The sequence below is a fragment of the Amphiura filiformis genome, chromosome 19, assembly GCF_039555335.1.
Source record: "Amphiura filiformis chromosome 19, Afil_fr2py, whole genome shotgun sequence".
NCBI classification, from domain to species: domain Eukaryota; kingdom Metazoa; phylum Echinodermata; class Ophiuroidea; order Amphilepidida; family Amphiuridae; genus Amphiura; species Amphiura filiformis.
The window spans coordinates 28278873-28339820 of record NC_092646.1 but is presented as its reverse complement, the minus strand read 5'-3'; the positions used below and the strand labels follow the sequence as shown (position 1 = coordinate 28339820).

General features: G+C 37.5%; 1 protein-coding gene across 1 annotated transcript; it reads left to right on the top strand.

The window, feature by feature from the left end:
• Positions 1 to 440: 440 nt before the first annotated feature.
• LOC140141136 (tubulin alpha-1 chain-like) lies at positions 441 to 43031 on the top strand. Its single transcript, XM_072162933.1, has 4 exons — positions 441 to 623; positions 38911 to 39133; positions 40407 to 40555; positions 42026 to 43031. Exons 1-4 carry the CDS (start codon positions 621 to 623, stop codon positions 43007 to 43009), a joined length of 1359 nt encoding a protein of 452 aa, XP_072019034.1. The 5' UTR covers positions 441 to 620; the 3' UTR covers positions 43010 to 43031.
• The last annotated feature ends 17917 nt before the right edge of the window (positions 43032 to 60948 follow it).

Here is a 60948-nt window from a genome sequence, read left to right as displayed (position 1 = left end):
ATGAAAACACCAGATATTTGCACACAATTCCAATGCAAGGTATGACCCGCCTGTACCACATGCGTACAAAAGCCAGACATACAAGGTCAGAAACCCCACTGGGTTGTGGGAATGTCTTTAAACATCCTCTGGGGTGAGACCTAGCCCAGCGTTAAGAAAAATATCCTTCCTGCTTCCCCGCAGAATGATGACAACACTATAGCATTAACTCACACATACCTTTCACTATAAAGAGTCCCCGATTTTCACAAATCTTCATACAAAATATTGCTCTATTTTAAGAACCACTGAACCAATACTAGGCAAGTTTATACTCATTTTAATGCAGTTTTCATGCAAATTACAAATATGTTCATTAATATTTAAATTTTAAAAATTTAAAAATTTTATTGAAAAAAAAGAGGGAATAAGACGGTGATTCTCGCTATACGCAGATACAGGGTTTACACAAGGAACATTTACAAGTGTACTGTGTACGGGAAGCGAGGAGGCCAGTTACGCAGGGACAACCAGCCAAGTGGTTCATCACACCAACCGGCAGGGAAAACTAGTCGTAGACCTCACTTCATTATTACTAAAATTCTTCATTTTTTCATCAGATTTGACAATATATTGCAAAAATGGTGAGTGTTTTTTGTTTTTGTTTTGAAATAAAAAGCATGTTTTGTGATGTTTTGTTAAGATGTTGGTTGAAGTACGGATGTGCTGTTTGGAGCGAGCGACAAGTGCATATGGGTATACGCGTTCGCCTTAGTCTAATATTTAAGGGCGTGGTATTATGGCTATTAGATTATCTTCATTTTTCTTAATTGAAATATTTGACTAAAGTATATATATATCAAAATCACTATCAATGCATGCTGAAAATATTAATCCATTTTGTCAAAAATTCGGGTTAAAGAGTAAAATTACAAAAATATTTTTAAAATACAAGGGTTACGATGTCATGGCGTATAAGATGCAAAAAATATAGATTGACAAACTCGTTTTGCAATATATGTGAACAGGCTATTTTGCATTATAAATTTACCTTGCAGATTAAAAATTATGCTTTTATAATAATATCAAAAACAATTCCGTTCATGACAACAAAAAGGTGTGAGGAATTAAAATGTAGATTTGCGACGCCGGTGACAGCTGTCCCTGAAGGAGTTTACGAGAATACACGTGTTTACATCCCGTCGGGGAAATCTAAGGGGTGTGTGCTTAAGGGCTGGGGTATGAACGTTTGGACAGTATTTATTGTGGGACATTAGAGCACATCAGACATATCGAATTGCATTCTGAATACGAAGAATGTCATTCTGATATCAAATAATTTTGATTTTTTGAAATTCGCAATTTAATACACATTTTATGGCAAATCATTAAAAATTGATATTTTGATATTTAACAGTACTTGAAGTAAACTTTATAAATCTGATTATTTATACTTAAAGTGTATGTAGGTGGGATGAAAAGCCGACGATCAATTGAAAATTTTGACCTTTCGTATTGAAGATATGGATTTTTTTTCCCAAAACACCAAAAAAAATTAGGTCTTTTTGGGATAAAAATCCATATCTTCAATATGAAAGGTCAAAATTGTCAATTGACCGTCGGCTTTTCCTCCCTGCTACATACACTTTAAGAATATATCATTAGATTTATATAATTTACTTCGAGGACTGTTATATATCAAAAATTTGAAAAATATCAAATTTTTATAATTTGTCATAAAATTTGTATTATATTGTGATTTTAAAAAATGAAAATTATTTGATATCAGAAAGACATGCTTCGTATTCAGAATGCAATTCGATAGGTCTGAGGTGCTCTCATGTCCCACAAAAAATACTGTCGAAACGCAATAAACGCTCATTTTGGATCCCTTAAGCAAAATGAGGCAAAAGTCGGGGAAATTAGATTCTGAGAAATGTTCAGAAAATCGTCGATTTATTTCTTGTTTTAGTGTTTCCCTAGATTTGTTTTGAGCAGCTCGAAGTTATCACGTCTCAAAGAACAATATGTGGTAATTTGACGGGGTTTCCCGTTTATTGCAACATGTATGAGTAAAAAGAAAAACAGAAAATAAAATATTTTTCCCGACAAGAGACCTTTTTTTTATCACGTCACCTTTATATATACGGATTTAGAGCTAATATTAGTAGTAGTATAGGGGATTGTATAGCCTACTTGTACATGGCTGAGATTTAGTTAAACAAAAAAATTAACAACTGAATGATTTGAAATATGTTTTAAAATATCTATCACATGATATCTTCATAATGGGTAACATACGATTTAAAGTCATTCGTGTTATGTATGTATATGCATAATTAAATCATGACATTTAAAATATTCCTAAGTATATAGAATTATGAATACATACTAAATTCGCCGTCCAACAAAATGCTAAAAGAACATTTAGTACAAAATGTGGAGAGAGATTGTGATAGAAGGGAGAAAGAGAGGAGGAGACGAATGGGTGGGGAGAGCAGAGAGAGATGGAGAGGGGGAGGCGAGAAGAGGAGATAGAGAGACATTTTTATTGTTTTTCATGAATAGTGTGAATTATACTTTCGTGAGCTATCTATATTACTGAAAATAGCAAAATGAATCAAATCAAATACGAAGATAACATTGATTTCTTCTTGAACTATCTACTGAAGATAGCATAATTAATCATAGGAAGAAGAGAGAGAAAGGGAAAGACGAGAGGCAGCTATAAAGGGAGGGCAGAGGAGAGAAATATAGAGAGAGGGGAGAGGGGAGAGGGGGAAAGAAAGACAGGGGAGGGAGTGACACTTGTTTTATTGTTTCTCATGAATAGTGTGAATTACATACTTAAGTGTGCTATCTCCTGAAGATAGCAAAATAAAATCAAACACATGTTTCTGTTTCTCACGAAGATATAGCATTGATTTCTTCTTGAGCTATCTACTGAAGACAGCATTAATAACATATCAAAAGTACGTTTTTTATTTGTCTCCTTTAGCTATCTACTGAAGATAGCATAAAGTTATTGAAAGAAAATCAAACATGTTTATTTTATTTCATATCGATGTAACATTTAATTCGTGAGAGCAGGTGTGCGATCAACTGAAAATAACATTATTCCAAGATGCCAACAAATTATAAGCCCTGTGATTTACTTAGATGAGTCATTCAAAATATGTTGACAACATGCTAAAATCGCTTCAGATACAGAAGTGTGAATGAGTGACTCTATTTAAAATCTATGTGGGAGATTAATGTCATATCTTCCATAGGGGGTGTTTCATATGGATTTCAACCCTTACATCATCACACTACAGACCCTACCGTCTGTTATCACACGTGCACTCCCCCCAGTTATCGATCATCAATAAATTGTCCAAAATGGTATATTTCTTTAGAACGCTATTTTTCTGTCAACCTGTCTTTTGTCTGACTGTCTGTCAGTTTGTGTCTGTCTGGGTGTCTATCATTCTGTCTGTGTGTAGGGGTGTATGTGTGTATGTTATACTGTCAGTATGTCTTTTGCGTCTGTCTGTCGTTGTGTCTATCTTTATGTGTGTCTATACATGATTTTATTAAAGCAACTATATAATTTGCATCTCAAACACTAGAGTAAATAGGAATTTAAAAGATAATATTTGTTACAACTGCCATTATCAAAAGATAGTAGTATAATAGAATGGTCTATTTTTAAATCCTTCCAAAAATATAAGGATGTTATCATAATTAAAACATTTACAGTAACAGTTTATCTAACTCGGTTTATGCACCTGTCATGCACTGTATGTTTCGGCTCTATTTCCACAGAAGTACAATGATAACCTTTTTGCTATCTACAGTAGATAGCACTATCCCAACAATGCCGGAAAGATCATGAATACGTTGCAAAATATTTTGGGCGAACTGTCAAAATATTTTGGGCGAACTGTCAATAGTTAAATAGTTTGCATCACGTTTTCAAAAAGTTTTTATGAATGTTATTAAAACATTTTTATACCCTTTATATACTAGTAACCCGATATTTAAACCTTTTTTTGTAAAACGTTGTGTGTTTGCTGGGTAGGCATCAGTCGACACAATTTATATATATATATGCTTGCTATCATCAGTAGATACCTACTTACTATATCATCGGTATTTCAAGTGTCATTATGCATATTGAGATGAGATTTGGAAATGAATATAATAAGCCGGACACATTTACAACAGGATTCGCATATTGAAACAGTGATTCAGATGAGGTTACGTGTGATGATTCAAACCTTTTTATCAACATAATTATGCACACACGAATCACCACTCGTTTTGCTATCATACGCTAATTACTAGACGGTCGATTTGTTAACTCTATATCAGGGAACAAACCGAAAGTTCAATGTAAGATAGGTAATAAATTAATAAAAACATATTCAAATTAAAATTGCGAAGAAATCATTTTTCCTTTTTTTTTACAGTGAAACTATTGAATAGCGAAATGGTACAACGTTATCATGGTTATATTCTTAACCCCCTGAGCACTGCCTGCCGATCTAACATTGCCTCTGATTGGTCAATTACATGATATTTTCACTTACCGTAAATCACCAATCAGAATGGAGCTTTGCAAATATCTCACCCTATTTTTTGCGTGGTGAAATTATTCTAACAGTGTTGCTGATTTGGCCAATTGATAATGAAAACTTCTTCTTGGCCAATCGGCAGGTATTTCTCATGGATTTATTTCACCATCTCAGAAGCATTTCTTCCGATAGTGGTATGTATCGTCTGAGACAATAACCTTGCACTATAGACTACAATGGCCTCTTCCCAATGGCATAGTTCAATAACCTCAATTAAACACTCATAGTGCAAAATTTTACCTCAAAATTTGCAGAGTGTGAGTTTTTGTACCTAAATTTTCAAAGGTCATTCAATGAATGTACAAATGTATTGGGGTTAAAGAACTGTGTCCTGATGAATGAGAATGTTTTGGATAATGTAATGGTCACGCGTGAATCATCAGCCTCAGACCCTGAAAGGCATCAATAGATCCAACACTTCCGATGGGTGTGAATTTTATTTACCATTTACCTGCTCCCATCAAATTTGCATTATTCATTGACTCTGTCATCACAAGTAAAAACCACTAATTATAGTGCATCGCTTTCATCGTCGATCTTATATTAGTACAATATAAATCGTTGAATATTAAACACGGACAGAATAAACCGGATAATGAATATGGTCCCCGTTTATTCAGAAAACATAATTCAAGAAATATTCATTGACTATACGAGTTTTAAAATGTAAATTTATGCACAAGTTGGAAAATCAACACTCTAACTAACTTTAGTATTGGTAGATAATCATGCTTTCCGAATAATGGTGATAATCTTGTCTTATATTAAGCAATATCTTGCGGTTCATTCGTTTATCATGGACGGAGCTTGCAATCCCCCACACAGTGCGTAGCGTCATAGGCGAACGGGGGGCACGTGCCCCCAATCGATTTGAAAATTCAGAAAATCCCATAAGAAAATTGCCGAAAAATGGCTTGTGCACAAATTTTTGGACGCCTGATAACACCTTTTTAGACACTTTTTTTTGTAACAGTTCTTGAACACTATATATATGTTCCACTATCGAACACTGGCAAATATGAACGGCAGTGTTCAAGGCGGTGTTCCAAATATGTTCTAGGTTTGAACATCCAGTGTTCAATAGTGGAACAAACCTAGAACACTGTGATGAATTTTATCCCACAAAGACCTTTTTTTTAGTGTTTTGGGAAAAATCCATATCTTCAATACAAAAGGTCAAAATTTTCAATTGATCATTTCATCCCAGCTACATATACACTTTAAGCTAAAGTACATTATCATTAGACTCAGAAAGTTTACTTCGAGGACTGTTAAATATCAAAAATATCAATTTTGAATCATTTGCCATAAAATGTGTATCATATCGCGAATTTAAACAAGATCTAACTTATTCTTTGTATTCAGAATTCAATTCGATATGTCTGATGTGCTCTAATGTCCCACAAAAAATACTGTCCAAACGTTCATACGCCAGCCCTTATATTCAAGTTCATTTGATCATATGTTTTTTTTCCAATTCACCACAAGGACTAAGTAAACCAACGTGAATGAATATTGAGTGAATGGATGGATGACAGTTAATCAAAAGTGATGAAAAATATCCGGTCATTAACCTTTAATGAGTTCTCCGGGGTCGCTTTCTATTCCTGAGTTTTATCTTTAGAATGATATCTGTAATTGTATTCCCTAACACTTTTTGACACTGTATACCAGTACCGTATACTTCGTGGGGAAATATCCCGGGAAATATGCATCTTTGGGCTTCATGAACTAATTAAAAGGGCATTTCGTGATCCACAGCCTCATCCCCCCACTTTTCTCAAAAAAGTTTAGATTTTTATATCACTGGAAACCTCTGGCTACATAATGTTTATGTACAAAATATGACTTCCAGATTAATTCGTTTAGCAAAGATATCGTGAAATTTGAATTTCGTTCTGGTGCACCAGAACGAAATTACAACGCATTGTCTATGGAGCAGTGTAATACACATAATCATGCATAACTCGCGAACGCAAAATCGGAATCAACTGAAATTTTGGGAATAGGTTTTTTTCATAAATAAAAAAAGAAAAATGACATAAATAGAGGATGCTAGGATCACGAAATACTCCTTTAAGTAAATTCAGAAGTGGATGTGTTTTACGTTACCATAGTCTAGTCGCTTGAATTAATTAAATATGTATATATGGGTATTATTGTTTTATTATGATTACGTAAAACGAGAAGATTTCCAAAATTATTTTTAAATGAATCAATACATGACTAAAATTCAACCTTTAATAGTATTTTTACATGTATATTTATTTATGCATTGCCCAAATGTATTTTACAACTATACACCCTCTGTACACACTGCAAACATATTTTGCGTTCAAGCTAAAAATAAATCTAATCAAATTCAAACTAATATTGTCGCTTTTATAAAAGCAAATATGTTGTCAAACTTAGTCGCCTCACTTATTCTCTATGACATTTAAGTAACCACTCTCGACCAAAATTTTACAGTTCATTCTGTATTATATACGTATAACATTATAGACATTTGCACTCTTAGAATGATAATGTATGAGTCATCGCACATCTTAAGCTATTTCGAGACATTTGCGGTGAATATATTTTGTAACTGGCATGACATGGACATTTCCATCCGACAGTTAAGGCATGGGGCCTACTCAAAGGAAAGAATAAAATGACAAAGCCTTTTGAACAGGTCAATTGTGTGCATTGGTTGAAGTCATATTTTTGAAGTCACTTCGGCAAATCATCTCTGGGAGACGTGAGATTATTATCAGCATCTCTCAATGTGCAACATCTCCCGAGGCGGGAAACAGACGCTGTCTATACCGAACATAACAAGTTGGTCACAACTTATAGAAAGGTTCTAAGTAGAACCTAAAATGTCCTATATAGAGCTGACCTGTATGTAAACCTTATAATTATTGTTTTACGAAGCACCAAACATGGTTCTGGAAACGCCAGAAAGAACCATTTTAGGGTTCTTTCAATTTCATAGAACCATTTTCTCTTAAGCTGTTCTGTATGTAGAACTCCCCTTTTCTAATAGGAACATTGTTATCCTAGACATACTATAGGCACCCTTAAAGGGAATTTCATAGCAATTTTAATATATGTTTATTATAATGTCACCATACTTATAGCTGCAAAGTGCGTTGGCAATTCGATGCATTTTAAAGAGTGGACATATAGCTCATATCAATTCACATATAAACTCTGCAGGTTGGCAAGAAGGGAATGAAATAAATATTTCAAAAAGTCCGTAAGGTTTAAACATGTTTTTCATCGTCTATAGTTGGGATGCTTTTGTCGACGCGATGCACAATTATGTGTATACCACCTGTTGAGCATACTGAATATAAAGCTGTGCGTTTTCATCGCAAGACTCCACTCGGCTTTTTTTCAACAGCGTTAAAAAATATCATAATCTCAGAAATCGAAATGTCTGATTTATGTTATATTTTAATTGTGCTTATAGTTTGGAAATTCCAGTAATCAAAGGTTTCAACAATAAGAACGTTACAAATTCTGTAGATAGTATCAGCATTCTTGTTTTATAAGCGTGATTTTAAGTATCGTCAAAAGCGAATGCTGTCTTCAGTAGATAGCGCATATAATTAGTGTTATCTTGGGTATGGCGTATGCTTTCTTCAGTAGATACCGGTATATCACGGACATAATAGAGATATTCTGGATGTTAAACAAAAAATGAGCGATTTCTACAGTAGATAGCACTGACATAATAGCGTTATCATGGTTATTTGACATCACTAAGAGAATGCAGCTATCTTCAGTAGATAGCACCGACACATAGGCCTACATAATCACGTTATACATTGAGTAGTATTACCAACAGCAAATGTTTTCTTCAGTAGATAGTACCATAGGCTAAGGAACCGGGGGGCTTGCGTGGGCTCAGCCCCTCTATTATTTTGGCCTGGGGCTCGCCCCCAATAATTCCAGATGAAGTAAAAAAAGCGATCAGATACCGGGAAAAACGGGTGTTTTTGACCTAGTTTTTACAATATTTCCTGACACCGACGGGGGAACCCCCTCGGGCACCCCCATGGGTCACCAAAATTGTTTGTTTCGTTAGCCCCCAAATATTGAAAATCTTCCTAAGCTAATGAGTACCGACATGTTATTGTTATATTCATGATATTGGGTATTACCAAAGAAGAAAGCTATCTTGTAAATACATGTATGTACCGCCATAATAGCGTTATTTTGGGTATCCCGAAAGGCGAATGCTGTCTTCAGTATAGATAGTACTAACATAATAGTGTTATAGTGGGTATATCACCAAAGGCAAATACTGCCTCAATTTTGTACCGACATAAAAGCATTATTTTGGGTATTACCGAAGACGAATGCTGTCTTCAGTAGACAGCAGCATCATGATAGTGTTATTTTGGATATTACTACAAGCGGATATATCCGCTTATATCAGCATATATGCTGTCTTCAGAAGATACTGCCAAAATGATAGTATTGTCTTGTATGTAACCAATAGTTGACGCTTTCTTCAGTAGATAGCATCAACATAATAGAGTTATTTTGTGTATCTGTCTTCAGTAGGTAGGGCTAACATAATTAGCGTTATTTTGGACATCACGGAAAGCGAGTGCTGTCTTAAAAAGATAGTGCCAACATTGTATAGTGTTATCTTTTATATGACCAAAGGTTTATGCTTTCTTCAGTTGATCGACATAATAGAGTTATTTTGTGCATTAGGAAAAGCGAATGCTGTCTTCAGTAGGTAAAGCTAACATAATAGCGTTATATTGTGTATCACCAAAATGACGAAAAGCGAATGCTATCTTCAGTAGACAGCAGCATCATGATATAGTGTTATTTTGGATATTACTACAAGTGAGTGCTGTCTTCAGAAGATAGTGCCAAAATGATACTATTATCTTTTATATGACTATAACGTTAACGTTCATGCTTTTCTTCAGTAGAGAGCATCAACATAATAGAGTTATTTTGTGCATTAGCAAAAGCGAATGCTGTCTTCAATAGGACTAACATTAGCGTTACTTTGGATATCACGAAAAGCGAATGCTGTCTTAGATTGGGCCAACAAAGTAGCGTAATTTATAATTATCTTGTTATTAAAAATCGGGGCCGTTGTATGTTTTAGTTTTTAAATATATAGTTGCATTTCACAAATATATTCGCAATAACTAATTTGACAAGCTCTTGCTATTCAAAATACAACATTGATAGCAATTACTATGACGCGAACAGAAAATAAAATAATTACATCTTTTCCAAGTCAATGACTCCATGATGAACAGTCTTGAATGACGTAATGTAATCTCGAATGTATCTTTCTACATCAAAATGAATCTTTGCCTCATAATCACATAATTAGACTAGCTAGCGCAAGAAGGTCTAATCTGTAATAGCTGCCACATGTCATATGTCTATACAGTAGGCCTATATAGAATGCAGAGATTGGCAAATATCTTTAGGGCAGCTTTTTGCGATAGGGTCTTCTTGCTCTCTAACCCTTTGGAAATACCAATCTCAAAATGGAAACAAAATCAATTAAGACTTTACTTCATCTCTCACAAAATGGACTATTTCAGTTGAAATCCATACACCCCCTATGGAAGATATGACCTTGTCTTCCACACAGGGAGTGTGAATTTCAAATGGAGTCGCCCCATTCAGTGTCGTCTGCTCCAAAATGGGCTATTCTAGTTGAAATCCATACACCCCATATGGAAGACATCACCTTAATCTTTCACACAGGGAGTGTGAATTTCAAATGGGGTTACCTGGATGGGTGGCTCCATATGAAATCTACACCCCCTGTGTGGGAGATTAAGGTCATGCCTTCCATAGGGGGTGTGTGGATTACAACTGGAACAGCCAACAAACCCCATGGGTCCTTTATGTGCTGAAATAGACATAGAAGAATGTTCTCATATTGATTTTTAGATACGTAATATGAGCGGTAATACACTTTTATACATGCATGATGGGCGAATAGATAATTTTTCAGCAAAATATTTTGTTGCGATCAATTTGTGACAGATTATAGATTCAAAAATGATACTTGCAAATATTTTAAGCAAAAAACATGTTTCAAATAGTAAAGCTTTCAAAGATGGTACTATGTGGAAAAGTATTGTTACTAAAATCGTCTGGGATATTATTAAAGAGGTTGTGAGATTTAAAATGTGATGAAAGATTCAAAAGGTATTCTCTTATGAGAATACGATTTATCACGATATCGACTTTTTATGTATGATACATCTAAAAGGGTTTTAAAGAGATGAGAGCAAGAAGAAAAAGAAGAAGAAGAGGAAGAAATGATGATAAAGATGATGATGAAGATGAAGATGAAGATGAAGATGGAGATGAAGATGGAGATGGAGATGAAGATGAAGATGAAGATGGAGATGGAGATGAAGATGGAGATGGAGATGGAGATGAAGATGAAGGTGGAGATGGAGATGAAGATGGAGATGGAGATGGAGATGAAGATGGAGATGGAGATGGAGATGAAGATGGAGATGAAGGTGGAGATGGAGATGAAGATGAAGATGGAGATGGAGATGAAGATGGAGATGGAGATGGAGATGAAGATGGAGATGGAGATGAAGATGAAGGTGGAGATGGAGATGAAGATGAAGATGGAGATGGAGATGAAGATGGAGATGGAGATGGAGATGGAGATGAAGATGAAGGTGGAGATGGAGATGGAGATGAAGATGAAGATGGAGATGGAGATGGAGATGAAGATGGAGATGAAGATGGAGATGGAGATGGAGATGGAGATGGAGATGAAGATGGAGATGGAGATGGAGATGGAGATGAAGATGAAGATGAAGATGGAGATGGAGATGAAGATGAAGATGAAGATGGAGATGGAGATGGAGATGAAGATGAAGATGAAGATGGAGATGGAGATGGAGATGGAGATGGAGATGGAGATGAAGAAGAAGAAGAAGAAGAAGAAGAAGAAGGAGAAGAAGAAGAAGAAGGAGGAGGAGGAGGAGGAGGAGGAGGAGAAAGAAGAACAAGACATAGGAGTAAATAGAAAGTGAAGAAGGCGCTTCTGTAAATATTCAAAAAGAAAATGCAAAGCTAATCTAAAAGTTTAGCCAGAAAAGTCAGACGGTTTGAAACATATATTACCGTCATGAGGAGAGGATATTAATCCGAGAAAGGTATATCTCGGTCTCATCGCAGGCATTATATGAAAGCTTCAATCATAGCGTGATGAAAACGAGTAGAAATCGATGTATACGCTCGTACTAGAGCCAGGTTCAGACTAGACAGAGCTAGAGAGCTATTAAAATATCGCGGATCAATTTCAAATATATCGACATGATGATGCCTTCATGGCGCTGGGCTTGTTTCTTTTAAATACTGTATTATGATGAAAGTAAAATCGCAATTTTTGTGGTGCGAATATGGAAGTATACCATTGTAGACAGGGGTGGAGCCAGCTTTCTTGGTGGTTGGAGGGGGGGGGGGGGTAAATATATCAATTTCGAGGAAAGACGGAAAATATCCATTTGCCTCATTTTTATGAAATGCATATACATATACCGGGTTTTTAAAGAGAGACTGTATATGTAAAGTCTTCAAGCTTTAAAAAGGACTTTAAATATTGGGGTCCCCAATATTTAAAGCCCTTTTTTGAAAGCTTGAAGAGTGCCCGGAAATCGAACCCAAGACTTCAGCCTTACGAAGCACGTGCCTTAACCATTCTTGACGCGGGAGTTTCATGATTAAGGAAGTTGAGTTATATAAGTTCTAATTTCAACCTGCCTTTAGAACCATAAACCTCTCGTTACAGTAGTCAAGTGGTCAAGTCACATGATGTCTCATAAACCTGAGGTCCTGGGTCCGATTCCAGGGAGGGATCACTGTTTCTATTTGACTCTTTTTATTATTTGCGACGGGGACCCTGGTGAAAAAGTAATGTTTATTATAGAAAAAGAAGATGCTTGATAGTATCAAGGCAAGCATCTTCTCTGATGGTATAACTCCTGATCAAAAAGAGTATCGGTATCTCTTGTGAATTATCTTGTGAAATTACTCTCTTAATGTATAAAAGAGTGAAAATTCACTCCAAAAAAGTGCATGGTATTTCACTCTTAATTGAGTGAAAACTTATCAATCTTTTTAGAGTGAATTATATTACTCTCTTGTCACTCGAATAGGAGCCAATTTTACTCGATAAGAATGAAAATCAGTTCACTCTTGACAGGGAGTGAAAATTTCACTCTTAGAGAGTAATTATTTTCTCTGTAGAAGAAGTGATGGTGCTGTCATTTATTAAACCACAATATGATTTGACATACGGGAGTTCATACAAGCAGCTGTCATAAAAACTGAATTCCTTTATGGATGGTTGAATTAAACACTGTCTTTTCGATTATATACACTCTAAAAATAGTGAAAAATGTGTTAAAATTTACACATTAGTCCATGATGATAACCCTACCATACAGGGTCTTAACAAATTATAGACCTTACACTCTAAAAATAGGGAAAATTGTGTTAAAATTTACATATTTGCCAATGATGATAACCCATACAGGGTCTTTATAAATTATAGACAGTGGCAATCCCTAAAAATGCTATACCCCGGACAGAGGCGGATTTAAAGAAAAGGGCCCTGTCAGCAAAATATCCTGGGGGCCCAATGGTAAAGAGTTGAAATCAAGAGTAAGAACAAAATTTGATAGTGATCATTAGTTCGGCCCAATGTTATGAGATACGTGCGCGTAGTGCGCAAACATTTATTCCATTTCATACTATTTGAAGTAAAAGTTGATGTATGCCGATATTATTGCAGTAAATTTCGCGCGAAGCGCGCGAAAATGTGCAATTTCACACTATTCTATACCCAATTCGGGGGTTTATCAGATTTGTGAGTACTTAATTGTGCTAAAGAACAAGGAACATTTCCTTTTCTGTTTTTGCTTGTGATAGTCAAGAAGCAAGCAAAATCCCAGATTAATGGTCATAATCTGATCTCAAGGAATAGGCTACGAAGCCAATACGTTGGTACGCCTGAATTTTGACATTGGGAAAAAATTCTTAAATCCAGGACTTTTTGGCTCTCAAGTTTATGACACAAATGCGCGCGAAGCACGCGAAAAATGTTGCCATTTTGAAACTAAACTGTTAAAATATGGTGCAAAAGGGGGGATTTATTCCCACCCCCACACCCCCGGATCTACGCCTATGCAACTTAGGGCCGGATTTGCCTTTTGGGGGCCCTGGGCCCGGCCAAATTTGGAGGGCCCCAAACTCTGAAAGGAAGGCCTATATGCACTCAAGTGGCTTAGTTTAATTTGATTTACATATAAGATTGCGGCAGAAACATAAGAATTTAGAATCGGGCATATTTTGTTTTCGATTTTACCATGACATTTGCGGGTACGGGTGAAGCACGGAAAAAATGAAGGTGAATTTTGCTATAATATAGGGCCAGTGCGCGCTTCGCGCGGGCAAAATTATGCAATTTTACCCTATTTTGGCCCAAAACAGGGTGTTTTAGGTCCAAAAAATAAGGTGCACAGGGCAATTGGGAGGGAGGCACATTTTGGGGGCCCTGGGTTTGGATCCATTTGGGATCTGTACCCAATAATATTTGACATGATGAGGCTCATATACCCATGTAAAGGTACACTGCCCAAGTGCTGAACCATGAACTGTTATTGCTTTAAATTACTTTTTAAAAACATTTTAGGCCCCGGGGACCTATATTATTTGACCTTTGGAACTCATGAATAGTTATTGAGAAACTACAGGCCCTTTGAATTGACATTTGGGCCCCCGGGAACTCTTGATCTTGGGTATCCGGGCCAAAATTGGCAAAATTCATATTTCATATAAAGGGGAAAGACCTTCAGGCTTAAGTGCATCACGGTACACATAGGCCTACGGGGTCCTTAGTTTTAGAGCCAGCCTTGATGATACGCTTATATCTAACATTGGGGCCCTGGACCCATACTAGATGACCTACTTGTATTTTGAGAATGTGTAATGCACAAATTTGTAGTCCTGATTCTATAGAAATTATATTCCCAAATATTAAATTTGGGCAGCTAGGGCCCTTGACTTTGATCTCTTGCTGTGGCCAAAACGGACAAAATTTAATAAAACTTTTCAAGAATCATAAATGCAGGCATACATAGAATGTCCTCTTGCATGCACGGGCAAAATATAACCTTTTCAGTACTATTCTAACCACCGGACCTTTGAACCTTGCAGAAAACAATTAAAGCAAAAAAACCCCAAAAACAAAGAGAGGGGTGGGGGCTTTGGCCAAAATAACATGGGGGGCTTGGCAGCACTTGCTGACTTGCTGACAGCTTAAATCCGCCACTGGTGTGCAGCTAAGTTATAACTCTGCTGAACAGCTTGAAACACCAGAAAAGCTTTGGTGGCAATGATGATGAGTGGCTAAAAACGAGATATCATAGTTTGCACCAGCAGCATCGCCCACTGATACTTTTTGTTATAACCTTTTCTGGTTTAATTTTCCCAAATAGAACCAGTCTAAATAAATCCTACACTGTGAGCCACTCTGGTCGAATCTCCTATTAGCAAAGTTCAATAACCTACAGGCAATTCACAGCTTAAAAGTTAATATTGAGTCTTGGAGGATGAGATTTTGTACCCAACACATTGAAGGTCATTATATCAATGTAGAAATCTATTGGAGTTAAGGAACTGTGCCTTGTCCGGCGGTGATGTTTGAGATCCTATATTATAGTAGCCTAATATGTTTCTCATGGGGTAAGCCTTTTGGTATTAAAGGTGTTATAAACTGATAATCGATTTTCAGGGATGATCGGAGATTTAATTTTATCATAGACTCTGAAGATGATTTTATGAAGCGACACGTACTCGGCACTATTATATGCATATAAACTGATAGAGCAAATGAAGCACCTTGCCACCATCAGCCAGGCGACTATGCCACGCACGGTGGCAACGTAATTGTTTTTCGGATGGAGGTTCAACTTGATTCTGAACCAAATTAGTGCTATTTGTGCAAATTTTAGGAACGGGCGGGCTCCATTCTATACCAAAATGGTATGGCACCACAATCCCTACTACGTCATTTACCCCCCCCCCCCCTCCACAAAAAAGAGAGGAGAAGTGATGAGAAATTAGAGCAAAGAGAAGAGAAAGGTAGAAAAATCGGACCATTTTATTTTTTGACTCCTGGTCTGGCCAGGAAAAAAAATTAATACCACAGCTTTTTGCTTATAACTGAGATGTCGCAGATAAGTCAAACTATACTTTTTCTGAATGCTAAAATTGAGAGGAATATGGTTCTTTTTAAAACATGATTTGAACAAGTTTAAAATTTGACCCCTGACCATTGATTGACCCCTAGGCGCTTAGGGCCACTTTTTAATTTTGGGAACATCTTGAATTCTTAAATGTGTGGACCATAGGCTATAAGTTGAGACCATACTCTCTAAATGTACACCGAATGGAAAGAGTGAAAAAAAACCCAGGGAGAGTGAAATGAGGACAACCCCTTTTTGAGTGGAAAAAATTCACTCTAAACGGATTGAAAAAAGTAGTCTATAGGCCTAAACTCTCGAAAGAGTGAATATTGCCTAAATAATATGTACTTTCTTTCATTGTATATAGAGCGTTTTCCACTCAAAAACGAGATGTCCTTCGTTCAACTCCTTGAAAGAGTGGAAATTTACTCTTTTACATACCGTACCTAATATGGTCTCTGAAAAGGTTGGCCGATTTAGGGTACGAAGTCAGTGGTGCTATAGATGAAAATACTTAAAGGTATCTAAAAGGGGACCCCTCAAAATTCGTTTGTAGCATTATGAAGAGATTTTATTAGGGGTCCCCGTTTTTTTGGGTTCCCGTTTTCCAGATTACCCTGGGTGAATCTGGAAAACAAGCACCCTAAAAACGGGGACCCCCAAAGTTTTGTATGTTGGACAAATAAGTCCTTACTATACTTTCAGAAATTAAATTTATTAGTATAATGGTGAATTATATTGGCGAGATTTGAAGACTCGTTATAGCAGGGCCTGATTTACCATAGGGCCAGATGGGCCCGGGCCCAGGGCCCCCAAATTTTGGGGCCCCCAAAATTGCCCTGTGCAGTGCATCTTCCATTTTAACCGAAAAACACCATGTTTTTGGCCAAAATAGGGTACAAAATTTACAAAATTTTGCGCGATTCGCGCGCACTGGCCTACTACCGTAAAGTTGAAAAAGATTTTTTACTAATTTTGTAAGGGTGCCCTAGGGGTTAAAAATAGCCTGACCAAAGTTACCCCGCATTTGGGGCAACTTTGGTCAGAGTATTACATTCCATGAAGGAAAAAAAATCAAAAAAATTTATCTTCGCTGTATATGGGCAGGTTTTTTAATTTTTTTTTTGACATTTGACCCCTTGTAAAATTAATCAAGCACACATCCTTGCTCACAAATATCGATTTTTATTTTTTCTGAAAAAATATATTTGACCGACCAAAATTCCCCCGCTGACCGAAGTTACCCCATATTACGGTATATAGCAAAATTCTGCTTCAATTTGGGCTAAAATAGTCTAAAATTGAATTTTTTCGCGCGCTTAGCGCGCAAATGTTCAAGTAGAATCTAAACCTAAAAACTTGAGTGCACAAACCTCCCTCACAGTGCGTTTGGGCCTCTAAATTTTGGCCTGGCCCAGGGCCCCCAAAAAGGTAAATCCGGCCCTGCTCGTCAGTCCTAAAATAGAGAGGAAAAAATAGGGTTTCCCGTTTTTAGGGTAATCTGAAAAACGGGGACCCCTCAAAATTCAGGCGTTTGTAGCATCATGAAGAGATTTTAAGGGGTCCCCGTTTTCCAGATTACCCTGGGTCAATCTGGAAAAAGGGGACCCTAAAAACGGGGACCCCACAGTTTTGTATGCTGGACAAACATAAGAAATCCTTACTATACTTTCAGAAATTAAATGTGTAATAATAGTATATCCACGGTGAATATAATATTGGCGAGATTTGGAGACTCATCAGTCCTAAAATAGAGAGAACAAAATAAGGCTTCCCGTTTTTTGGGGACCCCGTTTTCCAGATTACCCTAGGTCATTCTGGAAAACGACGACCCCAAAAAAACGGGAATCCCTAGAAATTTGTCAGTAGCTTTATGGGGTGTTTTTAAAGGGTCCCCATTTTAGGGTTCCCGTTCTTGGGGTCCCCGTTTTCAGGGTCCCCGTTTTCCAGACTCCCCATATTACAAGCCTTTATGGCAGTGGCGTAGCTGCGGGGGGGGGGGGGTAGGGGGGCAATTTCCCCTGGCAAAAAATGCCTATTTGGGCCCCCGCCCCCTAGTGCAAGGAAAAAAGAGGAAAAAGGAGGGAGAGAGGGGAAACAAGAGAGAGAAGGGGAGAGAGGGAGAGGAGGGGAAGAGGGATAGGGAATCCATACGATATGTAATACCACACGATTAAAATCAATAAGCCTGGCAAAACTTGTCTATTTGGGCCATGTCCCCCCCCGTGCAGAGAAAAAAGAGAAAGGATTTTGGGATCAAATTGTCTGAAAAATTGCTTCGCGCGAACTTTAGTCAGGAAATTAGTAAGAATAATGGCCAAAATTAATTTCTATTAAGACCAAATTAGTAATAAAAAGCAATTTCTTTAAAAAGTATTACCAGTTTACCATTTTCCCTCTTGGGCCACTGTATTGCAAAATTTAAACTTATTTCCTTTGTTGTTGTTTTTCTTTGATATTTTTACTCTGAAAGTACTCTTTCTTTTCGATGGGGGTGCGTTGCACCACCCGCACCTACCCCCATTTTTGTTTGGTGGATTTGGGCCCCGCCCCATGCAGGCTTGCCCCCCTGGAAAAAAAAATCCCAGCTACGCCACTGCTTTATGCTTATGGCGCTGCAACTTTTTGAATCGCACGACATTTTAAATGCACTCATTCATTTCTCGATATAAGTCTAATTGCACGTTCAAGCTCAAAGTTATGGCTACTCAAAGTAGTGAATAGGGACTTTCGTTTTTGGATGTATTTATTACCGCGATATACCGCTGGATGACAAAATCTTGCACTTTTATTATTCAAACAGTTTGATAATTCTAATAATTTTCTCGTCATTAATGGCACACTACTGGCTGGCCCACTTCATTCAGATCAGATCAATACTATTCATAGCAACACTGGGATCGAATGTGAGCTTCTATTTGAAAGAAAAGTATGGTCTGCTGTGTAACCAAGCAAAGCCGACTACAAAAGTAATGTGGTATGATTCGCACCATGCGCTAGTTAGGGACCGTCGTGTAAACTATACTGAATTTGATTCCTGACCTCAATACAACTTGCTTGCTGGTATGTTAAAACAAGGATATGGTATGACAATTGAAACGGTAGCAGTTATATAATGTTGGAGCTCTTGATCGATTCCCTGTATTAATGGAGACATTCACCACGGGGGCCTGCTGAACGACATAATTCTATTTTAACAAGAAATTTGCTTGAACACTCTATCACTAGGACTCACAACATGTTCATCTAGATCAGAGCACAGTTCTTTAACATCAGGGCACAGTTCTTTAACCCCAGTACATTTGTACATTCATTGAATGACTTAGAAAATTTGGGTACAAAAACTCATACTCTGCAACTTGAGGTCACATTTTGCACTATGAGTGTTTAAGTGAGGTTACTGAACTATGTCATTGAGATGAGGCCATTGTTGTCCATAGTGTATACTCATACCCTGTTTCCAGGGTCTATGGTATACTGTGAAATATTTACGAGTACAAGTATTTACAGTTCCCTCAAAGTTGACACAAACAAGTGGAACCCCGGTTGAATCATTCATAAATAAATGGCTTCTTTACAAATGTCACTAGTAAACAAACTTTGGATCTCCTCTTTTGGATTTTCCCCGGGTCGAGATGGTGATGACAAAATTATTATTTCATAGTATAATATTTGAAATCAAGAAGCCCATGATGACTCTCAAATCCAATAAACATGCTGAGTTGGTTGCAATAGACCAACTCTCCCCGCCAACTGAACTTTGCAGTTTTCTTAACTTCGTAATCCGCAAGCAGCAATTGATATTATTCGCAGCTATTTTTATAGACTTTATTTATTGTTTACTTGTTGTAGGTTTTCGTCATAGAGCGTGGTTATAGTGAGCCATATTATCCTTTATATAGCGTATAAGTACTCCGAAATCAATTGTTCTTGCAGTATAATCTTTCTATATACAGCCACTATAAACACGCTCATGCATGCACGAAAGCTCAAAAACAGCTCAATGAGCGTGATAGTTGATAAGAATTCAATAGCTGTTTGCATAACACACAAATCCTAAAAGCTTTTGTTTTGAAGGTCTGTAATTTGATCCAATGAGATCGATCGTACTTTCTGGCGGACAAAGAAACATTCAAGCTCATTGGTAAGTGTTTATCGCTCGTCGCTACATACTGGAGTATAAAACAAGCGTCATGGGGAGTGAAGTGGGCATGACCAATCAGAATTCTGAAACTGTTGTTCTCCATTTAGTTTAGTGTGAAAACATACACCCCTAATATTACGCCCTCTGTCATCGAACTCGTTTAACACAAATAGAGGGCGAAAATATTTGTCATCGACGATGTTCTACTTAAGGTGATACTCTCCGACTTTTATTTAAAAAAATTTACTTTTCGTGTTAACACCTATGATTATATATTCGTACTTTTTGGTCAATATATAAGCAGGTCGTGATTCTATCTTTAAATGTGAATGCGAAGTCTAAGCCTTTCCTCACATTGGATGAGTGAAATGGTGACTGGGTTTAGGGTTCCCAGATGTAAAACGTCCCCTAGCAATCACAAATCATTAATTGAATTCAATTAATTAAGAAATCAAATAATGATTTGTGATATTTTGTCATTTTTTCCCAAATCATTATTTTAGGGGGCGCTGTTGCAAAATCGTAAGCTGTCTCAAATTATGGGCCACAGGCTACACACTAACACAAGATCACCTCGAAATTTTTGACAAGGTTTTTAATTTATAATTAGTCTCGGTCCCAACTGGCTTATGCTTCTTTTACGCTACAAATTGTACATATACGTGTATGTACGCCGCTGCAGTGAATTACAGGTAAGGTCTATATTCCCATGGCACCAGGGACATAACCAAGATTTATTTGGAGCTGATTTTGAATAAGTGGACTTCTTTCGGACCTTTCCCAATTGTTTTTGATCAAGTAAGAATAAAAAACCTGGAAAGAAAAAGAGCAAGGTACACTAACTTGACGTTGGGAAACAAGTACTATGTACTAGATGGTAGTCATTAGAAGTAGGTGAATACGATACTAAATTACCAGTTCCAAGACCCACAGAAGTGCTAAACCCGCAAAAAAGCATGGGTCAATGGGAATACAAAAGTGCAGAACAAGTGATGAAAATCACTGTGCACATAAGCAGACACGATAAACCATACAATCAATGTAGTCACAAAAACAGGTAAAGTTCGATGACCAAAAAATTGCCTATTCTAGAGCCCACAGAAGTGCCGGGAAAGCAGTGTAAAAGTACACTGGATGTGATGAAAATCACTGTGCACATAGCAGACAAACAAAACAAAACAAGCCCCCAAACAGTTTCGAGCAGATAGACTTCTTCAGCGATAGACATGATAGATAACAAAATATTAAATCAAACAGCGATAGTTTAAATACAAATTAAAGTCAAAAACCGAAGGCAAATTCAAATCCCGGGTTCAAATATAACTCAGTAACAACACAACTGGCCGTTAGAAGATCTCGCCGTTCAACAACCGGCAACAAATGTTCGTTTCTACCCCGGACCTCCTGAGACTGGAACAGACTTCCTGACAACATCATCAACGGCAGTTCAATAATCACTTTTAAGACCCAAGTATTAGATCACATCAGGCAAAGAGCCCAAGCAAGTCCATGGACTATAATCCTGTCCGTCGTCACGTACAACGAAGAAGACAACAAACTCTGAGCAAAATAAATTGTGTGTTTACTCTTTGAAAGCAAACTCACTAAATGACTACAGTTGGTACAGAGAGTGCTGTCAGGGGGGTGACACTAAATTCACGGCTTTTGTTTAGCCACGCAAACCTATGGCAAATTTTGTTGGCTTGCTCTCAACAAAGTGAGGCAAGGTATCGATCGGTTATGAATAATTCACATCAACTCTTACTCAGCCCATGTGATTGAGGTCACCACATAAGGTGTCGTAAGTTTAGCGAATCGAACCTGTTGAAGATAGTAAAAAGCGCCCCCAAGCAAGGTTAGACCGGGCGGAAGTGGGTCAACTACTATGATCCCATCAGGCCACAGTGATTTGTTTATGCAAGAAAGTCTTTTAATTTGATAAGGGAATGTCTTGTTGATATAGTAATGTCGAAATTAAGACTAACTATCGATAATACAAAGGAAATATACGACAAGCATAAGATATGAAATACAGTGAGTATTTGAAGTCAAAAATCATTTGACACTTCACGTGACCTTCCAAAATGGCGCCCGCAACATAGTATTGCCATGTGCTTCCTCCCTGTGGAAAAGTATCCCGAAAAATATCAATCTGCACTAATACACTTTTTGGTGTAGCCTGCCAGTATGAATTATTGTTGAAAAGTAGAATAGCACCGTAATTTTGACATTTAATTGTATACCGCCACTAATAATCCAAAAATCCGATCTTTATTAGCTTTTATTCATCACGTCTATTGGCTCATTTTCTTACATTGAACTATTATAGGCACTTCAACATCGATGATAACCAGCGTACACCACAAGACCCCAGAAAAAAATCATAGGCTCACGTCAAGCCGTCTGTACACCTGTCTTCAATCATATAATAGATTGAATACAATACCTTTCATACCGCTCTTTTCAAAGAGACTAATCTTACAGGTGCAAGTGATTAGCATTTCTTTGACATCTATGGTTCAATGCATCGGTAGGTCCTACCGCATGAACGTGAGTGCGGGTGATATAGTCAAAATTGTATTCATCTATTGTTATGGTAGTTAATCCAATTTAAGTACGTCACTTCGCCAGCGTGCGTATTACACGCGTGCGTATAAACGTATTCTGTTAGGGAGTAGCCTACATTAAACAATTACAATTTCAAACTTTGTGATTGGCAATAGACCCCTATACCGGTAGGCATACATTAATTTTGATTGTTTCCGTTTGCCATAATTTAACACAGAATAAAAGCAAAACTCCGGGCAAAACTCACTGAAAAATAACATTTGCTGAAAAATCAACTAAGTTTAGGGAGTGTTCAGAAATACTTTGGTGGGGGGGGGGGATATATTTTTTCGTGTTACAAATTTTAACCCCCTATCCCTCTTCGTGAACCCAAAACTTTGTTGACCCCCGGTCTCACAAGTTAATGGACCTAAAACTGTTATAACCCCCACCCTCATATTAAGTACAAAACTATTTTGCCCCCCCCCGACCTGTACCATTGTACAACCATGGAGGTATATAAATAAATGGAGAATGATCTAGCCAAGCATCTTTTGTACTACGTTGGTTATGACCAATTATTGTTGAATAGGCAATTTCAGGGATATTGATTATGTTAAGCTGATTACATTGTTAAGTCTGTTTCACTGGTCATTTATTTCATTGGGGTGCTAAATGCAGTTACTTATAATGTTTATTGGAAAGTGCTCATGTTTCAGAAAATTTAATATCAAAATGTCATTTTCGCCAAAAAAATTGCATTGAAATCAGTCTTTTTGAATAAAATAAACACCCTATCTGTAGGCCTATATCTGTGGTCATATTGTGACCCCCTACATTTTGGTCATGATTCTTGAAAAATTAAATTAGGCTATGACCCCCTATTTTTCTTTCCACAAAGTTATGACCCCCGGTATAGGCCTATTTGGAACCCCCCCTCCAAAGAAAATGATGGCCCCTAATTAATTATATTAATAATCATTTAGGCCTAAATACTGATAATTATTTATTATAAAATGAGAAGTTTAATGATGATGAAAAGATTTTAGCTGAATTCCGAAGTACTTCCGGTAAATTTTACTCGCTCTTAACTCAATTGGCCCAAATTGGCCCAACATAAAATTTTCACAATCGGAAGGTAAAAACGTTTTGCTTTCATTTGCACTATATTTGAACTCCCTCAGACCCCCTTCAAAGCTTAATATATGAACATGAAAACTAAGTATATTTGTCAAGTTACGGCACAACTAGTGTTGAAAACAGTTTCATAACTTGAGAACAGAACATCCAAATTTCATCGGGTTTTCGCACAATCATACATTGAAACTATAAGCTATCAAAACTGGCGACTTTGAACAGCTAATTGACTAGCTGACGTCATTATACAGTCTCTTTTACAAGCCTTCCGGTACGGGTCAATGTAGGGTCAATTCCTATGAGGACATTTTGGGAGTGACGATCAATGAACCATGGTAGAGTCTCATAACCATCGTGGAGATCAATAGCTTGGCTGAAGTGGCTAGTCATTCAAGTTTGGTGACTCATTGAATAGAGGTAATCGGATAATCTCCACTTAAGAGATTAGAATTCTGGCGATCATTCTCCATTTATTTATATACCTCCATGGTACAACAAACGATAGAGGAAATAATATTATTAAATAATACTAAAACTTGTATTCATGTCAGTGTTGTGATTCGGTAATTTACCGCCATCTTAATTGACCGTAGTAAAATAGGGTAATTTTTTGTTAATTAAAACTTCAAATAATATTGTTTTTGTTTGTTTGTTTTAGATGACAATTACAGTTTCATGCAAAAGAGTTATACAAATACTTTAAAATGTACGTTCGGCACATAGGCCTACTCGTCATGGCCTACCCTGCCTGGCAAAGCTAGTCTGATCGGAATGAGCATAATAATTATGTTTCGTTCGGTAGCCGATACAAACGGAAACTACTCTGTCCCTTGATCAAACGTCTATTATATTAACGCCCTCTGGCCAGGTCAGACCATCATTTTAATAACAATATGCTATTAACATATGAATTGGACACATGCAAATTACGAAGTGTCACATCCTGATTTAATAATCCTTGGTGCTGTGAAGGAAAATGCAACACCGGAGGACAATAGGGTATTGACATGATGTACAAATGCCAAGAGGGTCGCAATCAATAGAATAGGAATAGATTGAATAAAGTATACACTAAGCCGACAAGCCAAGTGATTGTCAGAATTATATAATTCCGTCATTACTGGTGTTGTAACTGCCCAAAGTGCTGCTTCAAAATCAATCTGATATTGTATTGCATTGTAAACTTTCAGCATCATATCATCACAGTTTGAAATTCCCACAAAGCCATATCAAAGCCTTCCTGTAGTAATTAGGACATATGCTTCTATTCGGCTGAGTAAGCACACGGCCTTCAATGAACCAAATTTGTGTGCACATGGAGCGTGTTTATAGTGAGCCAGATTATGCGGTATTTAGCTGGACTGCCACGCAGTCTATATTTGTTTATGTTTTACTAACCATTGCAAATCTAGACTACGCGGTAGTTTAGCTAAATAACGGAAAGATCGTCTCACTATAAACACGCTCACAGACTCTTTCTTCCATGCATGGACCAGGCGCATTCATTATAGCATATAGGGGTGTTTGGTTGTGGCTATTGACAAAATGCAAGGTTGTAAAGATGTTTTATTCACCAACTCCTATTTTCACCAAGGAAAAATAATGCAAGTTATTGAACTTGAAAATGTTGATTCTAACTTATGAAGTTCACAACTTTATGATAATACGTGTAGATATTAACCAATCAGATAATTTTTAACATGGATAGAAAGATAAAAGACTCATTACATTGTCGGATGGCGCATTTCAGAGATTAAAAAAGCGCAGATGAGAAACATGTTGATATCTGCAGAGAACAGTGATTTCTCACAGTAATCGACCAAAAAAGGCATACAACTTGGCACTTTTAGCCCATTTTTGCAAGTTTAAAGTATAAAGGATAGCGTCATAGGGACACTGGGGGCAGAGGCGGATTTAAGGAAAAGAGCCCTGTCAGCAAAATATCCTGGGGGCCCAACGGTAAAGAGTTGAAATCAGGAACGTACCTGAATTTTTGTCGGGAGGAGAGTAAGAACAAAATTTGATAGTGATCATTAGTTCGGCCCAAAGTTATGAGATAGGCCTACGTGCGCGTAGCGCGCAAACATTTATTCCATTTCATACTATTTGAAGTAAAAGTTGATGTAGGCCTATATTATTTCGGTAAATTTCGCGCGAAGCGCGCGAAAATGTGCAATTTCACACTATTCTATACCCAATTCGAGGGTTTATCAGATTTGTGAGTGTTTAAACGGTGCTAAAGAACAAGGACCATTTCATTTTCTGTTTTTGCTTGATAGTCAAGAAGCAAGCAAAATCCCAGATTAATGGTCTCTTGCTGTGGCCAAAACGGACAAAATTTAATGAAACTTTTCAAGAATCATAAATGCAGGCATACATAGAATGTCCTTTTGCATGCACGGGCATATATAACCTTTTCAGTACTATTCTAACCACCGGACCTTTAAACCTTGCAGAAATAATTAAAGCAAAAAAAAAAAAAAAAAAAAAAAAGCAGGGGGGGGCTTTGGCCAAAATAACAGGGGGCCTTGTCAGCACTTGCTGACAGCTTAAATCCGCCACTGACCCCGGAGCTGCTAAAACCCGGCAGTGATCACTCCCCTGCTCTGTGTTTTTAGTGATCATCGGGTAGGCCTATCGTGTTTTAATAAACGGCCATACTGCAGTTACTGTCCGTTTTCCTATACACAATACACAGTGCTCTCACCATTGACGCGTGACCCCTACAAATGATCTACGTTGGAAGAATGGGCACTTGGCTAGTTAACATCACTGTGTGAAAAATAACCAGTCAATATGTTAGGTATTCTCCAAACTTCTAGCAAATATATTTCTCTAACATGACCTAAAATCACAGCTAGGTTAGATGTTCAGAAATAGTCGCACTTTTGTAAAATATGAGTGAGGGCAAGGCATAGCTATAGCCAACTCCCCGTGTTAATTGAATGGAGATTTGACCGAAAATATTGGTATCGGACCGCTCACTTCTGAAGGATGCCACAAAAAAACGGTACAAGCTACATTTTAACGGTTTCGCTTCGTTATTCCGAAGGGTCGTTATTCCGAAGGTTCATTACTCCGAATTAACGATAAGGTTCGTTATTCCGAAGGACCGTTATTCGAAGGGTCATTACTCGAATTTACAACAAGGTTCGGTATTCCGAAGGGTCGTTATTCCGGAGGGTCGTTATTCCGAAGGGTCATTACTCCGAATTTAAAACAGGGCTCGTTATTCCGAATTTACAACTAGGCTCGTTATTCCGAATTTAAAACCAGGCTCGTTATTCCGAATTTAAAACAAGGCTCGTTATTCCGAAGGGTCATTACTCCGAATTTAAAACAGGGCTCGTTATTCCGAATTTACAACTAGGCTCGTTATTCCGAATTTAAAACCAGGCTCGTTATTCCGAATTTAAAGCAAGGCTCGTTATTCCGAAGGGTCATTACTCCGAATTTAAAACAGGGCTCGTTATTCCGAATTTACAACTAGGCTCGTTATTCCGAATTTAAAATAAGGCTCGTTATTCCGAATTTAAAACTAGGCTCGTTATTCCGAAGGGTCATTACTCCGAATTTAAAACCACGCTCGTTATTCCGAATTTAAAACAAGGGTCGTTATTCCGAAGGGTCATTACTCCGAATTTAAAGCAAGGTTCGATATTCCGAATTTAAAATAAGGCTCGTTATTCGAATTTAAAACAAGGGTCGTTATTCCGAAGGGTCATTACTCCGAATTTAAAACCAGGCTCGTTATTCCGAATTTAAAACCATGCTCGTTATTCCGAATTTAAAACAAGGGTCGTTATTCCGAAGGGTCATTACTCCGAATTTAAAGCAAGGTTCGATATTCCGAATTTAAAATAAGGCTCGTTATTCCGAATTTAAAACAAGGGTCGTTATTCCGAAGGGTCATTACTCCGAATTTAAAACCAGGCTCGTTATTCCGAATTTAAAACCATGCTCGTTATTCCGAATTTAAAACAAGGGTCGTTATTCCGAAGGGTCATTACTCGAATTTAAAGCAAGGTTCGATATTCCGAATTGAAAATAAGGCTCGTTATTCCGAATTTAAAACAAGGGTCGTTATTCCGAAGGGTCATTACTCCGAATTAAAAAGTAGGCTCGTTATTCCGAATTTAAAACTAGGTTCGTTATTCCGAATTTAAAACAAGGGTCGTTATTCCGAAGGGTCATTATTCCGAATTTAAAGAAGGCTCGTTATTCCGAATTTAAAACAAGGGTCGTTATTCCGAAGGGTCATTATTCCGAATTTAAAATTAGGCTCGTTATTCCGAATTTTAAACAAGGGTCGTTATTCGAAGGGTCATTACTCCGAATTTCGGAGTATGACCCTTCGAGTATTGATTCTTCGGAATAACGAACCTGGTTGTAAATTCGATTCAATAGGGTTCGTTATTCCGAAGGGTCATTACTCCGAAATGACAATAATGGGCCTTATAGGTAAAAAGAGAAAGAAAGAAAGAAACAAAGAAAGAAAGAAAGAAAGAAAGAAAGAAAGAAAGAAAGAAAGAAAGAAAGAAGAGGAATGGAGAGAGAGAGAAAGAAAAAAATACAGACAAAATGAAAGGATATAAAGAGAGGAATAAAAGAAAGAACGAAGAAAGGGGAGGGCGAGAGAGAGAAGAGAGACAAAGAAAGAAAAAAAGAAAAAAAGACAAAAAGCAGACAAAAAATAAAGAAAGTAATAAAAGAAAGTAATAAAAGAAAGTATTAAAAGAAAGAAGGAAAGAAAGAAAGAAAGAGACAGACAGAAAAAAGAATTAAAGAAAAAAAAATGACGAAAGTCAGAAAGGCAGGCAGACAGACAAAACAAAAGAAAAACAAAATTTAAAAAAATGACGGATAGAGAGAGAGAGAGAGAGGAAGACAGACAGAAATATAAAAAGAAAGAAAGACATACAGACACACAGACACAGAAAGAAAGAAAGAACGAAAGAAAGGAAAAAAGAAAGAATGAGAAGAAAGAAAATAAGTAAGCAAGTAAATAAGAAAGAAAGAAAAAAAAAAAAAAAGAATGGCCAAAACTTGCAAAAATATAGTCAGTCAAATATTAAAAAGTAACACAGAAAGCTCATAAACAGTACCACACAACTTAAGTTATAATGAATCATTCAACACATTTTTGTCTCATTTGATATGATGACACATTTCAGTGAAGTGCACTTGTGAGCAATGACACCCAATGCCTTTAATTTCTTATACTTATAATTGCAAAATCTGGCCTTATTAGGCCTACAGTCAGAAATATTTTTTGTTACATAATAATTAGTTTTGAGATGAAAAAAATGAAACATTTATCACTTATTTACAAATGCAAATTGAATCACAAAACATGGCTTGGCTATTTGCAATAATAAAAAAGATACAAAACAAAATTTTCTGTAATAAAATAGGTTTAATAACCAGTTTAACTACAAGTTTGTCAAAATTGCCTCATAAAAACAATAAAATACAAAAGAAATTGCATACGTGCATTAGTAAAGGAATGATTAGTCTCGCTCCCAGCCGGTTTGTGCTCCTCCGTCACTTTGTTTAGTGACGGAGGAGCACAAACTCAACTGGTACCGAGACAAAGGAATGATAAGTGGTTTCAATTTTGCGTTATCTTGTCCACGTCTATGACCATAATGAGAACCGAATATCCGATATCTTTCAAATAAAAAAGCCAATTGAAGCTGCAATTTCAAAGAAATTAAATATGAGAAAACCCGAATATGACTTAATTATAGCTTAATACATGCGTATCACTTGTTGGGAGTGAAATTATACAAAATAATGCATGCGTACTGAGATGTTGATGCGTCTAATGCACGAGCCTCGAAGGGGGGAGTGCATTAGACGCATCAACATCTCAGTACAAGTGCATTATTTTGTACAATTTCTCGAGCAACAAGTGATACGCATTTATTAACCTATTTCATACACGAGAAAAAAAATCCTGTTACTTTTTCATTTTGTAACAAAATTGTTACTAAAAATTTGGGAAATGCAGGCAAATACAAATGCACCAACTCGCAAGTAAAATGAACGCGTCCGAAAGCACTGCGAGTACTACGCGGAGTGCGCGCCCGTGCAATTATACAACATTTATGCACGGCTAGTAATTTACTAAAGCTGGTTTCATACTTTCTGCCGCTTGCCGCTGAGCGGCATGACGCTTCATCATGCCGCTTGTACTTTTCTGCAAGCGGCGCGGCACACCGCTAAGCGGCAGCGGCATGACTCTGAAAGCTACTCTTGCCGCTCAGCACCGCTCCAAAATCGTATTTTGTTCTCATACGTCAGAGCGGCACCGCTCCGAGTTGACTTGAATTCAACTCCCAGCGGTGCTGCCGCCGCGGCAAAGCGGTGGAGTAATCGATATATCGGCTTGCCGCTGGTCACCGCTAGCGTTTTTAGTGAGATTGCGCAGTGAAGTAAAATCATCTTCAGAGCGGCAAAGCGGCAAGCGGCAGGAAAGTATGAAACCAGCATTACGGAGGCTTTGATTGGTTCTCACTATCTAGGAGTGTATACAATATCATCATTTCGCCATTTGCCCACTTCAGTGCCCCCTTTGTTTTTGGTTGTTTTTTGTTTCTTTGCATTCCGTACCCATTCAAATCTTCGAGGTGTAACTTTTCATTAATCTCCTAATCTATACAATGAAAATTGAGTTTCTGCATGACTATTCCGACACGCCTTAAGGTTATTATGATGTTGCGATTATAAAATTTGAAACTGATTAGCAAGCTAGCCAGTGCTGCATCATCTTTTCTTCCATAATATAGTACATGAAAATACAATGCGTTTGGTGAATTGTAATTCATTATGGAAATATAATAGACATATTAATATTGAATAGCAAAAACTTGTTGCATCGAATATTCGACGTGGACCAAAAAGTGACACTAACAATACCAAATCCTTTTATCTAAAAACATTGAAAATCTCACCGTATTATCAAACTTTTGATAACATTTTCAAACATATTTTCTCATTTTAAATAGGCCTATATCACATTCTCAAAGATCATAGTTTGCCAATACCATGTTCCTGGTTTTGAGGGAGCGATTGACATATTTTGATACAGTTTTCTTATAATTGACACCCTTCCTGACGTTGATGACGTTTTGGGCGCTTTGGCTCGGCTAACTCTAATCAGCCGGAATCAGTGGACCGGAAAATTCAGGGCAACTTTCATTGCATCAAAAATGCGTCATTAAAGGGAAAACCCCGGGAAAAACATATCAAGTACTGAGTAAAATGAAATCATTTACTAAGATATATTATTACTGACTTTTCCTTGGTCTCACATGAAATTTCTTAACATATCCAAACTGAATGTAGAACGTAGCCTTTAAAGTGTAGGCCTATACCCGGGGCCTATACGAGGGATCCAACATGAAAGCTTACATCGGCTTTGCCATTTCAAGCAGCTTTTGATGACATAATGGTAATCTAGCTGAAACTTAACCAGGTATTTTCTTGTTTTGAAAGGTGCAGTAGCTTCTAGTGACAGAATTTAAACTTCTGGGCCGATATTCATAAAGCCTTGCTAAATTAGCAACCAACTAGTGCTTAGCAAGATGCTAAATCCACTAGTTGATAGCTACGTAGCAATCAACTAATTTCTTATTCATAAAACCTTGCTAAACACTTTGCTAACTAGCTATCAACTAGAAATATTTAGCTGATAACTTATTTGGGTGTTTTGGGTGCTATGGCCTTCAACAGTTGTGTAACATCTAATACAATAGGCTTATATAATACATGTCTATTATACTTGAGCTCTGAACCACAGTCAAAATGATCAAAATGTAATGACTCATTGCTGATGGTCTTCATTGAGATTTCGTTAATAAAATTACATGTGTATTTTGTAAGCTATATAGGCCTACAAGGTTGTTACGGCAAATCATAACAAAATGTCCACCATGAGTAAGCCAAGCATGATTTATCTTTATCAAATTGACATATAATTTGTTATTGAAAATAAGTCATGCATCTTTACCAAAGAGAACATTGGTAACATGTCTCCAAAATATATATTTTACGTATCAAACAATGGAACAGAATTGCTTCGATTGAACATATCTGCTTAACTAAAGATTACTTGCTATATCATAATCATTTTTCTTGTGCAAATTTGGTTAAACAATACTGGCTTAGTTCAATGTTTATTCATTCACCCTAAATTTGTTGTGTGTTTTTAAGACAGTTTCTTATGTGTAAAACACACTGAAGACCTCAGAAACAGAATATTCTGAGAACATTATTTTTTTTATTTTACAACAGTTAATATGAAATTAAAACAATAAATCATGTCCAAATGCAGACTGACTAGTTGTCAACTAGTGACTTAGCGCTGCCCCAGATCAACTCTAAGTTTTGGCAAAATTTTAGAATGTTGCTAACTCTAACTGGGTTTTATGAATAAGAATTAGCAATCAGCTAGGCTTAGCAGCTTGCTAAAGTCAATTTTAGCTGTCAACTAGGCCTAGCGTGGTTTTATGAATATCAGCCCTGAAGTCCAAAATCAAATATCTACAGTTAGTAAACATCATTAGCAAACATTCCTGACTTGAATATCTAAAAGTTGATATCCATGGTTTAAAAAGGGCACCTGAGTTTGAGAATAATTGTACAAGTGTGCTCTTTTCAAATATGTATTTGGATTTCCCTTACGATAATACATGTGAGAGATATAAAGGCTCGAAATGGTAAAGAGACTTTAGAGATAACCTATACTTAGAATGTCATGTACGTAGAACTATAATAAAAAGGGTTATGCAAGGGCCAGAAAGAACCATTTTAGGCATGAGAAGCCAGGTTCTGTTAAAGCCAGAAGGAACCATTTTGAGTTCTTGCAATTTCCTAGAACCCCTAGTTGTCCTGTATGTAGAACCCCTACAACCTGTTTGTTTCTAAGATTGTGTCATCAGTTGATTAATAGGCCTACTCTGTATTCGTGTTCATGGATTTCAACCCTAAAAGTTCAGTGAGAGCACTCAACTTTTGAATAGACTGGTATAATGTGCCTGTCAAGAGTTATCTTATAACTGGCACCCATCCTGACGTTGATGGCGTTTTGGGCGTATTTGGCTCGACTAACTCCAATCAGCTGGACTTAGCGGACCGGAAAACTGCCAGCGAGATAGCTAGATCTCACACCACTCTTCGCCATACATACATTCTCCCAGCCACATTTCCCTAACATAATAAAAAAAAAAAAAAAAAAAAAAAGGAAATTTAGTTCGGCAGAGGCGCCATCCAGTTTTCCGGTCCGCTAATTCCGGCTGATTGGAATTAGCCGAATAATAAGAAAAGACCCTTTTTAAAGTCAATATGCTAGATGAGACCCTCCTTCTTTTTTACATTCTACCCAATTTTATCATAAAAATGCCATGAAGTAATTAATGAAGAAACTTAAAATCAAACTATTGGCATCTATATTTCTATTGCAAATTTGCAAAAAATTAAAACTTTTGAAATTTGTTCCATATTTATTGAAATTTCTCTACCCGATAACTCCTTTTTCAAGTCTTATACCCAATAAACCCATTTTGTCAAAAATTTACACGCAATTACCCTTTTTTCATTTTTATAATACCCAATAAACCCTTTTAATCACCATTTATTACCGACAGGCCCCTACTACCCAACGCCTGTCGGCACTATAATACCCCCAACCATCCTCCCCCCGAGTTCAGTAGGACATACATGTTTAGAAAATGAACGCTTTTCCAGTTTTTTTGACCACATAGGGGCCAAAAATTACTTTATGGCCAATTTTGTCAATAACGAAGCATTTTAGACAGTGCAAACAAATTCTTCTTTGACTTGCTTTTGCATGACGAGCAATTTGAGACCATTTGCGTTGAAATCCGCGCATTTTTAATTTTTGGCCCCTGTGTGGTCAAAAAACTGACCACCGCCCAAAATTTGACCTTTTTGCTTATAACTCAAGAACGGTAAGTCGCAGGTAGGTCAAACTATACTTTTTCTGAATCCTTGCAATGAGAGGAATAATTTGTTAACCAGATTTGAGCAACTTTGAAATTTGACCACTGTGTTGACCTTTAACCTTGAATATGGCCGGAGTGCCGGGACATATTTTTTGTTAACATCTTGAATGTGTTATAGGGGAATTAAAAGCGAAAACAAACATTTAAATAGGAATCTATTCTTTATGCAAATCACACATTATTGCTTTAAATGTGTTTATCGTTAGGCCATAGACCTAGGGGCTATAGTTAGCCCTTAGTGTTTTTGAGTATTTACGTGACTGTTTAATTTACTGTTTAATTTGGTTAATTTAGTCTTTACCTCATGTACCTTAACTGTAATCATGGTAACCTTTAAAGGTATTACAAAGTAAACGTATTGAAGTGTTTAAACAAGTATTTAAAACCCAAACATTTTAATTTTCGGTGCATTAATAGGGAACGCTATTATTATACCAATTCATGTTTAACAAAAATCTAACTTCATACTTTTTTTATCGTTAATTAAAAAAAGTTAGGTTTCTAGCATGTTTCGTTTTGTACCTTTACTCTGTTGAAATCCCGACATCTAAAACCCAAGATGGTCGCCAATTAAATATGCAAATTAGGTTATTTTGTATTTTTCGCTTTTATTTAACCAAAGTATTAATTAATTAGTTAATTGATTAATTAGTTTCTTTCTTTCTTTCTTTCTTTCTTTCTTTCTTTCTTTCTTTCTTTCTTTTTCTTTCTTTCTTTCTTTCTTTCTTTCTTTCTTTCTTTCTTTCTTTCTTTCTTTCTTTCTTTCTTCTTTCTTCCTTCCTTCCTTCCTTTCTTCCTTCCTTCCTTCCTTCCTTCCTTCCTTCCTTTCTTTCTTTCTTTCTTTCTTTCTTTCTTTCTTTCTTTCTTTCTTTCTTTCTTTCTTTCTTTCTTTCTTTCTTTCTTTCTTTCTTTCTTTTGTATTGGTTTTTTACCTATAAGGCCCATTATTGTCATTTCGGAGTAATGACCCTTCGGAATAACGAACCCTATTGAATCGAATTTACAACCAGGTTCGTTATTCCGAAGGATCATACTCTCGAAGGGTCATTACTCCAAAATTCGGAGTAATGACCCTTCGGAATAACGAGCCTTGTTTTAAATTCGGAATAACGAGCATGGTTTTAAATTCGGAATAACGAGCATGGTTTTAAATTCGGAGTAATGACCCTTCGGAATAACGAGCCTTGTTTTAAATTCGGAATAACGAGCATGGTTTTAAATTCGGAATAACGAGCCTGGTTTTAAATTCGAGTAATGACCCTTCGGAATAACGACCCTTGTTTTAAATTCGGAATAACGACCCTTGTTTTCAATTCGGAATATCGAACCTCATTGTACGTTCGGAATAAAGACCCTTCGGAATAACGACCCTTGTTTTAAATTCGGAATAACGACCCTTGTTTTCAATTCGGAATATCGAGCCTTGTTTTAAATTCGGAGTAATGACCCTTCGGAATAACGAGCATGGTTTTAAATTCGGAATAACGAACCTAGTTTTAAATTCGGAATAACGAGCCTACTTTTTAATTCGAGTAATGACCCTTCGGAATAACGAGTCTCATATTAAATTCGAGTAACGACCCTTCGGAATAATGAACCTTAATATAAATTCGAGTAATGACCCTTCGGAATAACGACCCTTGTTTTAAATTCGGAATAACGAGCCTGGTTTTAAATTCGGAGTAATGACCCTTCGGAATAACGACCCTTGTTTTAAATTCGGAATAACGAGCCTTATTTTCAATTCGGAATATCGAACCTTGCTTTAAATTCGAGTAATGACCCTTCGGAATAACGACCCTTGTTTTAAATTCGGAATAACGAGCATGGTTTTAAATTCGGAATAACGAGCCTGGTTTTAAATTCGGAGTAATGACCCTTCGGAATAACGACCCTTGTTTTAAATTCGGAATAACGAGCCTTATTTTCAATTCGGAATATCGAACCTTGCTTTAAATTCGGAGTAATGACCCTTCGGAATAACGACCCTTGTTTTAAATTCGGAATAACGAGCATGGTTTTAAATTCGGAATAACGAGCCTGGTTTTAAATTCGAGTAATGACCCTTCGGAATAACGACCCTTGTTTTAAATTCGGAATAACGAGACTTATTTTAAATTAGGAATATCGAACCTTGCTTTAAATTCGAGTAATGACCCTTCGGAATAACGACCCTTGTTTTAAATTCGGAATAACGAGCCTTATTTTAAATTCGGAATATCGAACCTTGCTTTAAATTCGGAGTAATGACCCTTCGGAATAACGACCCTTGTTTTAAATTCGGAATAACGAGACTTATTTTAAATTCGGAATATCGAACCTTGCTTTAAATTCGGAGTAATGACCCTTCGGAATAACGACCCTTGTTTTAAATTCGGAATAACGAGCCTTATTTTAAATTCGGAATATCGAACCTTGCTTTAAATTCGGAGTAATGACCCTTCGGAATAACGACCCTTGTTTTAAATTCGGAATAACGAGCGTGGTTTTAAATTCGGAGTAATGACCCTTCGGAATAACGAGCCTAGTTTTAAATTCGGAATAACGAGCCTTATTTTAAATTCGGAATAACGACCCTTGTTTTAAATTCGGAATAACGAGCGTGGTTTTAAATTAGGAGTAATGACCCTTCGGAATAACGAGCCTAGTTTTAAATTCGGAATAACGAGCCTTATTTTAAATTCGGAATAATGAGCCTACTTGTAAATTCGGAATAACGAGCCCTGTTTTAAATTCGGAGTAATGACCCTTCGGAATAACGAGCCTTGTTTTAAATTCGGAATAACGAGCCTTGTTTTAAATTCGGAATAACGAGCCTAGTTGTAAATTCGGAATAACGAGCCCTGTTAAATTCGGAGTAATGACCCTTCGGAATAACGACCCTTCGGAATAACGACCCTTCGGAATAATGACCCTTCGGAGTAATGACCCTTCGGAATAGTGAACCTTCGGAGTAATGACCCTTCGGAATAATGAGCCTTGTTGTAAATTCGGAGTAATGACCCTTCGGAATAACTGTCCTTCGGAATAACGACATGACCCCCATTTTAACTATTCTCTGGCAATCATCATGATGAGTTTCTGATATAGTATGCCGAAATTGGGTACTGTAGGTGATTGACAAATGGTCGCACTTTTCTGATAAATAAGTGACAGTGAACATGAAATATCAGCGCCCATAAACCCAAGTTAGTAGCTAGTTAGTGGAGGCCGTCACGTGACTGATTATTGATTATTGAAGTGCCTTATTAATAGATACGCACGATTTAGGGCAAGAAAAACAAACCGGGATACTTTTGGAGACATCATCATCATCATCATCATCATCATCATCATCATCATCATCGACATCATCATCATCATCACTTTCTACATTTTTCTAAACAACATAGGGCCTACCGTTTTAATAAGATTTTTTCTTGAAATGCATGTAACTATAATTATTGTTTAGAGCGTGATGAAATAAAACATCACGATTTTCATCACAAAACAAAGTAATAGGCCTACAAAGGAAATACATTTTTCAAGAGTGATTGAATAAAACATCACGATTTTCATCACGGAACAAAGTAATACATAAGACATTGTTTGTTTGATTGCAATCAACCGCGACAGTTCGTCTCACACACATAACAATGCACTGCGATCAAATAGGTTGATGACAACATTTGATTGAATGGACTGCACTGCGCCATGATTACGTGCACCGGTTCAAATCCTTTGTTTGGAGCCAATCAATAATTTCACGTACAGCCTCTATGCAAATTAGAGTTTACACACGCTGCAGCTGGGGTAATCGACCGAAGCTTGTTGCCCGTAGTGATCGAATGCATGAGCTTATTTGCTTTACTGAATCGATTTACTGGATTAATTTCCTGTTAACTGGGTTTAATGCCACAAAGGTCGAATCGCCTTTGCCATGGACCATGACTGCATCATGGCCCTATAGAGCTCCGTATATGACGATGATAAAATTATTGATATGATCCGCTGACAAGTACATGTACCGCCTAGTAAAGTGGGAAGTTTGTGCCCAGAAGTTTGTGCACTATTTCTGGTAAAACATTTTGTCCAGTGTTAGATCTAGAGTGCACATAATTATACCATGGAAGAAAGAGATGAGTCTCTTTCTTCCATGATTATACATACACCGGGTACATACACAAATTATTAAGCGACCGATGGCAACGTGACTTAAAATAATATTTGCCACCAAATACACTCCATAATGACTATTCATCGATAAAAAAATCACAGAATTAAGCATTATTTTACCCCATTCCTAGGCCTTATTAAAGGCTCAGATGCATACAACTTTTTAACTCATTTATGTTAAGTACAAACTTGAGAATATGTTCTTCATTTTAAGTAAATGTCATCATATGTTATTAAGTATACCAAGAAATGAACTAAGTACTCAGCATATAAATTAATTTGTGCCCTCATTGTGGGTTTTAAGACAAAATAAAATAAAGGAAACAAACATCATTCTCCTTTTTACAGTGTCGTTTCTAAAAGCTCATTTTTAAGCCAAAGGTCCTCTCAGTGAATGTGAAATCCAACATTTTTTCTTCATTCACTGCGCCGTCTTTTTTAAAGACATTTCTTGTTTAACAGTGTATTAGAAACAAAACACCTTCCAATCTTTGACCAGCGAATTGTCTGTTTACATGCATGCTAAAAATGATAATAGAGACCTTGCGAAATGAAGTTACTTTAACTTTAACTTTAACGTCAAGAGGATTATAGAGGATTATGTATTCAAAACCAAAGGTGGTTTTGAATACATAATCCTCTCTAATCCTCTAGACGTTAAAGTTAAAGTTAGAGTACCTTCATTTCGCAAGGTCTCTAATAATTATGGTCATGCTGGTGATCATGGAAATGGAAAGCAGTTTTGTAATAAATGCAATATTAGTAGTGCTTCTTGACTGATTTATACTTATGTCGCAAACGAGGAGCGATTGAACTTTGACCAATAAAATTTTCAAAGCGTTAAGAAACGATTGAAATTCCAGTCATTTCAGGCAGCGTTTGAAAAGTCATTTTAACTATATCCTATCCTGTTAGATGTCCCAAGTCTCCATCTCTGAAAGAAAGAAAGAAAGAAAGAAAAATATAAAGAAAGAAAAATATAATTATAAACAACCGTATTACTAATTCTTATCATATTCTCGTTTTTCTTTCTTTGTAAATAGCGTGAATGTATCTCTGTCCACGTTGGCCAGGCCGGTGTCCAGATAGGCAATTCTTGTTGGGAGTTATACTGCCTCGAACATGGAATCGCTCCCGATGGTCAGATGCCCAGCGACTCTACCGTTGGGAGTGGGGATGATTCTTTCAATACGTTTTTCAGTGAGACAGGAGCTGGTAAACATGTACCACGAGCTGTGTTTGTTGATTTGGAGCCCACAGTAGTTGGTAAGTATCATACAGACAGACACACATACCCCCACACACACACACCCCCACACCCCGACAGACAGATAAACAATGCATATATCTTATTTGTTAGCTACGTCCCACACCGTTAAAAATTTAGAATGCCTTTCTGATGACGACAACGACGACAAAAGTAAAAACAACGATGTCGACGTTGACAGTGACGATGAGGATCACGATATCGTGATGATGAGGTCTGATGATGTAATGATGATGATGATGGTGATGATCACTCTCTTAAATTGGCCGATTGAAATTTGTCAATCTTTTAACGATTGATGATAGGAATCAATCTATATAGATTGAAAAATAGATTGAAATGTTGTTTTTTGTTTTCACTCTAAGTCATGATGACTTGTGTTGCATATGTTTGGAATGAGATTTCAAACTGTTTTAGAGTGAACATTTTCAATCTTTTTTTTTCAACTGGAAAGGACTTGTCCCTAATTTGGGACGGCAAAAGATTGAAAAAACAATGAAAATCAATCCTTTCTAGTGAAAATCCAATCGAAAAAGATTTGCCCTATCGCTAAAAGATTGTAAAAGATTGAGAATCACTCCTTTTCGTTGAAATTTTTGTTGTTGAAATATTTAAATCACCTGACAATGACTAAAACGATGATGAAACGACGACGATGATCACGATGTTAATGATGATGATCACGATGATGATGATGATGATATGATGATGATGATGATGATGGTGGATTATGATGTATGATGATGATGATGATGATGATGGTAACGATGATGGATTATGATGATGGTGATGATGATGATGATGATGATGATGATGATGATGATCACGATGATGGTGGTGATGGTGATGATGATGATGATGATGGATTATGATGTATGGTGATGATGATGATGATGATGATGATGGATTATGATGTATGATGATGATGATGATGATGATGGTGGTGACGATGGTGGATTATGATGATGGTGATGATGATGATGATGATGGTGATCACGATGATGGTGGTGATGGTGGTGATGATGATGATGACGATGACGACGATGATGATAATGATGACGATAATGATGACAAAAACGATGATGATGATCACGATGATGATGATGATGATGATGATGATGATGATGATGATGATGATGATTATGACATCGACGACGATGATGACGACAAAGACGATGATGGCAAAGACGAGAAGGGGTGGGGAGGAGAAGGCGAATGGCAACCATATTTGCATCATAGGTTTATTTACACAATCTTTGTTCTCTTTGACAGATGAGGTTCGTACTGGAATGTACCGTCAACTTTTTCACCCCGAGCAACTGATTACCGGCAAAGAAGATGCCGCCAACAACTATGCCCGTGGCCACTACACAGTCGGAAAAGAAAGCATTGATGTGGTGCTCGATAGAGTTAGAAAGTTGGTAAGAAATCCACAAATTATTAGTTCTACAATAGACAACGACAAAAAGGAAGTTGCTGTCTACAGTAGATAGCAATTTTTGATTTTACTATACCATGCTAACTAGGATTGCGTGACTCAGATTTTTAGCAGTCGATACCAAGTCGGCACAGAATAGTCGCGACAAGTCGACAGGTCGGCACCGAATAATCACGATTAGTCGACTATTGACGATTATTTTGAATTCCAGATTTGAGTGAAAACTCCGAATAACATTCATGCCCAAAATGCACAAATTAACACGTGTAAGGTATGTTTAGCATGTTTAAGAATAAATGACGCAGGTGATATAAAATTTCCAAAGACACAAGGTATTGAAACAGACATTACAAAACTTGATTTTATATTTTCTTAATCTTGTACTTAAAGGGGCATTTCGTGATCCACAGCCTCATCCCCGCACTTTTCTCAAAAAAAGTTGAGATTTTTATATCACTGGAAACCTCTGGCTACATAATGTTTATGTACAAAATATTTCTTGCAGATTAATTCGTTTTGCAAAGATATCGTGAAATTTGAATTTCGTTCTGGTGCACCAGAACGAAATTACAACGCATTGTCTATGGAGCAGTGTAATACACATAATCATGCATAACTCGCAAACGCAAAATCGGAATCAACTGAAATTTTGGGAATAGGCTTTTTCGTGGATATGTACTGAAAAATGTCATAAAAAGAGGATGCTAGGATCACGAAATACTCCTTTAAAGTATTTACACAATACGAACAGTGAATGTGAGTATTCAAAATATTGAAAGTCTGAACCTTACTGAACAGTCTTCTTTGTCAACTAAACTTCCATTTTCATTATTTTTAGCAATATGCCGAGAAAGACTGCCTGACTCTTCTAAACGCACTAATTAATGGCTTCACTTGAAATGACCCCCAATGACCAGACTTCTTTCAAATATAAAGTAAATTGCAAGTGGATCCAATGGTGCGATTGGAATGTTGGAAAAGATGCATGGTTTTCTAAAACATCAAAAATGGATGGAGAACAATAATTTTGATATACAGCAGGTCTGGTATTTGGGCTATTCCAGTTGAAATCCATACACCCCCATGGAAGTCATGATCTTATCCTCCCACACAGGGAGTGTAGATTTCAAACGGAGCCACCCATTCAGGTATCTCCATTTGGAATTAGCACTCCTTGTATGTTAGATTAAGATCATGTCTTCCATAGGGGTGTTTGGATTTCAAATAGAATAGCCAATTTGCGCGAATCGGTCTAACCGTCACAACAGTATTAAGCTAAATTTATACTACATCGCTGAGCGATAGCGATTGGTTTTCAGCCAATGATGTGGGGCGCTTTTTGTTGCGTTGGAAAAGCGCGCCACCTCATTGGTCAAATACCAATTGCTCGTAAAAACAGATGGATGTGGATGGCAGGTATATAATTGAAATACCTTCCTTTTCTTTTTTTCAGGCAGACCAATGTACAGGCCTTCAAGGGTTTCTCATCTTCCACAGTTTTGGTGGCGGCACCGGATCTGGTCTGACATCTCTCCTCATGGAGCGTCTTTCAGTTGACTACGGAAAGAAATCCAAGCTGGAATTCTCCGTGTACCCAGCCCCTCAGATCGCATCCGCAGTAGTCGAGCCATACAACTCTATCCTGACCACTCACACCACTCTGGAGCACTCTGACTGTGCCTTCATGGTCGACAATGAAGCCATCTATGATATCTGTCGTCGTAACATGGACATTGAACGCCCATCGTATACCAATCTGAACCGTCTCATCGCCCAGGTTGTATCATCAATCACTGCATCTCTTCGTTTTGATGGATCTTTGAACGTCGATCTTACCGAGTTCCAGACCAACTTGGTGCCCTACCCACGTATCCATTTCCCTCTGGCCACCTACGCTCCAGTCATCTCTGCTGAGAAAGCCTACCATGAGCAGCTCACCGTTTCCGAGATCACCAACGCTTGCTTTGAACCAGCTAACCAGATGGTCAAGTGCGATCCTCGTCACGGCAAGTACATGGCATGTTGTCTGCTCTTCCGCGGTGATGTTGTACCAAAAGACGTCAACGCCGCCATTGCAGCCATCAAGACCAAGCGTACCATCCAGTTCGTCGACTGGTGTCCAACTGGCTTCAAAGTAGGCATCAACTACCAACAACCAACTGTTGTACCTGGTGGAGATCTTGCAAAGGTCCAACGTGCTGTCTGCATGTTGAGCAACACCACTGCCATCGCCGAAGCCTGGGCGCGTCTGGATCATAAATTTGATCTGATGTACGCCAAGCGTGCTTTCGTTCATTGGTACGTTGGTGAAGGCATGGAAGAAGGCGAGTTTGCAGAAGCTCGCGAAGATCTTGCAGCTTTGGAAAAGGATTATGAAGAAGTTGGTGTAGATTCAAATGATGACGAGGCAGAAGGCGCTGAAGAGGATGAATATTAAATGACTTTCTGAGTATCATTTTTAGAAAAAAAGCTACGTAGAACCTAAAAGGGAGTTGTTCTGAACCTTGTTCTGTTCTATAAAGAACTGAAAAGTGTTCCGAAAAGGCTAACGAGAACCATTCTAGAACCATTCTGGAATAGCCAGAAAGAACCATTTCTGGATTATTTCAATTTTCAAGAATATTTTCTCTCTTTGAGAGTTCTATACATAGGACAAAAACAAACTTTTTTCTAAGAGTGAATGTGCTTCTTCTATGTAGCGTAAAGCTGAATTTATATTACATCGCGTTTAGCGATAGCGATTGGTTTTTAGCCAATGAGGTGGAGCGCTTTTGGTTGCGTTAGGAAAAGCGAGCTACCTCATTAGTGAAATACCAATCGCTCGTCGCTTAGCGATGGAGTAGAAATTCAGCATTATTGAAAGCTTTGACTGTTAACAGTATACATTTTTACTATTTTCTGCATTTTTCAAAATTATTTGTGTTTTTTAATTGTACATGTGTAATGAGCACACAATATCGAACAGTAATTAACATAATACATAATCGATACTTCCAATTCGTTAATTTTTGTTTTTTAGTTCTTCAAGAACTTCTAATGATAACAGTAATATTTGTGGTTCACATAAAACGCCTCTCTATATCATTGTATTATCCAACCTGTAGGACCCAGCAAACGTTTAAATGTTGAGTAATATAAAGGATATTAATAACACTCAAAAACATTAACATTTGCTACAAAATATTCTATCATAATGTTATTTAAGTGTTGGCAAAATGTTTGCCCCAAAACATTTTACAATGACATTTCAACGACATTCTAAAAATATTGTCATGTTGTAGCGTTTATTTTTCATATAAAACGTTTTAAAAACGTTTTTCATGATTTATACAACCTGACCTTTAATGTTCTTAAAACGTTTTGACCAAAACCAATACGAGTTTATAACACGTTAGAACGTTTTATATTTATGTTTGCTGGGTTACTATCATCTTTCCCTCCTTGCCGTGGCATGAAAGTGATTCTATTCGCCAGCGAAGTGTTACGTGTAATCCAATTATCACTATGTCAACTGGATCACGCTTTTGAGTTCTGCACCACGATCGAAATGATCGCAACACAAAGTCTATGACATACTACCAATTCCAAAAGGTGCGTGATCCAGTTACCAGGGAGTTAGGTAACCACTTCGCTGGCGGATGAACCAGAGGCCTGGAATCAGTGATGTAATTGAGTTTTTTTCAGCAATTGCAGCATCTTGCGTAAAGTACACAGCATTTCCCCCCTTTATATGGAGCAAAATATCGCCATAAGGGAGTACCTGAACCCATAATTGGCTCCTCATGACCGTGGACCACACACACCTTAAAACACCGAAAACTCCATAGGGTATACCGGTATACCCTTAAGATCTTTACTTCCATTTACAGCAATTTCTAATGCCCTGTGGTGCATTTATAGTCCTTATGGCATTGTTTTGAGCCTCCACAAGGAAACAAATCTCCATAAGTCCGTTGCTCCAAAAAGTGGCGTAGCTAGAGGGCGGGGCTAGGGGTTGTGGCGCCCAGGGCTAAGGATACATAATGGCGCCCCCGCCCCAATCCTTGAAACAAGTGCGCCACTGGCTCCAAATCAATTGGCTCCACAGAGCATAAACGATAAGACCCCTTTCGCATACACACGCAAAAAGATACCGGTACAACGTTGATATATAATATGTGTACGGTACAGGTGAAGACCCCTCTATAGGCCCTACCCTCCCCCCCCAAAAAAAAACCCAAAACAAAACAAAACAAAAACAAACAAACCAACAACACACAACCAAAAACAAGCCACATAGTAAAATGTAACCGACAGTCGTGACAATGTTAATAATTTGGTGTACATGAAACGAACAAATTAGGGCATATTGTCCTAGAATTGTGACGTTTTTGGCTCAAAATTAGGATCGAAACATTTTCAAATCTCATTGATATTGGTTTTGTTAGATAGATAATTTCAATATCTTTCATTAGACACCAAAAATGTGAAAATCGAGGCTGTTGTTAATAAATGGCATGCATAATACGAATTATACAGGAAAACGGGTCAAATTTGAGGTCATTGACCTCTGATGTCAAGCTCCACCGCTCACGACACTCAAGACTTCACTTTTCAGATGTCCCATGGGATGTTCTATCCAACTATCATAACAAGACACCTGGTCATTTTTGTCAAAGAAATTCTTGCTATCTCTTGGACCATAGTGAGCGTGCAACTTAACTGACAATAAACAGCTTCAAACTGAGAGGTTGTCTGTAGTCTTTCTTGAGTTCTTCTATTTCATAATAACCCGGGGGTACTCAGTACAAATGACCATATGGGGGAGGGGGCATGGCGGGAGGGTACCCCGGGAGGGTACTCAGTACAAATGACCATATGGGGGAGGGGGCATGGCGGGAGGGTACCCCGGGAGGGTACTCAGTACAAATGACCATATGGGGGAGGGGCATGGCGGGAGGGTACCCCAGGAGGGTACTCAGTACAAATGACCGTATGTGGGAGGGGGCATGGCGGGAGGGTACCCCGGGAGGGTACTCAGTACAAATGACCATATGGGGGAGGGGCATGGCGGGAGGGTACCCCTGGAGGGTACTCAGTACAAATGACCATATGGGGGAGGGGGCATGGCGGGAGGGTACCCCGGGAGGGTACTCAGTACAAATGACCATATGGGGGAGGGGGCATGGCGGAGGGTACCCCGGAGGGTACTCAGTACAAATGACCATATGGGAGAGGGGGCATGGCGGGAGGGTACCCCGGGAGGGTACTCAGTACAAATGACCATATGGGGGAGGGGGCATGGCGGGAGGGTACCCCAGGAGGGTACTCAGTACAAATGACCATATGGGGGAGGGGGCATGGCGGGAGGGTACCCCGGGAGGGTACTCAGTACAAATGACCATATGGGGGGGGGGGCATGGCGGGAGGGTACCCCGGAGGTACTCAGTACAAATGACCATATGGGGAGGGGGCATGGCGGGAGGGTACCCCGGGAGGGTACTCAGTACAAATGACCATATGGGGAGGGGGCATGGCGGGAGGGTATCCCGGGAGGGTACTCAGTACAAATGACCATATGGGGGAGGGGGCATGGCGGGAGGGTACCCCGGGAGGTACTCAGTACAAATGACCATATGGGGGAGGGGGCATGGCGGGAGGGTACCCCAGGAGGTACTCAGTACAAATGACCATATGGGGGAGGGGCATGGCGGGAGGGTACCCCGGGAGGGTACTCAGTACAAATGACCATATGGGGGAGGGGGCATGGCGGGAGGGTACCCCGGGAGGGGAGTCAGTACAAATGACCATATGGGGGAGGGCATGGCGGGAGGGTACCCCAGGAGGTACTCAGTACAAATGACCATATGGGGAGGGGGCATGGTGGGAGGGTACTCAGCTCAGTACAAATGACGATATGGGGGGGGGGGCATGGTGGGAGGGTACTCAGCTCAGTACAAATGACGATATGGCGGGATTTTTCATTACAAATGACCATATGGGGGACGTCAGTACAAATGAGTTAAATAACCAGGGTGGGGTCAGTACAAATAACCATTGGGAACGTGCCAAAACATGTGTAGCGCAGCATTTTCAGCCTTTTTGTATATCAATGACCCGTTTTTCTATGCCAATTTTGGTATATGGATGGGTCCTTTTTCAAAATTTTCTCAATTTTGTTGGAAAATATCCCAATTTTGCCTCACTATACCCCCAAATTTGGAGAAAAGTTTGTAAAAATTCAGACAATTTGTGTTAAATTTGGTCGAAAATTTTGGTATATGCGATTATAGTCCAAATTTCTTGAAATTTTTTATATTGATGGGTCCCCTTTTAAATTTTCAGCGGCGCACCCCTACCCAAACCAAACTTGAATACCCCCTCCGGTTAATAACTTATGCAATCTGTCAGAAGGTTAAGGGCTCTGATATGAGCGTTTGAACAGTACGAAGAACGTCCTTCTGATGTCAAATAATGGTTATTTCTTGAAATTCGCGATATAAATACAAATTTTATGACAAATTATTAAAATGGGATATTATTTACATTTTTGATATAGGCCCTATAACAGTCCTCGAAGTAAACTTTATAAATCTAATGATAATGTACTTAAAGTGTATGTAGCTGGGAGGAAAAGCCGACTGAAAATTATGACCTTTCATAAGATAATACATACATTTGTTTCTCAAAAAGACCCATTTGGGGGGGGGGGGAATCCATATTTTGAATACGAAAGGTCAAAAGTTTCTCGTCGGCTTTTCATCCCAGCTACATACACTTTAAATTTAATTGATAAAGTTTACTTCAAAGACTGAAAATTATCAAAAATATCAATTTTTGATCATGCCATGCAGTGAATGTGTATTATATAAAAAATTTTGATATTAGGACGTGCAACATGTCCTGCAAATAGTCACTACATACACCCTAACCCTAAACCCTAATCCTAAAAATTCGGACTAGCGGTGGTTCGGACTGACGGTGTTTCGGACTGACGGGGAGACCCCGAGCAAAGGGTTGTTGAAGCCTTAAAGTTATTAATATTTGTGTGTCTTATATTAGGGGAGAGTAAGGGGTAGAGTTGGACTTCACTTTTCCAACTTCATGTATTATTTCTGAAGTTTACGTCCAAAGTCAAAGTTTATTAAATTAGTTTTAGGAAAGGAAACGAGTCGAGGAATTTTATTTTACGTCTGAAGTTTTAACAATAAACGTTTTAGAAAAAAATCACAAAATTGGGTAAATTGTGTTGGACAACATACAAAAAAAAAAAGAAAAAAAAAAAAAAAAAAAAAAAAGAAAAAAAAGACGAAGTTCGGATCAGTAGAATATTTTGAATAAGCTTTTTGCTTGCATATTTTTCGATTCATTTTGTCACAAAATCACATAATGTTGTCAAAAGTCAACTCTGAAAAAGAAAATTGAGATTTAGCAAAGAAGTTATGCCCAAAAGGTCCTTATATTTTAAGACGCTCCATTAGATATCAAGGGGGGGCTGCCAGTTTTTGGGCGGGTGCGGCGTGCCGCACCCGCCCTGTATTCTCTGACTATTGACCTACACTCTCAGAAAAAAAGGTGCTACTTAGAACCTTTTTTTGTCCTGTATTTAGAACCCTAAGCAGTAATATAATAAGGTTCTAAAAAAGAACCTTAAAGGTTCTATAAAGAACCTTAAAAGATTTAAATAGGCCTGGGAACATTCTAATTCATTCATTCAGGGACTCATCACAAAGTTAAGAAAGGTAAAACGTAGTGTTAACCCTTTTGGTACTAAAATCATTTTCTTGGATAAAAAAAACTTTTTTTCTGTTCTACTAAGAACCCTTTGAGGGTTCTTTCTTTAAGATTCCTTAAAGGTTCTTCAAGCTTAAGGTTCTACAAAGAACCTTTTTCTTGCTACACAACCTTTTTTGGTTCTACAAAGAACCCAACTGAAACCCAATGGGGTTCTTTGTAGAACCAAAAAAGGTTCTGTAGCCAAGAAAAAGGTTCTTTGTAGAACCTTAAGCTTGAAGAACCTTTAAAGAATCTTAAAGAAAGAACCCTCAAAGGGTTCTTAGTAGAACAGAAAAAGGTTTTTATCCAAGAAAATGATTTTTAGTACCAAAATGGGTTAACACTACGTTTTACTTTTCTTAACTTTGTGATGAGTCCCTGAATGAATGAATTAGAATGTCCCCAGGCCTACTTAAATCTTTAAGGTTCTTTATAGAACCTTTTAAGGTTCTTTTTAGAACCTTATTACTGCTTGGGGTTCTACATAGAGGACAAAAAAAGGTTCTAAGTAGCACCTTTTTTTTTCTGAGAGTGTATACTTTCTCACATGCCGCAGTGTTGAGAAAATATTCGTGCCGGTTATATCCCAAACACCCACAGAGGTGATAGTTTACGGCGAGTTTTGTAATTATTACTTGATTTTGATATGTAAGTAATACGATAAAGTCATCATAGGCAGTAATGTGTTTGTATTAAAAGAAATAACAAAAATAATTATTTTAGTAATAGAAATACTATTTGGAAATTGCAGCAAGATTTGCAGATGTTTTTATTTGAACAGTACCAGTTCACCAGTTTTGCTAGTTTTCCTAATCTTTGGGCTAAATTAATAGCATCGTGAAGGTCATATATCATTTTATACTGATAGCTTCGGCATGTACTTAAATACAGCTTGTATGTGCATTGTGTTCAGTGTGTACATAGGCTATTTACTTTTCAAATCTTGTGACAAATAGTGCTTGCTGATGCTTGTATAAGGTATTATAGACAAATTATTAGAATGCATGTGCACCAGTAGAAATGGCCCAGGTTGAATAAAATAAATAAACATATGAATGAATATTTTATTCCCTGGATTATTTTTGTTGGGACAAAATAATGATATAGTTTGACGCTTTGAAATACAGTTATGTTAATCATAATAAAGTTACAAAGTTAAAAAATAATATAGGCCCTAGAAATATTGTAAAATCAAACTTTTCCCCCCATAATTTGTATCAAAACAATTGAGGAAATTGATATGACAGATTTTTAAACTTTGATATGGAAAGATACCCCAGCCCTGTTGTCTCACCAGAGAAGATGAGCAGAAGTCTTTCTATCTGATTACGAAACTGTTTTAAATAACTATTATCTACAAAAGTTTTATAACAATGTTTTATATAAAATGTTAACATAAAACGTCTTCTGTTATGATGTGAAGGGTTAATATAAAAACAGGGAAAATCTGTTCCAACTGACCAGCAGAGAACAAAGGATAAGCAATAGATAAGATTAAAATCAAGGAAAATATGACACAACCTCAATGGGGAATAACAAACGTATAAACGTATAAAGTTAAAAACTCTTTTAACTTTGTTTATACGTTTTGTGTTATTCCCCATTGGAAATCGATGTTGTGTCATATTTTCCTATTTTTAATTGTGAACTTGACTTACTCATTCTTTCATTTCTCTTGACAATTTTTCATTTGCCCGCCCTATTCCTTTTAAAGGAATTTTTATTTAGATAACAAATTTGTCTCACCATCTGCAAGAGCAACAAAAATTTAGGTACACCTCAGACTCAAAAAAATCACCTCATATTTGTTAATTTTCAGCTTTTAAATTACAATTTTTCTTGCGCAAAAAGACCTAAATATTTTTGGTCTTTTGGGGAAAAATGAATTAGCCTATCTTCAATAGGAAATGTCAAAATTTAAGTGCATTAGCCCATTAGCCTATCATTAGATTTATAAAGTTTACTTCGAGGACTGTTATAAAAAATATCGATTTTTAATCATTTGCCATAAAATTTGTATTAGGCCCTATTTTCTCGATTAAAAAAAAATCACAAATTTATTTGCGGAGGGGGGCTGATTTTGAAAAGGGGACTTATGGATTTTGAAAAAGTGGACTATTGTCAAAATTTGGACCTTTTTGCGGGCTTGTTTTTGTCCAAAATGGCTTTAAAAAGGGACCTTTTGGCATTGGGCGATTGGGGGAGCGTCCGCCCTTACCCCCCGGTTACGGGCCTGTACATCCCGGGTGTAAATCCATAAAAATAAAAATTGGGCGCGTAAACTTCTAACCAATCAACGCCGATTTCGAAAAAGGTAAAATTTCGTGGTTTAAAGAAAGGAATGTCAGCCCTTCGTTTTACATATGGGAATTCCCACAGCCACCATTTTTGTACGCAATTTTATCACGTTCGTGATTTCGAAGCTGTTTTGGGTTTTTTGTTCTATTTCACAGAGGTAAAGCCTTTCACAAAGGTGAGTTTTTATTCAGAAAATTACAATCTACGATTTGAATATAATGCTGATAGAATTTTAAAAGCTGAACTGATGAAATCACAAACTTATAATCTCACTTCCGGGTAAAAATCGTGCAACGTAAGCTTTATTTATGTTACAAACAGCCTGGACAAAAAGTAGAGATATTGCCGGGAGATATTGCACAATAAAACTTTATTTTATGCAATTTATGACGACTTTGATTTCTGGGTGATGATTTCGAAGTGCGCTGTTCAGTGTTTTGGAGTTTTTATTGTTCTATTTCACAGAGGTTTTAAAAAAGGTGAGTTTTTATTACACTGCATGAAAATTAATACAATTTATTTAAATGGGTCATTCTTCGGTAAGGTACATATTTGAAGGTTTGGAAAATAGACATTTCAAAATTATTTTTCTGTTAATTTTTTTACAGATTAAGAAAGAGATATGTCTCCAGTGTAGTAAAAAAGTGTTTGGCTCAATCTTTATAGCAGCTTGGTATATTTTTTGGCTTTTTCTGCAGCTAATGTCATCTCCGTCACCGTCATTCTAAACTACATGTACAGGATTTTATGGGTAGACAACCTATGTACAGTTGTATCGTGCCCATCTTGTCCTCTTGAACCTAGAGGGTTGAGTGCAGATATCAGAACCAGGGATGATCCCCCTTCTCTTTTCGAATATAGCTCTGACAATTTAACGTGCACAGGGATGAATCCTCCTGAACACGGGACCAACGCCTTTACGTGACTTCCGAATCACGGACGTTGCACATACACTACCTATATCTGCATGTGCTAGGCAGTGTATGGAGGCGAGAAGAAATTCTGAAATTAAATTCTGAAATTAAATTACTGAACCTATAATTGAAGGATTCCCGACCATATAGGAAGCCCAAGGCTCGAACCCTCGTTGATCGTATCTCCCGGCCGGCAGCGCAACGCCTTAACCGCTCGGCCATCTCGCCGTCATCATCTCCATCACAATTGCAACGAAGTTCACCTGATACCAAAAACGTGTCTCACATTGAACCTTTGTTTTTTACCTACAGAGGAAGGGAGTATAACCAAGATTATGCAACATAGGCCTATCATTACATTTCCATTTGACCAGTTTTTAAGCAGGGCATTATCTGTAGAGTGACGGAGATGATGTCAATGAATGGAAATTCTGCTGTATCATCTCCGTCACGTGACGGAAATGATTCTCTCATAGTAAAATCATCTCCGAACATCATATCCGTCACAAAATTGTGACGGATAAAAAATAAGGTTATTTTGAGAAAACAGGCCCAGATAGGCCTTGAAGAATATCTATTATACATAAAATATTCTTCAAGGCTGTTATCATGGCTTGTTTTCTCAAAAATTATACCGTAAAATATGCAAATTAGGTACCTAAGCCCAGGCGATTTGAGCAGATTTAGCACCCCAAAAAGAGACCATTTTGACATAAAACCTGTTTTAGACTTTTTTGAAAAAATGCTTCCTTCATCCTAAAAAAGTGGTTATAAATTTAAATGTTCAGTTTCCTATACTTTTGTACATGAGAGACATGCTTCGAAATTTCTTTTTTTAGGCCTAATAACATGGCCTACATGACCGAAATTGAAATATATATTAAATGCATAATATAAAAATGATGATTCATCAAATTTCTGACCCCCCCTTTCGGTATGTGGGAGGGCCCACATGGGGGTGTACTAATGTGCATGAAGAATACATTGTATGATAAGAGTAATTTGTAAAATGCGATTTGTTAAACATACAGAGCAGTGTGATGTCACTACAAATTGGGACTAAAATAGTAGGCCTATCCCAAGGGAAATACATACACACACTCACCCATCCCACCCAACCTTCCCCACCCCACCCCCAAGGTCACCCCGACTGATGGCCACACAAAGCCAAAGGATACAGCTAAAAGGTTCATAACAAACCTTTGACCCAAGTTTGCTTCCATTTAGACTTAAACATGACTTGATATTAGAGTATAGGCCTATACGGCATCAGTCCAGCATCATCTCAAACATCATCGTTCATTTACACATTACATACATGTACTAGAGTAATATCTACCAAAAAAACGTTGACAACGTAAAGAAAGCAGCAAGTTTAAAAAGCCCCCACCTCGGCTCACTTTTTGAAACTTGGTCCCATTTTGAATATCAACAGCAATAGCATCATTGCCATTAACATGCCTACTTGTTATTCGTTTAATTCAATCATTGATCATGAACTTAATAATTATTATAAAACAAAACATATATAGGATATTGGCCAAGAACAACCTTTCTGATCGTTCCAGAATGCTGACAACTTAATATCGCATCGGCAAATTAAAGATACATAACACTTCTGCAAATGTTTTTAGTTGATAATTATGACAAAGTTTAAATCAGTATCTTTTACAAATGGGACCAAGTTTCAAAAAGTGAGCCGAGGTGGGGGCTTTTAAAAACTTGCTGCTTTTACGTTGTCAACGCTTTTTTGGTAGATTTGCTTTTTATGAATGAAGCCGAGTAGCTCCAAGCTTGAAAAGTCATCCGATTACGAAGTACTCCATAAGACGAATAAAGCGAAAAATAGAAGTTTGAATAATATTATCCTTGATTTCTGATAATAAAAAATACGAGTATATGTAGCTATACCTATAACTAAAATGTAAGTGGTTCTTTGTAGCCCTGGGGCAATCTAGTTGGATATCCAAATGTAGCCGTTTGTGGTTCTTTGTAGCCCTGCAGGCAATCTAGTTGGATATCTCTATTGAGCGGCGGTTGTTGGCGGTCTTTCGCGGTTCGTGGTATTCCTTTATTCTTCAAACCCTGTCCTCTATCGTGGCTGATTTATTGTTTAAGCTTGTTGGATATCCATATTTCATGTGTGGTTCTTTTGTAGCCCTCTGGGCAATCTAGTTGGATTTCCAAATCTCGCCGTTTGTGGTTCTTTGTAGCCCTGCAGGCAATCTAATTGAATATCTCTATTGAGGTGGTTGTTGGAGGTCTTTCGCGGTTCGTGGTTATAATGTTCCTTATCCTTCAAGCCTTGCCCTTTATCGAGGGCTAATTTATAGTTAAAACTTGTTGGACATCCATATTTCATGTGTGGGGTTCTTTATAGCCCTCTTGGGGCAATCTAGTTGGATATTTCTATTGAGCGGCAGTTGTTGGCGGTTTTTCGCGGTTTGTGGTTTTAATTGGTAGGATATCCATATTTCAAGATTTGTGGTTCCTGATTCATGCGGGGCAATCTAGCTGGATATCCAAATTTCGCGGTTTGTGGTTCTTTGTAGCCCTGCGGGACAATCTAGTTGGATATCCCTATTGAGCGGTGGTTGTTGGCGGTCTTTTGAGATTTAATTTTCCTTTAATTTCGGGCCCCTCCTCTACATCCCGAGGATGCTTTTCAAAATTGTAATTATACGGTGTCAAAAATTACTATTACTTGGTATGGTAATTTATCTTACTATGTTGACTTATATTGTTTGTTAAGGCAACTTTCATGCGTCTCATGGTTATAATTTCCCTAATCCTTCAAGCTTTGCCTCTATCGAGGGCTAATTTATAGTTAAAACTTGTTGGACATCCCTATTTCGCGGTTTATGGTTCTTTATAGCCCTGCGGGGCAATCTAGTTGGATATCCAAATTTCACGGTTTGCTGTTCTTTGTAGCCCTGCGGGGCAATATAGTTGAATATTTCTATTAAGCGGCAGTTGTTGGCGGTTTTTCGCGGTTTGTGGTTTTAATTTGTAGGATATCCATATTTCAAGATTTGTGGTTCCTGAGTCCTGCGGGGCAATCTAGTTGGATATCCCGATTGAGCGGCGGTTGTCGGCGGTCTTTTGAGATTTAATTTTCCCTTTAATTTCGGGCCGCCCCCTCCTCTACATCCCGAGGATGCTTTTCAATAATTTAAATTCTACGGTGTCAAAAATTACTATTCCTTGGTATGATAATTTAATCTTACCATGTTGACTTATATTGTTTGTTAAGTCAACTGGACGTGACAAAATATCCTGCTATGTAGACATTAATTTGTTGCTAAATTGACTTGGCATAATAATTTATTTCGCGAAGACGATATCCATTTTTGGTATGTCGACTTAGCATGACAATTTATCTTGCCATGTTGATTTGTTTGTTCAGTTGTCTTGGCGAGATATTTTATATCGTCATGTGACATAATGTTGATAATAAGTCGACATGGCAAGATAATTATCTTGTCAAGTTGTGTCACATAGCCGCTTCCGTACTATATATGCTTGATAAATGTTATTTGGATTTTTTTTTTCCTGCTGGCCTTCCATACTAGCGGAACAATTTTCCACACCTACAGAGAGTTTGTAATCAACCTACCGGGACGGTATGACAATTGTCATGTTCTACGATAGCTGAAGATGACAGAGAGTCAGGTCTCTGAATCGATTCAACAACCATTCATACATATCACAATCATGTTTTATTGTCCAATTATCATGCGAATTTGCCCGTGGTAGGACAAAATATATTTAAATTAGAATAACAATGAGTAACGTCGTATTGCATACCCTATAATACCTGATCTAGTTTCTTGGTTATTCAGATTTCTTTTGATCCTTGATGGTGTTGTATCTCATTATGCTGTGTTTTTAAATAGGCCCTTAACACAATAAACAATTTCCATGAGAATCAAACAACTTGCTTTAATAAAAAAATAATATCACAATAGCACTGGATGTTTAAAATTATGTTATCCTTGATTAATGACAATAAATTGTTTAATAAAACATTGAAGAAAAAAATCAGTTGGTCACCGGGTTTCGAACTCGGTATAGCGTATGTGGAGTCAAGCGCCCTAACCATTAGACCACGGGCCTCTGCTATAAATTACTGTGTCGAAATACGGCATTTATTATATAAATGGATGCGTCGTCCGATATGAACAAAAGAATGGTGAAAAACTTGATTTTTTGGCGAATGTGGCTCAGAATTTGTATGTAGGGTATCCAGGAATCTGCTAGGGTATATTTGGAAGTGAATCTGAAAAAGTAGTGTGAAGGTGATAACCAGGTAGACCTGTAGCAGTGTCCAAAAATTCTGGATCAGTATGATTTGCAACTAATTTTCGCTATGAAATACCGCGTGAAATGGAAGCAAAAATATTTGTTTATTACGAACAATGATTGACTGTAAGATTGGTGGCCCTTTTGGAATTAATGAGTTGTCACGATATTACACCTGGGACTGTAAATAACATTTAGCATGGTTTTAGATACATTTTGTACCCAGCTAAAAAATAACATCGAACAATAGAAGTCAAGTGTTTTAATGTTAGGTGTAAATATAGTCTCGCGGGAGCATCTGTTAGTAGTCTTCTTTATCAGTCTTTTTTTAAAAACTTGCTGGTCACGGCTACCGCGTGACTCTAATTCATTGAGGAAAAAGAGATTAGTTTTTGAACGCAAAACCTGACACAATCGGTATAACATGCTGGTCCGATACTAATGGACCAAAATTCATCAGTTTTGGACATGAAAAGGTGTTCTCAATAAAAGATTTGACCACATGCATGTTAAATGAGTACCATTATCTAGCCGAGTCATCCAGGCCTACATGACCGAAATTGATATATTGTGCAATATAAAACGATGATTCATCAAATTTTTTGGTTTAAATGGCCTTTCAAGGGGATTCCCAGTATTATCACTAGGTGATTACCCGGTGGTGAGCAATTGATGGTTTGTTTATCAATGTAAATTGTTATTTCCTTTCTCTTGGTTTCTTTCTTTTCTTTTCTTTTTCTTTTTTTCTTTTATGTTTTTTGCATTTCTCTTGATTATTTTTGTTTTCTTCTTCTTTTTTCTACGCAAATCAACGCAAATTGATTCGTGTATGTACCAAGTTAGGCGAATCACAGCGCGAATCGATTTGGTGATTCACGTCCAAATCAAGACCCTGGTTTATATATCTTTGCTAAAACTCAAACTTGGAAACAATGATCATTGGGTGGTGGGCTTATAATACCCCGAAGGAGGACAAAGGTCATTAGGAGTCTGTTTGGGCTCAAAGTTGGTAGCATGGTGCAGTGAGCCTTCGATCCAAATCAAGCTGGCAACATTGGTGCTGGTCAGCAGTGTGTACATTATTGAGGGGATTACCAAGGCATTAGCCAGAGGGGTGTCCATGTATCATTTGGATGCCCTGTTTTGAATGTGGACACCCTAGTATTCTGATTTTTATAATGGAGTGAATAGGAAATGGCATGGACACCCTGATTTTGTAGAATAAGGTATTTTTGACCATTTTGGACACCCTAAAGACACCTCTCTGGCTAATTCCTTGGGGATTACTGGTAACAAAATTCATGATGAATTAATGGAACACTTCAAAGTTGTTGTTTTTTTGAAAGAAGCTTTAAGTTTATGCTTAAAATATAAAAATTTTCAGGGGATTATGACAGAATTATTATGATTGCAAAATCTCAAATCTCAGTGGAAAAGTAAATTGAATGCAACATTTGTGGCTACACTATCACTATACTTTGACACACACCCATCCCTACCAAATGTTAGTCCCCCCTTCCAACTAAATTTTAGTCCCTTCCAACTAAATTTTACCATATTTTTTTTCCAGCTAGGGAGACAGGATGTCTGCATCTGTTTTGTCGTTGAGGTGACAAAAGATTCACCATGACATAGACCAGAGAGAGGGTATTTTCTTATTATCCATGTAAGTATATCATTTTCTCACTGAATAGATTCATCAGGTTTGAAGATAAATAGATATACAATTTCTTCTAAACAAAACAAAAACAAGGAAACAGTCTGAAACAGGACAATCAACATCAGCCATAACAGATCACGCAGTACAGAAAAATCATGTTATAGACTGGGACAATTCTAAAATCCTTGGCAAGGTGTGTAACACAAAATATAAGGTGTCCATTTGGATTTGGAGAAGACCCAACATAATGAATAGGGACAATGGGGCCCACTATATCTAAGTCACATATATATGATCCTCTACTGAGTGACAATTCTACACCATCTGTGGTCGGGATTCATCCAACCGGAAGATGTAATCATCAATCAATATTCTGATGATGCTTTTCGACCATGAAAAGTGAAACGTCACACGGCTCATTCTCCGATAAAGCGTTCAAGTTTGGTCTCGGTAATTGCAAAATTCCAACCACGAAGAATTCATGAAAATCATTCAGAATTGTAAACTTTAATAGTTTCAGAGCAGAAAACAATGCATGGGTGATTTTTCAACAATACTTCATTTTTGAGCAATATTATTTGTACGCATTGGTGGTAACGTATCAGTGGTAACGTATCTGTGAAGCCCTTTCACACTTTTGTCTTTACCATGCAAGTGTAAAAACTTACCGACTTAATACTCATACTTGATCAGTCATCACCCAATGTACTAAAGTCTGGTATGGTATTTGGCTTCATTTATCACAGCGTTTTTTCCGAGGGGAGTAGAATTTAGGTAACGTATCTGTGACAACATGAACGTAACGTCAGGATTTTTTGCCATTAGACCTGATTTTTTTTACTTTGAAACCATTGTGTTATGTACCACATATAACTATGGAGCCTGCTTAATCCATCACATATGAGAACATTCATATAGCTAGTTATTTTGACAGATTGCTATCCATTAGAAATATGGTAACGTATCTGTGAACAATATTGGCGACATAGTCTCAAAGACCTGTCGGAAAAAATTAATAACCTGCGTTGTGATGTTTTATACCTTATAATTAGGGCATGATACCAGCTAATGAAAAGTACCTATAATCCATTATTATGCGCGCATGTATAGCGAACAGGGACACATTATACGGAACACACCTTGGCTGGCGACATGGAGGAAAACAATGGATATGCATAATCAGCTTTATTGTTTTGTACTTTCTAGGCATGTTATAACCTCTAGCCCCACACATTTTAGAAAGCAACTCTTAAGTATAGTTATATTAATAAAAGTCATTTCTTTCTGACGAAACAAGTCTGAATACGACTTGAAACTATGGGCGACACAGATTTGGCTTTTTGAACACTTTATCAGAGAATGTGCCACACTAGTGAGTAAATGTTGGTTTTGTTTAGAAGAAATTGTATATTTTTTTTTATATCATTGTCTTGTGGAAAAATATGAAGCAGTGTGCATTCAAAGCCCTATTTAGTGATTTGCTACAAAATGTTATCTGAGGCCCTGGGGAGGGGGGCACTGACATGTAAAATTGAATTTTCATAACTTTAATTGGCCTCAATTTCAGTTCACTAGACCCAAAACCATGTCTAAAGTTCAGTTTAGAAGCCACTATCAGGAAATGAGTTCTCAGTTCCTACCGTTTAGCATTACATATGCATGCTGCACACCCATACCAAATTGAAAGTTGAATTTTGGGATCCATAATGACAGATTTAGAACACTATGCTTCAGATTAGTTATTTATCTATTTTGTCTATTTATTTCTCATTTAGAAATCATGGTATAAATTTGGCGGAGGCTTGTTATCACCATGGCAACATCAAGGGATCTTGAAGAATATCATTACTATATCCAATGCTACGAAGCCATCCAGATAGTTTGTGACCAAGCAGTTCTACCATGTGCAGAGAACGTTATCAAAGATTGGCATGCCATAAAGCAAATCATCCTCCACACTACCAATCTAAAAGTTACCCTCCAACCTTGTTTACATCCAACACATTGTCCTGCCAGAATAACAGACAACAAACGTAGAAGACAGCCTCATCACTGCCCTGTACACCCTCCACCTTGTCACAATTGTATCCAATGGTGCCATGCAATAGAGTCATTATTTTGGACCAATGGTCATCCAAAGAAGGATGCACGAGTCACCTGGAGAAACATCAACCCGCCAAGACTCTTCCATGATTATGTTGAGTTAGCCAAAGCCTTTGCTGTTAGTCTTCCACCAGGAAAGAGTCCAACTTGTTTTGGCGATTTTGATCCTGCTTCCATCTTAAAGGTCATGATGAAATTTGGAGAATGTCATCTCAACAATCCAACTAATCATGATGTTATAAACAAGGTAGGACTAAATATCTGTTGACACATCTTTGATACAATGACTTGCATTTGATTTGATGGCGTATAAGATATGCCAATAAGAATTCCTGAAATTTAATTGCAAAGTACAGGCCTGGATTGATCTGGGTTTTTTCTCTCTAAACAATGTATTGAATATTATGTGGTGATTTATATTGATCTTTCTTTTAGGTGTACCAAGTGCGAAATAATCTCTGCCATAAGAGAATTGAAGATAATCTGCAGGTGAGCTTTCCAACAAGAAATGAATTCTTTGATGACATCTTCAATCTGGTAGATCTTCTTGAGAATATACATCCGACTTACTTGTCAACAACACAGGCTGATGATGTCAGAGATCAACTACAAAATGTAAGTATGATATTTTATTCAGTGAGTTCATATAATCTGCTGCAAATAGTATGTGTCCTAGGGGATGGAAAAATGGAGGGTCCAAGGAATTTGTGGCAGACCTAAAAAATGTGATGGGGGAAGGGGGGGGGGGGATATTTGGCAGGTCAACGGAGGTTGGGCCCATTGGCACACTGACTTTGGACATGGTGTTAATGTAAAATGTACCGTACTTAAAAAACATGGCAAATCATTATGAAAAAAGTTTCTTGGACTGTAAGATTTTGCTTCACATAATGTGCTGGTGGGAGCAAGAGTTTTTGTTTTTGGGTACAATGCCCAGTACAGTGCACAACCCCCGGCACAACCCCTAATAATAGAGGGAATCCTGTGGGGAAAGGGTCTGCCTGGTGGGGCACACACCCTCCCTCCCCCCTCTTAATCTGACTCCACTTGCACCACTGCTGGATTATCATGAGAGACACTAATTCATAAGAAACTTAACAATTCTCTATATTTAATTTGATGGACACCTTTGTATCAGTTGACAATCCTCAAATTGCCTTCACATAATTGCAGATACAGACCCTAATGTTACACCAGAAATGGAGGAAAGAGCAACAAGACCCTTGACAGCAGAAATGAAACAATGGATGCAGCAAATCATCAAAGATTCTGAAGATGAACTCAAAGAATTCATGCAAAAAGAGCGAAAGGCACTACAGGACACCATGACAGATTGCACAGATG

What these genes read in the sequence shown, in the direction of transcription:
- LOC140141136 (XM_072162933.1), top strand. An exon ending in TTTGGAGCCCACAGTAGTTG is followed by an intron (nt 39,134 to 40,406) that starts GTAAGTATCATA and finishes TCTCTTTGACAG; the next exon opens with ATGAGGTTCGTACTGGAATG. An exon ending in TCGATAGAGTTAGAAAGTTG is followed by an intron (nt 40,556 to 42,025) that starts GTAAGAAATCCA and finishes TCTTTTTTTCAG; the next exon opens with GCAGACCAATGTACAGGCCT.